We start from the raw sequence: 72,089 nt of genomic DNA, 5'->3' as shown, positions 1-72,089 counted from the left end.
ATGACCATGCTTTATCAATGCTAAATACTGCACAATCTATACTATACCACACCGGGCTGGGTGTGTTGGAGGGGCGGGGCGGATCGGGCTGACGAACTGTTGTGCGAACGCTTCTGGCGCTAAAAGCGTTCAGTTGCTACCGAGCGGCGGAGCTGTTAAGTTGTTGTTTTGTCGTTGTGAACACACACACGCATACGTGCTTATAATTTTGGAACCCTTAGGTGGCGACAGAAGCCTGACGGAAATTTGAGCCGTGCTGCGTATTGACGACGAGTTGAGAAACGAATTAAGCTCAAAAAAGCTGAGATAATTGTCGAGCATAAAACATTTTGTAGGCGCGCGTTTTGAAATAGAGCTGTGCATGGATAGCAGACAGAAAATGTAATTACTTACTTATAACTAAACGATAACACTCTATAACATTGAGACAAAATCGCTTATGGATTTATTATATTATGCAAATAATTGTTGTTATTGTTGCTGTTGAGCAGTGTGTGGTGATCGTTGTTTAGTGTGACGCGTATATTAAATGTCATAATTAAAATAAAATTAGAAAAAAATGGAATGCAATCAACTGAATAATTCAACTGATAAGGGCAGTCGCATTGCGGACGTGAATATTAATGTGAAGAAATGAAGAAATAATAATTATTATGTATAAAGGTCGCAAAAAATTAAGAAAATGTTCTTGAAATTCGTTCAGTTGGCGGAAAGTTGCATTTATTTAAATAAAAAACGAAATTAAACGAGTGCAATTTATTGAAACGTAATTGAAATTTGAAGGAAGGTGGAGTAAAATAAAAACTAAAAGAAAAAAATTAAAATAAAAAATAATTAAATTAAATAAAAAAAAATAAAGCGTATGAAATAATATTATTAGTAATGAAAAAATAATATTTGTATATACATGGAATACATAATAAATAAATAATAATTACAATTAAATAAATTTAATATAAAGTTACGAAAATTATTTGTAACAAGGTTAAAGGTTAAAAGCAATGCAACATCAAGGAATGAAAACAATAACGTAGGCTGCAATAAAAATGGAAAATTAAAAACTCAATAAAATAAATAGAAAACATAAATTTAAAGTAAATTACTATATAAAATCTGCATATTTCTACTTATATAAAAGATTAAATGAATACCTTAAAACAAGTTGAAAATAAATTATATAACTGTATAATTATACAAAAATTGACTAAAATTTAAACAAAAGTAATATAAATAAATAATGATATAAAAAAATCAGAAAAAAACTCATAAAGATAAATAAACTTTCCAATTATTAATAAAATAAAATTAAAAATATTTGCCTTGGTAAAAAAAAACTTACTCAAAAAAAAAACAAGCAATAAAATACATAATAATATTACAGAAAATAAAAATAATAATAATAATATGTAAAAAAATCTAAAAAAAATCTTATATATGAATAAATAAGTTATGTAATTAAACAAAAATTATTCTAAATTAACCAAAAAAAAATAAATTAGGCAAAACTAAAATAAAATAAAAAACGAAAAGAAATAAAAATAAATAAAAAGCTAATAATACTTAATAAAAATTCAACAAAATTAGCCAAATATAAAACATAAGTATGCATATATGTAAATAAAATAAAATATATATAAATGAAATTCATAAATCGTTATGCTTTTGAAATAATTTAATTAAAAATAAAATAAATAAAATATATTATATTAATAAAAATTAAAAAATTAAATTTTTAAGGAACAAAGTCTTATAATTGAATATTAATGCAAGTAATGCAACTGAAGACAATATTGTAATAAAAATAAATAAATAAAGAAAATGATATGGTCATGCTTTGAATATTAAAAATTTTTATTAAAAACATGCAAAATTAAAAAATGGCAGTTTTTATATTTATGTAAAAAAACAATTTTTATATTTTTTACTAAAAACAATTAATAATCGAAATTTTAAAAATTGTTTTTTTTAATAAAAAAATATTTATTTTAAAATAAATAAAATGACGGGAAATATTAGTTAGAAAAATTTATTTTCTCTATTTAGATGAATAAACAAATTTTTTATAATAAAAAAAATATGTTATTAAATATATCTATGTAAATTATTTGAAATATAAAAATTAATTTTTTTCATATCAAAAATTCTATTAATAAATAACACTTTTTTCTTCATCAAAACAATTAATAATCTAAATCTAATTTTATAAATGGTTACTATAAAAAATTAATGTGATTAAAACAAAATAATAAATTACAAAAAACAATAGCTGGAAAAAAACATTATATATGCAATTGAATAAAAAAAAATTATGTAACTTAATATATATTATATGAAATTAAAATAATGACAGTTTTTGCATATTAAAAGATTTTATCAAAAATATAAATTTTTATATATTTTTAAACAACTAAAACAGTTAATAATATGAATCTAATAAATGGTTTCTTTACTAGAATTAATTTAATAAAAAAAATTAATTAAGTAATTAATAAATTACTGAAAATACTTAAAAAAATATATATATTATATGAATAAATAAATAAATAAGATGACCTTTACTTCCTTCTACGAATTTTGTTTTTTTTTTTTTGGTTTCGGCTAATATTTCAAATGGTCGACAGTTTAGTTTCACAATATAATTTTCGAAGCAAGTAGCTATTATTTTGGTACCAAAATTATAAAAATAAACGAAATATTGAAAATTTAGATAAAGAAACAAATAAAAAATAAAACTAATGAAAGTCATTGTCATTAGAATTTTTTTAAATTAAAAATCCCCTAAGCAAGCGTAAAAAATTGGCTATTTATTGCTATTAGCTAAATTTGAATTTCATACCATTTTATATAATAATTTTAATTCGCTAATTACTTTAATAATAAATACTTGTGAAATAGTTCTAAACTCAATCAAACCAACAAGTCAAGGCTATTTAACATATGACAGTAACTCGTCATAAGCTTTGACACTTTCATTATCAAACTCGCGAACAACAGATTTACATGCGGTGATACATAACAGTATATACACGTAATGTCATACGCAATAACGTTTAAGCATTTTGGCATTTATGTTGGCACCGATCGATCAAGTGACATATCCAATTTGGCGCATTTCGCTTTGTGCGCGCCTCATAGCCCTTTGGCGGGTCTTAATGAATGATCCATCAGCACATGGACGCAAGCATTGAATAAAGAACCCACATAACCACCGCACACATAAACATGTGCTTATAATACTTCTAACATGTATAATAATGCTAATCAGCCCATTAGCCAGACTAATAAATTATGATTTGCCGTGTGGAATTTCACACAGGTGTAAAGATACGCAAGAAAAGTGAAATCAGTAAAACAAATACGCGTAATTATCATATAGCAAATAAATGTGATTTCAATGTGATTTTGTATCTTCAAAAAAAGATTATAATTGTGGCTTTACAACACAGCACTTTGCACTTCCGTTGTTCAATTTTTTGGCGCCTTACACGTTTGCCACCAGCTAATTAATATCTAATTAAGCGGCGCGCTGCCAAAGCTTTACGATCATGTGCGTTTATTTCATATTTTTTTATACATTTGTGTGTGTCTGTGAATATATTTACAAGAGCGATAATCGCCTACACACCGCCCACTCGATAACCATCGTTGTTCGCAATCTGAAACTATAAGCGCTATATTAGTTTTATATCGTCCGTAAATACCACCATACACACTTCAAGTGCTCAGCGCCGCTTGGAACTTAATAGTTGCCTCGCGGTAGTTTTCTGCTCGGCATTATCCCCTTGAAATTTTATCAGAGTGGTTGCAGTCTGTATGTCTATGCTCTAAAAAATGAATATTAAAAACAAAAATAAAATATTACAACAATAAAAACCGCGACGAGCGCCCAATAAATGCACACATACCGAAACTATAATACCCTTTATAATAATTTTATATGGCATAAAAGGGTATAAGAAGATCTTTATCCTGATTACGATCGATCAGTGTGGCGTTCCATTTTTTCTCATTGAGAGATTTTTGCTGCCAAGCAATATTACTGCTAATTTATTGATAATCCTTCAGTCTATTTCACTCTCCAGCATGACGCTGATTAAATTGTCAGCGGCTATTGGGCCAACCAGGTCTTCTGCGGAGATGCTTTTTGAAGTATCCGTGATCGGATAACCGCTGGGTTGTGTAAAAATCGCCTTTATGACTTGTTCATAAGTCTAGTTCTTTTATTAGTCTGGCTGTCCAACTGCCGGAACATTCATTCTACCATCTTTGTTGCCATGTTCTTATTGTATCTTTCTTTATTTGTTCTATTGCGCTCTTGCTATTATCGGATATTTTCCTCAGCTCCCACAGCTTTTTCCTTTCATATTCTAGAAGGTCAATTGGAGATGAGCGGTAATGGTAACGCTGACGCTGTTCTGGAGATTGATACAACTCAAAATCCTGCAGTGCAGTGCATTCTAGCCACTACTTTACGCCAGTTTTCCTTTTTAAGCACATCTGCCCTAACCTCAGCTCCGTATAATAGGTCGCTGATTGTCGTCGACATTAAAAGCTTTCTCTTTTCTTTGCTGCGGCCCGGTATGTTGGCCATAAGTTTGCTCAGTTGGGAGGTGATCTTCGCTGCTTTTCCTACGGTATGCTGGAATTGTGCCTAGGAAGGTAGCCTGCGACCAATCTTACGCAACTAGAATTAGTTCTTATCCTGCTCTTGACGTGACCGCTATCTGTCGTGCTCCCTCTCTAGTTTGGTACAGCATTTTTCTGTCTCTAAGGTAGCTCGGCACCACAGGTCTGAGCTAGTCGTTGGTTTAAAGCTTTTTTCGAGCTGTTGAAGGTGTTTGGGACATCTTAAATCGCCAGCAGCATTATTCTGTTAAGGGTATAAAAAAAAAAACAGATTAAAACAAAAACACAGGTGTTCTTTCCACTTTCAACGTCGCTGATTTAACTTTTGCTTTGTTTTTATTTCTTTCCTTTTTATTTGCTGATAACAAATCAAATAACTATTCGGTTGTTAACATTGTTGTTTTTCTTTCCACGACATTGTTAACATTGTTTACAGCTCACTTATTGTTTATAAACGCACACACACACACACACATGCAAAAATACATTTGTATGCAACATTTTTGTTTTATTCTTGGCATACTTCGCTGATTGGTCTGGTCTGCATAGCAGGTTTCTTATCATTTACCGTATTTGAACTTCGTCTCCTCGAATTGTTTTCTTCTCATAATCTTGCATTTTAATTGCATTTGCTGATTTTATTATGTGATCCACGCGTTGGCCTTGATACTGAAGACTTCGTAGCCCACTTTCGATCGTATGCCAGGGAAATTCCTTCAGGAGGGGCTTATTGACTTGCTTGACAGACAGCTGGCTTGTGGAGCTTTTCTATATGGTGCACATGCGTGTGAGTTCAATGTCATAGATAAGTAGCTCATGTAACACCATTCTGCTGAGACCTTAAGCGCTCTTTATAAAAAGCGGAAAGAGATTCTTATCTTGACAATACATTTACTGTAAATATTTGGCCTAAGCAGTCTAAACAGTTATTATTGTTTTGAAGATAAATAAATGATAACAATATACCAAGCTATACTTGGTGACATTCCAATTTTAGATAGAATTGTTCTAATGCGATTTTGGTTCGAAATATGTCTTAGTTTTGGCTTTGCCTTTCATTTTTATTGAATTCCTTTCCAACAGCAAGAACGTGTCATATTTGTTTTTAGCGTCTTTCATTTGAATTTTGTTTTAGATATGTCCAATAGGATATGTGACGTAGGATGTTGATTATCTCGATCGGCTTCATTTTATGGTCACCCCGAATTATCTTCGGTCTATGTATATATTCGTTTATAACAAGCTCCTCTCTGAACATTAACTTTGTAAATGCATAACCTATGGTTAAAAAAACCTTTAACAAATTTTTAGCCCGTTGACCTGTACTATGCTGCCTAACCTATGGTTAATAAAACCTTTGAAACCTGTTAACCGATTTCGAACTTCAAACATCTATGCCAGATTTTTAGGTCTAACATGAACAATTATTTTATACAAACGATATAAAACACCTAAATAGTATTCTCCATTAACAGTTCGACCTTCTGGAAGAAACTGCTTTGTGAACAATATTCTTCGAATCATAAAAAGTAATTAACAGTGTCTTGATTCGAGACTTTTGAAAAGGCAAGTTTTTAGGTTCAGGCTAACGTTTACACTTCCATTCAGGTCAGGTTATATTAAAAGCACCATATCTTATCACCTAATACCTAAAATTCCCGAATACCGGTTTACATGTTTTTTGCAAAGAACCCATGAAGTAAAAAAAAAATAATAAAATCGATGGTATGCTCATTTCGCTGTCTTCTACTCGTCAAACCTTGGAGAGTAGTGGTTTCATCAAACAACTAATATAAATCATATAAATAGGTAACTGTTATTCAGTCTAAAGAGGCTGTGTTGATACCTTACCCTCTTCTGGTCTACTGGATAACTTTATTGTTACTTGTATATGCAAATTTTAAGAGAAGCGAACTGAAAGTGAGTTGAGAAGTGGCCAATCGAACACGGCTTTTTCTTCTACGTTAGTCGTTCAATTTTGAAAATAATAATGAAGTTTATAAATGATTGTATGTACAATATTATAACACAAAGTTCAAAAATTGTTTCATTCCCAAAACATGCCTTTACATATGTATGTACTCATCCTATAAAGGGGACGCCAAGAAAATAATTCCTACAAATTATCTCTTTGTATTCTTATAACATTGGTATACAATACGAGTACTTAAAATGTTTCAAAAAGTCCAAATATTTGTTTAGACACTTCAGATCTCAATACAAATTCACTCAGAAAATAAATTTTTGCGATATATATTGCTATAAAACAAAGCTGTCATGGGGCCCCTCATACTCTGGACCGCTTCTCAAAGCATGGGTATCTTATCAAGTATATTTTCTCCTTTTCTTGCTATCAAATCATTAGATTTTTCGCATTGGATGTTACTATATATGCGCACATGTGTATAATACAATAACTATAACTAACAATGTGACCCGTATGAAAAAATTTCTAATGGAAGTTCTGACTTTCACCATAACCAACAAATAACCGGTTATATCAGCTTATCGTTCCATTATAAAAGGTGATCCATTTTGAGGTTCCTTACTTTTTTGTTACCATTCAAAAGAACATTCTTTGGCATTTATTTTTTTTAAAGACTATCACTTTTAAATGTTGACGGCGGCTACGTGTCAGAGGGTCCATCTGTTGACTCCTATTTTCGATGACTCGTTAGAGCAGTTCAATTAGTAACTGGCGAATGACTCGCGTGATGTCCTGCTTCAAGGCCTGAATCAAAGGGGAATTGTCCGCATAGACTTCAGACTTTACATATCCCCATAGGAAAACGTCTAACGGTGTGATATTACACGATTTTGGTGGCCAATCGACCGGCCTAAAACATGAAATTATCTGCTCACGGAAGTGATCTCTCAGTAAATCCATTGATTGATGCGATGTGTTGGAAGGCGCGCTGTATTGTTGAAACCAAATGTCGCCGAGAACACGAGCTTCAATTTCAGGTATCAATTGGTCGGTTATCATGGCGCTATAACGGCCGGCATTGACGGTTACGTTCTCACGAGCATAATTTTTGAAGAAATATGGACCGATGATTCCGCCAGCCCACAAACCAAACCAAACCGTTGTTTTTTCTGGATGAAATGGCAGCTTTTGAATCTCTTCAGATTGCTCTTCGTCCCAAAGTTTGCTTTTTTACATACCCATTCAGGCTGAAACGCACCTCATCGCTGAACAATATTTGGCTCTAAATCGATGTCGCTTGGGAAGGTTCAGAAGGCTACCGAAAAACATACATTTATTTGGATCACCCGTTATCACCTTATCGTTCCATTACGTTTACACTGCCACCCCAGATACAGTGCGCCAATTCAGCTTATAAGCGCTCGTATGCAAATATTTTGACAAGTGAACTCTTTCAAATCAGTTATGTGTCAAGTCAACTGTATGTACTCACAGCCAAGTGAGTAGGTTTCGTCTAATGTTATTGTTTATTAGTTGCTTGTTTTCACTGAATTAAGATTAGGGTTCGCTGTTCAACTCAACTTTCGTTGAATAGTTTCTGTTATTTGTTAAAAACTTTTATTTTTCAATAAAAAATATCAATAATAATAAATGTTCAAAATATTTACATCAAGTGTGCAATTGATAAGAAAAGTAAAATCGGCGCTTATCATCGTATTATTTACATCGTTTGAACTAATACCCTTTCTACTTAGTTACAATTTTTCCAGTCACTAAGTGCAATATTAATTATTATAGTATTAAGACTCATCATATCAAGGTTGGGAATCACTATATGCGGTAGTCATTTTTTAAGTGTTTTTATAAAGTGGAAAAACACGTATGCGCATCATCATCTAGTGCAGTATGCAGAGTATATATATTAGTAATAATATTTGTTTTTGTATACAGTATAAGCTAGAAATACGCAGGCGCCTCTCTTACAAAGAATTTGTTTGTGGCCCTTGGAATGTGCTTTGAACAGGACAATATCACGTTTAATCGTTGGCTTTAACTTCTTCTGGATATATCTATGAAATATAACGGCTGTTAAAATTATTGCCTAACTAATTCATTACTTTAAACTTAGAATGTTTAAAATGTAGTCGAATTATTTCCTCTCTCTCATAAAAGTATTATGAATGGATTCGAAATGAATTGAGTCTTGTAACGTGACCTAAGGTTATAGAGACTCACAAAAGCTCAGCAATGTGATAAATTTCAAGCTACCGCTGGGACCATTGAAGCAATATGGTCCCTAGATGGAAATGTAGAACCAGAGCCTTGATCCTGCTTCGTCAGCATGTTGAACAGTCACGAATCAGTGGTTCAGGAGTTTCCGGCTCCGGCAAACCAGTCAGTTTGCATATTGGTGGATTAAGTTCAGAAATAGCCGAAATACACTCACTGAAAACATTTTGTTATAATTGGAATTGTGAAATTGGTCCGCAAAGCAGGTTTCTTATCATTTACCTTATTTGAACTTCGTCTCCTACAATGTTTTTCTTCTCATAATCTCGTATTTTATTGCATTTACCGATTTTATTGTGTGATCCACGCGTTGGCCTTGATGCTGATGTCTTCGTAGCCCACTTTCAATCGAATGCCAGGGAAATACTTTCAGGAAAGCCTTAAAAGATTTTGTCATAATTTTTTACTAACGGAAATCAGAGTATTTATCATAATTCGGCAAATCTAGTTGCAACGATACCTAATATTATGTGAGATAGAGACGAATACGTATAAGGTCGGGATACTGTACTATGGGCCGCTTCGTAATGCGTAAAGTATACAATTATTATTGGTACAAATTCCACTCTAAGGGCGCTGTGTGGGGTTTTGACAAGAAATCGTCTGGTTCCATTAATTTTTTTCTTTTAATATTTCATATTGGAAAATGCAATAATCCGTTGAACTTCATAATAGTGTTATATGAAAGCTAAGCGTCGTTGGAATTTAAAAGGAAAGTTTCGCGAACATAGTGCAGTTTTTGAACCGTTCGGTATATGGCCGCATAATAAATATACTCAGATAACACATATTTAGTATAGGTTAAATTAAGTTAGAGTATAGCTGATTCCAAGAGAAGATCGCTCTTGAAATTATTATAATCAGCTAAAATGTCGTTGAAATGTTTTACCTTGTCTGCCGACTTCTGAAAATGGGATGCAGAAAGATTTTTAACCTTAATGTGTGGACGTCAATACGACCATGTACAGTAATAATCCTTACTTTTAAATTAACCTTCCTGAGAATAAAGAGGTAGTTCTATTTTATTTTGGCTCAGAAGGACAATATAAAGTCGTTTTTTTTTTTTTGTATTTCGATACATAAAAGGTGGATGTCAATACCAGATTTTAATATGGTACGCCAATAAGCCAGAAAGGAGTACTACGCGAAAGTACTTCAGTCAGTCAGTCAGTCATTGCTAAGTCCAAGAGGATGCCTGCGCTGGACGCGAATTTTAACAGACTCTGCGGCTTCAATATCAACATCTCCCTCAGTGTATCATACAATGGGGACCCCAAATGCCTACAACGTAATCTTGTCAATGCGGGACAGGTGCATAAGAGATTGAATTGTTTCCCTGGTGCCCTGCTCTAGACATTTCATGCAGTCTTCTCGATCTGTCAGCCCCATCTTGCGGGCGCGTATCGCCACCAGTTAGTATTCCTGAGGTATTAGGTATTTCAATGGAACTCAAGTTAAAGCTACGCTGTTAAATTGATTTCACATTTATAGGATTATATGAAAAACATATTTTTATGGGCGTAGTCATGCATCAAATTCAGTGCCAAAAATTATTTTAATTTTATTATGAACTGACACACTGTGCACATATGATTTGCCGTTGTTACATATAAATACAGGCAAAAATGGACTTATTTTTTTGTTTACCGCAACTACGTTCTACAAAAAGAGAAGTAGTAATTACATACAGATAAGTATCTAGATATGCAAACAAAAAAGCGGAACCGCCAAAATGTCAACGAAATTTGTTCAGAAAAAATATTTGTTAACATGTAAAATAAATTTGTACACCTTAAAATTTCCAATACGCACAATGAAGCATTTGTACAGTTAATATGTGCACAAACAATCAGCGATCCTTATTCACAAAACAAATTAAGTCGTGATATTTTGTCAGACAACTTCGGTGCTGGTAACATAATTAGCAGCGCTAACTCGGAATTTTTCCAGCAATTACGTGATATAGCGAAATATCAATATATCTATGTATATAGATTACAAATATATGTACGTATATGTATGTATATAGTATATAGGTATGTATTTAACTTTTAGCCGACTTAGTAATACTAAGTTAAAAGCGGTCTTATGACCCTAGGAGTTTACAAAATTATTTATAGAAGCGATTAACAAGGTGTTAGTCATGGCAACACGCGTCTATTTCATCGAACTAAATCGAGCTTGAAAGTGTCATAATTTCTTTGTTTGCAAGCTTTTTGCATAGTCAAATAGGGATAGTGAAAATTGTTTCTAAAATTATTACTAATACTTTATCTACTCTGTCTGTACTTGAACACATAATAGTTGCATACGAGAGTGGTTTAACTAATTTGTGGCTTTTAGAATTGAAGTTACCGAAGGTTGAATGAAGTGTTGGTGAATAAAGGGTGATCTAATTCGAGGTGTCCTACTTTTTTTTAAAGAAAAAAAAACATATAAATTTCAAATTTATTGGGGAATAGCTGTTATTATTCGAAAAAACATTCTTTGGCATGAATTAATGCGGGATGGTCCGCATAAGGTTTAGACTTTACATAGTGGCCAATCGAATGGCCCAAAACGTGAAATTATCTGCTCAGCGAAGTGTTCTCCCAACAAATCCATTGATTGATAAAGTGGCGCCGTCTTGTTGAAACCAAATGTCGCCGTCGAGTACACGAGCTTCAATTTCAGGTAACAAATAGTTGGTTATCAAGACGCAATAAGGGTCGCTGTTGACGGTTACGTTCTCACCGCCATAATTTTAGAAGAAATATGGACCGATGATTCCTTGAATATCTTTAGGTTGGTCTTCAACCCAAATGCGGAAATTTTGTTTGTTTGTATTCTCCAGAAATGGCCCCCATCACTGAGCAAAATTTGGCTCGTAAACGTGGGATTTTCTTGGAACTGTTCAACAGCCCATAGAGCGAAGTGATGCCGTTTGGAAAGGTCTATACATGATTTTCTTCCGCCGTGACTGTACTTCAGAGCGTGCCTACTGGCTTCGCTAGAGGGCGTTCCTATCTAACGAACGAGCGGCTGATGAGTGAGCAAATCCAAAGTGAAAACGATGTCTTTTTTGACATCAAAGGCATCGTCCACCATAAATTTGTTCCTCCTGGACAAACCGTCAACGCCAAGCTTTACTTGGAAGTCCTCAAGAGACTCAAACGAATGGTTAATCGGGTTCGACAAGGAATCTGGCAGCCGATTGGATGTTGCATCACGACAACGTCCCAGCTCACACCGCCTTTCTTGTGAACAGCTACCTAACCAAGGCCGGTTTCCCAAGGCTTCCGCAGCCGCCCTACAGCCCAAATGTGGCCGCCCTAGACTTTTTTTGCTTCCTTGCATTTTGAGACGATAGAGGAAATCCAAGCTGCATGCACCTCGGTTCTCAAGGCTATTCCGGATAATGCTTTTCGTGACGCCTTCAAAGCTTTGGAAATCGCGCTGGCGCTTTTGAAAGTTTTTAAGGAATTATAACGATTGGTTCAATAAATTTTTTTAAATCGACTCCGTCTTATTACTTTCCGGACAAACATTTTAATATTATCCTGTAATGAATGGTAATGGTGCTGCGAATGGTTCGCCCATTAGTAAACAATACTGAATAAGAATAACATGGCAGCTTGACGACTCCCGCGTGATCTCTCAAAAACAGGTTATTGAAAAAGAACCTTTACTTGGGTCACTCGTTATATCTCACGACCCAATTGTCCGATCACTGCGCAATTTAGAGACTAATCGTTTGAAGAAGTTCCCTCATAAAAGCTGTCCAATCTGTTTGGTACTACGAATTCAATCAATTTCAACTGAATAAGTTTAAATATGATAGTTATGGAGCTCTGCCTCAACACTTCTTTATCACATTATTATATTATCTATATACTATATATTATATAGTATATGATATTATATAAATGATTTGCATATAATATACGATATAGATATCACACTGAAGGCCTTGTTGCCCGTCCATTGTATAAATAAATACTGTACCTATGTATATAGAAATATGCCTCCGGTTATCATTTTTAAACGAAGTCACGCTTTTTCCATGTCACACAACTAAATTGTTCAAATAGTCGCCTCACGGTACTCCTCATTTGCTTACATAAATGTCTGCTGACCAATTTTTTTGGCGCATTATGACAAAAGGGGTAAGGCATTCTAATTTATAGCAATTTCATTCTGAAAAGGCTGGATTTTAATTTGACATTGATTTATTGGACATATTCGCACAATTATTACCACAACAGTTGCATGTGTTAAACATATGTATGTATGTATGTACAAGTACATTGCTTTGTATATAAAGCGATATCGATAATTATCTGTTGATAGTGAAATGGTCTTAAGCCCATTGGGTTCCCCATACTCGTACGATTCTACGATAAATAGCAATTTCATCATCTCGTAATTATTTTTCAAACTTTCACATATACTGTTATACATAAATAGAAAACTACTACAGCTAGACAATACTTAAATTGTGGTGTGACTCATATTAGCCTTATTTAATAAATACTTATTTATATACATTTATATATGTATGCATGTAATGGCAATGCTGACTTGTTTGTTGAACAAAAAATTATCACCGATTTGATGCTAATCAGTAAAAAATGCCTCGGGGGGTTACTAGCCTGACATGTTTGCATGGAATTTCTTTCTGAACCTAGGTATACAAGTTAATATGTGTTAAAAAGGTCGTAATTGAAGTGTATAAAGTACTAAATTACCGTAATAAGTGATTTTATAATTTCAGTAATTTTTAAGTTAACCGTAAAGTGTTGAAGTATTAACATATTAGACTGAAAGTCATTTGCTTAGCATAAAACTCGCAATGGATTTCACAAGTGCCCCTTACGAGTACCTAGAGTGAAATTTTATAAAATTAGATTACGATAAAATACTTAAATTTCAAATTGATCATAAGGCTTTGAAATAGAATGTTTTTAGTTAATCAGTTCAATCCACCCCATTGGTTTATCTTCAAACCTGTTTTTCTCAACACTACGTTTTTCAAATTTGGTGCAGTAATTACCTGGATACCAATGGTTCAATCGGTATGAATTTTTTCCCATAATGACCTACCAGTTTTTTGATTTGATCAAAAACGAATTTTTGCTTACATAAACGAAATTTCACGTTAAATTCCCCCTTTTTTTTTAAATGTCACAATTCACATTTTTCGTAATAAAAAGAGTTCCGGTGAGATAAAGAGAGATAGAATGGATAAAATGAAGTAAAGAGATATTAAGAGACTCTTACACTCTTACATTTTTGGTGTGGTCTTCAGTTCCTTCCGTGAATTTCGTTTTATCTCATCGATCGTTTAAAAATAAGTTCCATTCCGATGATTGTTGATTAGTTTGCATGTCAAACTCATAAGCTCATATCTCATCGACAGTTATAATGCTCTCCATGAATACGCGATCGGAATTCGCCCTGTTTACGATACTCTGTTTACGATACTCTTTAAAAAAAAATCAGCTTTATCGTTATGAGTCGAGCAAGGATGTGTTTCATACCCAAAATATTCACCAAAATTATTCGAACGGACACGCGTGATATGTCGATATTTCATGCCATCTCTGAAACACTTGTCCGACGATTTTCAAGCATATCGTTCACCATTTTAATATTTTTATTAGTTGAAGGTGTCGAAGGTGGTCCAGAACGAAGAAGAACTTTTTCATCAAGTTTTCGTTAGCTGACCGGCAGATAGTTTGATTAATGTGAATAAAACTAATTCACAAAACTTGCATTGTGAACACCAAAGTGTGTAAACTTATGAGCCGCGTATATCCATGTACAGACGAGGACTGTTTTTGTCGCCCAAATCGTAGGCAAGAGGATGACGAAGAAAGACGAGTTTCAAATGCCATTTCATGATCTGGTTATAAAGTGACCAATTCATGGGAACTTAGATGACAGATGGCTGCTAACCAGATATTAAGAGAACCATTTTTCAATTTGTTTTCGATTCTTAAAGTATCCATAATCTGATAAGGGTGGTCGGCAAAGTTTGTTTTTCGAACTTTGTAATAAACCAAGGCTCTAGATAGGACATGAAACTATCTATCCATGTACCACGTGTCTCGTTTTAATAATATTCGTTCCTTGATCAATGAGAAACTGGGAATTAGGGTAGACATCGCATACGCGGTTATAGCCGAGTTTACAACAGTTTGACGCCAGTTGGAGACTCCAAGTACAGGCGAAGGATCTGTATGCCTCTACATTTGGTATTTCCAAAGAAGTGAATAAACTTTCATTGCCCACCCTGGCGGCCAAGCACGATTTTGACGACGTGGCAAGGGCAACTCCCACCGTGTCTCTCCACCACCACCAATCCAATACTGATTTGCGCTCTTTTATTTGGCCACTGTAGTAAATGCTATAAGGACCTAATCGTCTCAGTCCTTGCGCGTCCATCGCACTGGACGGCGAGGATGTCAGCTTTTACTCCTACGAGGAGATTCCAGGTACATGTCTTTAAATCATAATCCTTAATGCGTTTGCAGTGGTCGTCATCAAGAGGTGGTCTCTCATCCGATGCTGTTATCTTCTTTTCATTGGGGGTGTTTATTTATGTGGCGCGTCCTAAACGCAGCGCACAACCCTGTGAAGGGAATTTTCGCCTTTTCACTTTAGCTCGCCTTCAAACAGCTGTTTTTTTTGGCTACCCAGAGAATACTTGGTCTAAGACCGGAAGTCGTGAAATGCTTGAGCCATATGGTCACTCCCAGGAGAATGGCGCTTAGAAAATTTCCTTCAATTCCGTGAACTTTTATACAGATTATAATTATAAATGAGATTTTAGGTTAAGTACAATCGTTAAAAAAAAATTATTAAATATTATTATACCCTGAATAGGGTATATCATATAGCTGTCATACGAGATATCTTCACGAAATTTGGCATGAGTTATTGCCTAAAGCAATAGAGCAATCTTTGAGAAAGCTCATTTAGATCGAATCATTATATCGTGTAGAATAGTATCGAAATGAAATTCTTGTAAGAAATCTTTCGTATTTGTGAAGGGAGCAGCCAAAGTTAACGTTTGGTTTTTGTTTTTGCTTTTGTATTGAACCAATTTTTATATGGTTCCGCCTTTACAATGTTTTTCTTCTAATTGGCACTATAATGGCCTAGTCAATTTTGGTTCATTAGGTTTATGAAATTTGGCGTCAATCTGGTATCTCTAAAGAATTGTGTGTGGTTCTATCAAGCCTAACTGGCTTAAAGTATTGATTACCTGCCAGGCTGTATAATTTGGACCTGTTTGGAGAAGCAGAAAATAGGGTTTAGTCAACTGATAAATATTTTAAAATTCAATTTTACAATGATTGCGGTTCAAATTAAAACGGTTATTCCAAATTAAGGGTATTTTTTAAGTTCAGCACCACTGAATCGAAATTAGTTCATTTGCGCTTATCTTCACACTTCAAAGTTATTTATTAACACTATGACGCGGATAAAGATTTTGTGTTTCGTCTCGTTCGTGTTCGTTTTTCAATAGTGGTGGCCGTGACGCGTGGCTCGATCACAAGTGCTCACTTCAAACAGCAATAATGATAAATTTAATCTTAACCAAAAGTTGACATAGTTTTTCGTTTTCGTTTTCGTTTCCGTTTTGTTTTAAATTGACTATAGTGTGCAATTTATAAGTGAAATCTCTGACAAGTGGACATAATCAGCCGTCTTAAAACCCAAACAGCAACAAAGATGGCGCAAGAAACGACAATAAATGAAAATAATAACAATCACAATGGTCACATACATGATCGATCCACTTCGCCACATCTGACTAAGTTAATAATACCAATAAATGGTGATAAGTCCACCTTTGATAAAACCTATAATACCCCAGTTGCCGATGCCCATGCAACGAAACAGAAGAAACCGAAAAAGAAGCGTCGCGACAAAAGTGATCTGGGTGATGATTTCGTAGCGCCCGATGGTGGCTGGGGTTGGCTGGTCACCGTCGCTAGCGGCGTTGCTGTGGTAAGTATAGCATTTGGTTGAATTGAAATATTTTCTCGCACTTATTTAACTTAAGGGTGCTCTTTGTAGTTGGTGACATTTGGCTTGGCCCAACAATTTGGCATTATTTTCCGAGATTATATGTACGGTATTGGTATCACCAGTTCGCAGTTGACGACGATTATCAACACACAGATTGCCGTTTCCGCATTAACAGGTTGGTTTTTATTATTATCGTGCAAATAATTTTGAATCGAAAGGAGGGGCGGGTACTAGTTTACGATATATAAACTTTCGTCTAATGTAGGGAATTTTGAATCAAGTAAGACTTCATCTAAAAGTTTTTTGAGTGTTACTAGCTTCTTGCTTCTTTAGAAATCTTCCTTATTGGTTTCCCAGAACATTAGAAAGATATCAGGTCATAGTGGAGCAAGAAGCCAGGTTATTCCAGTTGCGTTGACCAACTGGCCTCCGCGAAAGGTTTAGCTGGTTGAATTGTGTAAACAAAGGGAACATATTGGATCAATTTTGTTATCTTTACAACATTCCTCTTCATTGCGCTCGGTTGAGTGCCGAGCTGTATGTAACCGAACGAATCACAGTCTGCGGATAGTAGAAGACCTTCACATATAGGGGTTAGCTGCAAATAACCAATAAGCAGTCCCGGACAGGCTTTAGGGGCGGGGGGCAGTGTCTCGGAGAGATTTTGGATTACAATGAATTTCTCTTAAATCCTGAGGGTCTATGATGACTTGATGATCTCCAATACTAAGTACTTTTTATTTATAGGTCTACTCAACGGACCCCTCTTCAGACGGTTTACATATCGCCAAGTCGCATTCGGCGGTTCAACGCTCATCTTCATCGGCATGTTTTTGTCAGTATTTGCGCAATCATTCCTTTTCTTTTTGATGTCTTTCTCATTCTTCTACGGTAAGTTTTTACTACTAGTTCCAAAACACGAAAACCTAACTTTATATAAGCACATTTGTCATTTAGCCTTCGGTCGTGGTCTCATGGTATCGGCGTCTTCGATGGCTGTTAATACTTTCTTCAAAGTGAAACGACGCACTGCCACTTCTTATCAGTTCGGTGTAGCCGGCATGGGTCCAATTATGTTGCCACATCTCGCCACTTTTCTCACACAAGCTGTGGGCGTCAAAGGCACCGTGTTAATCTTCTCCGGACTTTCGCTGCATAACTTTGCCGCCTCACTGATTTTCCAACCCGTACAATGGCATGTGAAAAAAGTTAGAAGCGACGCTGAGTCCTTACGCCCGGGCTCGCAGCATTTTGAAGAGGAAGAGCCAGAACAATTTGTCGAACCCGACACACACAGTTTGGCGCGCGCCAATGACGGCTGGTACGGTTCGCGCACATCCATAAATACGCTTAGCCAACGGCATCGACTCAGCACTGGTGACAGCGTGCAAATGCAGAAACTACGCCGTTTAAGCAGCGTTGGCGCTGGCAGAGGCAAACAACGTTCCTTTTCGACCAGTGAGAGTATTAAGGAGGATGAGCTCGAACATTTGCATATGAATATGGCGTTGCCCACTAAACTGGAGCATCTGGATGAGGGACAAGTGGTCGTGCCGTACAAGCAACAGCCACAACAATTTTCGGAGAAGGAAGAACATTACTTAACGCCCGAAAAGACGTTAGAGGAAATGCTAGATGAAGAAGAAGAGGCACGCCAAAGACTACCATTCCTACAAAAGGTGATCATTTTCTTCGATTTGGATTTGTTGCGCGATTTCACATATGTCAATTTGGCAATGGGCATGACAATAATCAACTTCGTGGAAATCAATTTCGCCATCTTAACGCCTTTCATTCTCTCCGATTTCAAATTCACGAATACACAAATCGCGATCGCCATGTCTTGCCTGGGTGTGTGCGATGTCATACTGCGTTTTCTCACACCATTGCTGACCGCCAAAATACCCTTGAGCAATAAGAATTTCTTCATTATCGGCATCTTGGGCATGTGCTTGGGGCGCGTCTTTCTCATATACTGCCGTTCGTTCTATTGGTTGATCGCGACTTTTGGCTTTTTGGGTCTTTTCAAGGCATTCCGCACAATCTTTGCACTTCTCATCATTCCCGGCTATGTGCCATTGAAGCGTTTACCGGCCGCGGCGGGTCTACAATTGCTCATGTCCGGTATTTTCTCGCTGGTCTTTGGACCAGTTGTTGGTGAGTTTAACTGATTTTTAGAAAACCTAAAAAAAACAAATAACATATTATTTAAATTATATATAACACGGTTACTCTCTCTTATCTTTTACCCTCAGGTCTTATACGTGACGCCACCGATTATGGCGTAACTTTGCATGTTCTCAATGGTCTTAATATTGTAGCGATCGCATTATGGATAATCGAAGATCTCTTGCATAAGAAGAAGAAGCCAATGCTAGCATAGAAAATATTCCCAAAAATATGTTTAAATTTAAGTGCCATTGTTGTATCGTTCCTATCACGATTAATGTTATCCATTAGCTCATAAAAATGTATACAAATCCATGAAATATCTTAAACGATATATGGTTTTATGTAAATACATACATTTATATATACATACATTTGTGTAAATAAGTACATGCGAAAACCCACAACTTTCCTTATGGCTAGAGAATCATTTGTAGACAAGTGTCTTCGGCCAAGTTCAACTCTCTTATATAGGGTTTGGTTCAGCTCGTGTATTCGTATTCGTGTCTTTGCTCGTGCCAAAAATGTGTATACTGACATACGTAAATTCACGGTTATAAGCCTGTAAACATTTATATTTTTTAAATGTTAGCTAATGTCCGTTTATTAATGAAACATTTTTCAGTTAAGAAAATGTTATAAACAGCTATATGATAGTATAAATCTATGTGTTATTATTTTAGTTCAATTGTATATAGTATTTATATAGTTGCGAAGACGCTTAGTTATTATTGAAATATTGTTATGTAATTAATTTAAGTCTGTAAATAATTTGTTAATAAACTCTCCATAATTAAATAAATTACGAAAAACCATTTGCCCTCTTGGGACTATTGTTTTATTTTATTATTCTCAAATTTAAAATAAATAATTAAGCAAAAATAATCAAAAAGCAAAACTAAGTTAACTTTTTATAGACATTTTAGAATTAAAAATTATTTAAATTTAATTCTTAGAACTTCTTCGAATCAATAGTAAAATTTGCTCTGTAACCTATTTCTATAATCCCAATCTGAAATATATTTTTAAACAAGTGGCAACGCTTTTGAGACAGATTTAAAAATATTTTCGCCTTCTTTAGTACTTATACAGAAGCATTGTTTCAGTTTTTCTAGTTTTTAAAATATCAAGATACTATTTATAAACTCTGGTAAGTCTGGCAACTCTATATAGTTGAGGTGCTTTACTCATATGGAAACTGTCAATGTTCTAACTTATATATATTTTGAAAACATTGTATTAGAATCGGGTGGCAACTCCGTAATATAACATTTTTATGTTGCTCGTATTGAGATCTATGAAAATTTAAGGGGTTAGAGGTAGTCAGAGGCACGAAAAAATGAGAACTTTCAGTATTTTTTTTTTACTACTAAATCGTGTTATTTTACAAAAGTAGTAATATGGCATTATTTTAGAATGTATTGACTTGAAGTTACGAAAACTTAAAAAAAAATTTTAATTTTCAAAGTTTTAGTTGTTTGTGTTCATCCAGTTCCAAAAAATGGTACAAGCGGTGACAACCATAAGTCCTTGGAGAGTCATCTAAAATCAATCGGACAAAAAAAATTAGTTTTATAAATAGATAATCCTGGGCCTGATCGAAGAATTTTTTTATTTTTTTCAAAAATTAACAAAATGGCGGACTAAGGAAATTTTTTTCTAAATTTTTGGGAAAAAAAACTTTAATTTTTAAAAATCGAAATTTTTGAAAAAAAAATTCTTCGATCAGCATTTAATTTTTTATAAAAGCTGTATAAATTTCAGTAAAATCTACTGAGCGGTTTTAGAGTTACAGTTGTCACCAGTTCAAAAAACACAGTTTTGAGAAAAACGCGTTTAAAGTTTGCCTTTTTGCTTTGAAGTGCCCGAGCTCTTTTTGTTATTTGTCGAATAACACAAAAACTAATTATCGTATCAACGTGAAATTTTCAGAGAATATTTTTAAGATATTACACTTAACGAAAGTGCAAAAATTAATTTTTTGGAAATTCCAACTACCCCTGACCCCTTAAGGTATTCAAAAACTAGAACGAGTATAAAATCCACTTCTCTCCCAAACAGTATGCATTGAAACCCAAGCGCTATGCTATATACTCGTATAAAGTCATGGCCTATGAAACTTATACATGTAAAAGTGGAAACAAGGGATTCTGTAGTTGATCTATGCTGGGTGTATTTCCATAAACCATGGTAGTAGAGCTTAAGGGTCACTCTGATGGAAAAAATATTACTAGTTCTGCTGTTGATATGAATTAGATGCATTGCTTTAAATTTTTAAGGATGAATTTATGTATATCTTAAGATTATACCGTGAAAAAAAAATAATTTTTTTTCATTACCGATAGCCGAAGTCGTTAAAATAAAGGTCTTACACTACAGCGGTGATTCTGCTCTTCTTCGTGAATGAAAGCTAAGAAAAAGCTATGAGAAGCTTAATGTCTCAGTATCGAAAAGAGAAATCAAAAAATAACAATTGACTGCGTTTAATTTTACCCAAAATTGTTATTTTTTTGTGGCCTGCCAAAAATCGATTTTTGATCAGATCAGTATGCAGAAAAATAGTAAACAGATCATTTCTCACCGCAAAATCTCTTAAAGAAATTTAAAAACTTTATTTTTAGGGAAAATGCGTTAAACTGACTGAACTGGGCGGCTACACTTTCGAAGGCCGAAGGCCGCCAACGCAGAAAGGAGTTCTACGCAAAAGTACTTCGGTCACCCCGGGTATTCGCTCGACCAGGGATATTTTTTTAGATATCGATTAAAATTTTAGTAGTCTATTTTAAGCGTATAATCTATCAAACCATGAAAGAAATTGATTTTTTTTCTACCTTGAAGTCCAGAAAACTTATAGTTTTCTTAAATAATTTAGAAAAGAATATAGGAACTGTAATAATTAAAATTGAAGACAAATATGGTTTCCAATGACTATCGACAAAAATCATGACATATATACACGTTGGAAACAACCGTTAATGTTTACTGTAGAAACCCAGTTTTATGTGCCTATCCAGATTTTGAGTAATAAAAATATCACATTTAAGCTCAGTATAGTAAATTTCTAATTAGCGCAAGATTTCTACAAAAACAAAATTTTGCAATAAATTCAAATTTACCGTTCAATAAATCATCCAAATATCAATATACTGTAGCATAGTTATAGGCGATGGCACACGCACACACAGAAGGTAACAGCAAAGGTTGTGGCGGCGAATGGCGCAAGTGAGGAACTCTGCTCATACACATACATACATGCATATAAATATATACATATAAATCGAGCAATTTATGTGCCTGCATACACATACATATATTTTAAAGTGTATAACATCTGTTTATTTGTATATCTCGGTATGTGCATTTAAATTATTTAACACTTAGCGCGTCTTATAAGGTGTATTATTAACTGCAAATCGCATCGAAGCGTTGAAAACTACAATAACATTAAACAAAGGCAATATTTGTTAAAGGTTTTACATAGACAAGTAAATACAAGTGCACTTGTTTGCACCATCAATATAAGAGTGGGTCAAAAAAGATAAAAATAAAAAACACGAATATTTTTTTTCGCTTGGTACTCTGAAAATTTATTTGATAGACACCACTAAGGTGCCTTTTATTTAGAAAATTGTAACGGAAAGATCCACCGCCTAACGGTTTTCCATTTTTTCTTATTATTGGATAGAAAAATGTATATCTTGTCTTCAACTACTTGAAAAAATATATCGTTTCATAGATTTTGTAGGAAATACAATACCCTACAAATTGGTATTTTACAGTTTCTTCGTAAACTTAACCATTTAAAAAAATTTATCGACTAAAATTTGACCATTTTAATTGTTTGTGTTTTTTTTTAATATGAAACTCATTGAAAAAAAATCACTTTAAATATCAAAGTTCATAATCTTATAATGAATTGATTCCAAGCAAAAAAAGATTCTTGTTTTTCGACCCACCCTAATTATAGCGGGTAACGCAGTTGCCATAAACGCTATCAATTTAAATGAACTTCAATTGAATTAGTTGTGTGCACAGCGTTCTAATTAAAATAAAATGTATGGAAGCGGAATGTTTTGATGCAAAACAATTAAAATAAATAAATGGAACAGAATTGCTGTGGTACAAATACAGTTTACAGTGCGAGCAGAAAGTGCGCAGTCATTGTGGCGTAACTGTATGCAAACGACTTAGAAATACAGAAATTTAGCAGTCACATATTTATTGTACTTGTATGTACATATGTATTTTCCACTCATATGTTTTTCGAGTGCGAGTATGCTTGCGAATCGGAAATGATTTCATGGCTCTCAAATAAAGTTCTTATTTCAGCGTCGTTCAGCTTTCTTTATGATAACGGTGTTTGATAACAATCGTAGTGTTTATTTTATTTTACGATTCTACTTGCTACATATAATATATATGTACATACATATAAATCTATCTATTTATATATAGATATATACGTAGGCTGCCTTTTATATTTCGGTATTTGGGAACCCTAGTGTTGCAATCTGGGAACTTGCGATTTTATCGTAAAGTTTGACTTTTTTGATGTTATACATACTAAAACTTGTGGACATATGAGCGCTATTCTTGTTGTTGACAGTAACTTAAAATATTCTTCTCGACCAAAAAATGAAAATTGAGCGAACATTTTTGCGCAATCATTTTTTACCATTTCGACTTCAATTAACTCATCAAGAATGCATCGATGGACTTTTTTCGACGAAGCTTCATCAAGGGCAAATGTTTATAGATGTTAGGTGAATTTAATCGAAATCATAGATCATTCCCAAACGAATTGCAGGAAAGCCGTCCAAAATCAGTTGTTGTTCTGGAGACTATTGGTGCTGTGGACAAACTGATAGAGCACGATCGTCATATCACCTAGTGCGATTGAGACAACTATAGGAATTAGTGGGATTAGCATACATTCAGTATTACATAGACAACAATTAACAATTTTTTCACATTGGCTCCCACACAATTTTTCAATCGATCAAAAAGGCTCGTGTCGATTGATCGAGAGAAATGTTATCAAAATACAACAGCGGTGCTTTGAAACACGCAATTGACATCCTGACCGGTGTTGGATCGTGGATTTACGCATATGAGCCCAAAATAAACAGCTGTATGAGTATTTAATATGTATCCAATAAAATTGTTGGCAGTTTTTTGGAAAAACTGGACATGTCGCAACCATACCATTTGAACAACGGAGAATAGTAAATTCTGAGTGGTACGCAATCATTTTTATACCGGTCGTCTTTCAAAAAAATCAGGAAAACCAACCGCCGGAGACGGATCACTTTTCAAAACCCAAATGCCAGCTCTGACACATCAACTGAAACATCTCTATTTTTGAGCACTTAAAACCTCGACTTTATGAGTAGTCCACCGTAAAATCCTGACTTGGCACCGAATGACTTCTTTTTATTCCCATACGGAAAAGATAAACTGAGAGGTCAACGAAACCTGAGGAGGCGGTTCATGCGTTCACGCAACGGATGTGCTTTTTTGTGTGAATAAACATCGGTCACAACGATTTAGGGCAAACAACTGGGTCAGTCGATTTTCCACTCCACTCCACTTGAGGCGAATTTATCATCAGAAAAATCATACGCCATATACGGAAGCAGATAGCAATCACTTGGTGTCGGTGCGCAATATAAGATGGATGCATAAGAACCTTTCAACCACACTTCCGGAGCTTCTGCCGAGTGACTACTGATATTTGTCTAGTTAGCCTGGCCTGGCGTTGTTTTGGTTGTTTCCGGGCGATTATCAGCAATTGTTAGATTATAGGTCCGAATTAAAATGGATGCAGCTCATAGTTGATGATTATTTGTCAATCACACCAAACACTTAGCAACATCATCAGCTCTGACTTGGCCAACGTTTGCGCCGGCTCACTACTATTCGATCATTTTCACTTGCCGTTGTCGTGACTGATCCACTTTTCATCATCAGTATCAGCAGAAAGTAAGGTGGAAAATTGGTTCATGAGGTTTTTTGCGTTAACTCATGTGGATCCCACACATCCTACATGAAGCTTCTTTTTCGTATCCTTGTTAAAATATGTAGTTCCAAACGATTTCTTGTGCCATGGTTGGATGCTTGGCAATCGAAACAATGCTTACATGGCGGACTCGCGAATACCACCATTCTAGCGAAATTTCCGATGTCTTTGACATTGAATTGCAATTTTTGTAACAGAATCGATGAAACCGAAATTGCGGACGACTCACTCCAACAGTATAAGGACCATGAATACTATTCATATTTTCAGTCGCCTGGCTGAAGCTAACTTTTGGTTGAATTGTCGCATTTGGAGTGATGCTAATCCACAAACCATTAAGTATACGGCGTTTTCGAAAGGTCTTTGTTTGGAGGAAAAAATTGGCTCATATCTATTCATTGTCCAATTGTGAACGCTGTAGAGTCATGGTTAGAGACTTCTTCGTATCTAAACTGGAAGATATTGATGTGATTTATTGAAAGAAACTTTGGTTGAGGGCATTATCTTGAGTCGTGAACCTGTGGCGTAAGATCATTCGAGAATATTCATCGCGTCATTGCTGCAAAAAGTAGTCAATAATAGGGCTTTTTGGGTGGAATTTATTATAGTCAGCCGCGGCGATCACTTTCCCGAAATCTTTTTTAAAATATGTATAAGGGCGAACCCGTATCTTTACATCAAAGCTAAATTTTAGGCCATAGTACTAATTTATATGCGGTTTATTTTTTCTTGAAATCATATATCTAAAAAAAAAAAACACGATTTATAAATATTATTAAAAAAATGATCAGTATTTACATAAAGCCTTAAATATAATATAAGTATCGCTGAGATAGCGAAAATAATTATAAATTGATGTAATTTTCTATACTCCACAATATTAATGCTACTTTTTATATAAATTTACTTTAATATAATATAAATTAAATCACTCTCTCTTTCATTTGCAGACTATGGCGCGATATCGATCAGTTTCGTGTTGCCACAAGTCAAACTGTAATGCCCAAAGGTAAGTCACAATCTTTGAACTGACATTTTGAACTTTTTTGCACCTCCAAATATACATTCAAATATACAACATTAACTGTTCATACTCATAACTGTAGTTATCTGTTGTCAGTAGCTTTATTTGCTCTCAAGATCTCTCGTCAACAGCCAAGTTAAATAATCATAAACATTTAAATGCCGAAACAAATATACTAAATGCATAAATTTATTCAGTACGCGTTGCGCATCTGTAGCTCAAGTCGTTCTCCGTTGGAGGCATTGTTAAACATGGCATAGACCTTAATCTCTCTTAGTAAATATTTAAGTACTCGTCATGAGTATTATTTATTCAGCATCTACATACACATCAACTGATTATACAATCATTCACTTGGAAGTCATACTTGTTTTAATTAAATATTTATTTTTAGAGAAAAACTCAGTAATAATTCTCGGAGGAGTTCATAAAAAGTTTTACTAATATTTATATCACTTTTACTATCATAATTATGATTACTCTTCTGTAAGGAATTTCATATGCAAATACTGAATGATACTGCTTTGAATTTTCTCGGTTAAATCCACATTAAGCCATGTGCATACATAACTGTTTAAATATGTCTGTGATTTTGGTCACAGTGTACTCTTCTTCTGCCTAAAACTTATCTGAACAAATTTATAACATAAAAAGCTGCAGGCAAGTTACTTTTGCTTCGAATGACTAATTGGTAAAACAAAGTTTATATTTCTTATCTTAGAATTTAGATTTATAAAACTGTCTTATCATCGGGTGTTGCTCAACTATGGTTAGTATGGGTGAGTGCAGGTTTCATATATAACGAAAGAAATGTAGGGCGAAAATAATAATATAATAATTTAAGGCGTCTCAGGTCAGCCACTATTTCTGGTTCTTGAAAGATGCAATATCTCCATTACGAAAACAACAAAAAATATTGTCTAACATATATATCCAGCTCTTTTATTGTTCGGGGTTTCTATGGGGTTTTCCATGATCACTCATATTTTTTCGATTCTAGAAACTACTCGTAAATTGATAAAAGCCTTTAATTGATTGTACGGTAATTACTCGTTTAATTCATGAATAAGCTTTATATAATAAAAATAATTTATTGCCTTTGAAATTTATTGTCAAGAATTTAACAGAGAGATTATCGAGATTTACAACGTTAATCGCGGTTTAGAGTATATTCTCCATTCATCCGTTCGAACGACATACTGACACTTATCAACGTCACCAGTCCCAAGGTTTCTCATGTCTTGATGCGTTCACTTTCTTTGGTATTGCTGTGATCGCCACCAAAACTATTTTTATGACCTGAGTCCGTTTCAATTACATAAGGGGTGTCTGTTTTAGACATGTGGTTTTCAAGACGAAACAAAACCCAGCAAATTTAATAGGATGGCCAAGAATTCAGCTTTATTAAGATACGGGTTCGCTCTTACATTTTAAAACTGATTTCGGATAAGTAACCTCCGCGGCTTTCTCGAAATTACAGTCGAGACGTCTGATTTTCGATCACTTTTTGTAGCAAATAGGGCCGTATGTTATTACGCGTCGAATATTTGCTTTCATGGTTTCAATCGTCTCCGGTTTTATCTGCGTAGACAAGCGACTTTTTATAATCCCACAAATATGATTAAATGACACAAGCGTGGAGGGCACGCCACAGACCCTTGATATGAGTTAATACGCTCATCGATAGTTTTCTTCAATAAATTGGTTGTTTGATTGACTGTATGACATGTAGTGCCATCCTGTTTGAACCAAAGACCGTCCACATCAACATTCTCCAATTCACTCACGAATTCTATCGCGTAGCTCTGTCCTAATGAACGCTGCATTTTCACACCATGTTTGTCCTGACTCTCCAGGTGATAGGAGGCAACTGACCAGCCGCTCTTTCGTTAGCTATGAACGCCCTTAACGCATCCAGTCGATGAGCGCACGTTCCGAAGCACAGTCGCGGCGGAAAAAAATCAGCCCTATTACTAATTATTAACGAGCGAACTGTTTAAAGGACGTTCAGCTACAATAGGGTTTTGAAAGCTCGAAAATTAATCCCCTTCCATAAAATTTTCAAAATCGCAGCTCCTCGTTTTATGCGCGCGATGACTGATGAACTCATTTCGATCTTCTTCAGCAATAACGTTTTCTCACTCTCTCTCTCTTAGATTTCAGTATTCTTGCTTTTGAAAGGAAAATCAAGCAGTGACAGGTCACTGACTGGAAAAAATTGTTTTACGAGTTTCACAGTGGTTGCCTGGTGTACTCGAAATGGTTGTCGTGGTGGATAACTTGACAAAAGTTATCGATATCGTATTGGTAAATTCATCAATTGATGTGCCACTGTAGGCATATAGATAAAAAGCCTCTGTTTTAACAAGTGCTCTTCAACGAAGACAACGCACTGGCTCATCCCATCGACGTCATCACGGCCAAATTGCTTAATATATGTAGGCCGTAACTGCTGCCCTATGCCATACTCGTATTTACATCCATTTGACTTATTTTTTATTTCCAAATTTGGATAAAGTCACTCACCAGGCAGAATTATTTCATAAAAATATTTCAAATTATATCAAGTATTTATAGTTATTTGGTATTACGGTTATAAATGCATTAAAGATATCGAGTTTTATTAATCGAGAAAGTGCCTGAAAGTATTAACCGGTTATGGTTAGGAATTATGCACAAAATTCATCCATTTAGAATGGATGTACAGAATATACTCCAAAATTTCTTGCAAACCGTCTATATTTGTTGAAGTTTGGGTATGAAGCATGGAGTTGCTACACCCTTACAAAAATACGTGATTTTTTTATTAAAACAATTTTGATTAAAAATCAAACCGAGATAATTTCTGTTCAATCATTTGTCTCAGCCAACGTAAGACAACAACAGTTAACAGTGCACATTTTTGTTGTAGATTTCTGTTGAGCTCGGGAATGAATAAGTCACTGAAATGACCTGATTCAAGTTGTCAGATAGTCTGGCATTAGCAAGCACTGCAGTTGAAATTACAACATTAATAATGGCATTAGTAAGCTATAGCTAACTGAAATGTTAATTGACGTATAGTAAGCAAAATTATAATGATAGCAATAACACACTATTTACAGCTATGTAAATGTCAGCTCCAACTCTATATATATAGATATAGGAGTATAAAAAATGCCTCCACAGCTGCTCAGTTCTCAATACTAAATGATTCTCTATTGCATTTTAAACGCTCCTTAAAGCTTGTAACATTTTTTAAAATGTTTAAATATTTTTTCAACTTTTTAAAATGTCTGGCCACAGATAACGGTACTTGAATGAAGTATCAATGTATAATTTTAAAATCCACTAACGATCAGACGTGTTTTTTTTTTTCATTCAAAAAATACAGTAAATAATAAATACCATTTCAAGTGCAAGTGTCTGTGAGCGGTTTAGGCTAGTTTTGAAAAAAATAACTTAAATTTTCACTCAATTAGTAAAGAGAAGCGCGCTCTGGAAATATTGTCTCACAATTATCTATTTAATATTTTGCTCTCACTTAGGCACCTAATCGTGCACGTTGGCAGTCATAACTTTAGTTCAATCAATACTCATTTGTACTTGGCGAATATTTGAGTTAAATGTGTTTATATATTATATGATCTCACACTGACGATGACTTGCGTTTTTCAGTACTTGACAATAATCATTTATGGATACGACTTTTAAGTGCCTAATTGCCGAAGTTGTTGAAAATTTCAAAGACCGGCAAAATATAGTTATTCATAGACCATATTCAATTTACTTCTGTCAAAGGGGGGGCCTAACACAACCTCCACTTGTGGAATACAGCACTCAAAAAAAGTTGCAATTGCTTTTCGTTTAATATTGAAATTGATACATTTTATGCGTTAATTGAGAACAGTGGTTTGTCGAATTTCGTCACTTATCAGGTTCTTACGTCATTAAGTGTAGTGCAAACTAGTTGATTTTGTTATCTTAACGGATACAGATATGAAAAATACAAAAAGCATATTTTATATAACTTAATACCTATTATTTTTTGAACTAATTGTTATTTTGAATATTTTCTGTTTACTCATCATAATTTATTATATATAGTTGGTTAATATATACTATAAATTTATACTTATCTATTTTTTCTCTTGCTATAGATTATAATGGTTTTGTTCACCTAACGGTTGTTTGTATCATCTAGAACTAATCGAGTTAGATATAGGGTTAAATATATATATTATTTATAAATTATCAGGATGACGAGACAAGTTGAAATGACAGTCTATTCATCCGTCCGTCCATTTGTGCAAGCTGTAACTTGAGTAAAAATTGAGATATCCTAATGAAACTGGGTATACATGACGCTTGGAAAATTAGTGATGATGATTCGTAGAAAGGCGTAATCAGATTACTGCCACGCCCACAAAATGCAGTTAATCTAAAACATATATATTCCCTAAATAAACCGCTAATTAAGATAAGAAACTGTAATTTAGTACAATTAAAAGCAATAATGTGGGGCACATGTGGTTAGAAATTTTAATAAGTGGGCGTCGCCCCGCCATCTAAAAGGATAAATGTATATAGTATGTCTCCCAAACCATTCACGCTACTCATATCATCCAAATTTGCACAGAATTAATCACATCGACACCTTTTGATGTTAATGTGTGCAATGGAATGATAACCACGCCCACTCCTATTTTTTCACTTTCCAGTATACCAATAAACCACTAATTAATATATCGGGACAAAACCTGGCATGAATATTGCCTTTACAGTTCGACATCTTAGGTCTAAGAATTCTGAAAATCGTGTCGTAATTATTCAAGCCCCCAGATATTGGAAGTGTGGATTCCAGAGCTTATAGCTGACTTTTTGGCGAAAATGTTGATTAGATAAGTTATACTTATAATTGAAATTTTCTGATAATAATGTGTCTCTATGTCAAAATGGGTTGAATCAAGTCAATATTTGCCTTAGCTCCCATATACTCATTTAAATTTCCGGCTGACTTTATACCCCATTTATCGGCCAATATGTAAATTACCTTAATTCAATTTAGTGGTCGGTTAGGAGATAAATACCTAACGAAACACCTTTCTGCCTAATTGGATATAATCTCATACTATCTCCCAAATACCTAATACATTTCTTCAAACTTCCAGTTGGCCTTATATCTTATATATCGATCCATATGCAAAATATCTTAGCAAAATTAACCGTTAATGTTAAAATTATGTTTAATTTTTCATCCTACACATAATAATTCCTGCTATTCTAGGGAATTGGTCTAGACCTTGGTCTAAACCTCATTTCAGTAACATAATGAACTCCGATCCTCTGGCTAAGTTTATGTCAGATATATCTAATTTGAGGTTGACTGTAATGTATTTTTCGCTGACGGAAAGTAAAATACAGTTATAGACGAGTTAACAACAGTGCGCCAATCGTTTCTTCGTTTAGTAATTGGCGTCAATTCAAGATACCAATTGCTGCAGTTAGGTTCTTTTCCACCTGATCTCTTCAACGGAGTAATATAAGTTGGCAATGATTGTTTAAAGGCTTTCTTGTTGATCGAAGCACAAAAATATTTTTCATTTGTAAAAATTCGTGAATCCTGTGTGTTTTATGGGATCTTTTAAAAATGTCACACAATTTTAAGATTTGTTCGGGCATTACTGACTCTGAAAGCTTGAATCATTTGTAAACCAGTAATAACTCGTTGCATAATTATAAACAGCTTGCTGTAAGTGGTATCAAGCCATGCTTCGAAACAGCGGAAACAATGTTTAAGGGTTTACATGGCTTACCTCGGATAAAAAAGGCCTTTTTCAACAGTTTTTTCTCATATAAAAAATTAAATATTTCATTAGAATGTGTCATTGTTACAAACGTATACTATTAACAAAGAAATTCAGAAATTTGTGAAAACAATATTTTAAACTCAGCTATGGCGCCGCCATTTTCGATGACCTCTCGGAAAAAAGATCCGCAGAATAACTTCTTACAGGATCATCTAAAGTGAAAAATTACGTGTTTTACAAAAAATTAAGACGGCGCCTGTAACTAGCCTAGAGCGCACAGGCCTCATGGATGTATCTCAAGTGAAATTCGCTTATATCCAATGTAATCGAAAATAGCAGAGATACCGGCACTTTGAGACCAATAACTTGAGAACGATTGGGTGAAATTTTATAAAACTTTGATAATACACTTGTGACTCAATACTCAAAGGCAAAAATAGATTTAAAATATTCTTTATAGCGCAATATCTCAGTCAGGCCAAAAGACATTTGCAGTATCTAACCCTCTGATAGAAATGAAAAGAATAACCCAACCGCAAACCCCCTAACACACATATTTTATTTAAAAATATTAAACTGGTCTACAGATGTTTTGTTGTCCTAGATATACATAAGTGCTCTCTCACCATTATCAATATCCGAAAATGTGTCCAAATTATTGCGTTTTTAATCTAACTTCATACACATATTTGCTCTTGGAATCTTAAAGTTTATCTAGCAGATTTTAGGAAATTGCTTCATAGTTTGATGCTTTGGTTACCTAGGAAAGTTTCTACTATGAACACTAAATTTTTCCAAGCTACACTTTTCGTCCAGTCCATAACTTTGATAATATCTGTGTCTTTCATGAATTGCCATATTTGAGCACTCACAAAGAGACCTTTAAGCTCCTACATACTAAGTTCGAAAATTTTCTACAAATGTCATTAAAACAATATCTTTCCACCTGCAACAGTTCGACAAATTATTTTATCATTCCTAACTTGATCACGTATTAAATCACTGAGTAAATTTTAAGAAATAACTTTGGTGCGGAGGTTTCACACTATTTTATGGATCTATTGGTAGACAACCCAATTCCTGGAAATTTGGCGTCAGTATGTGAATTACTTTTGTTGCGAAATCGAAATTTCATAGAGTAAAGCAGCACTTTTTGTGGACTGTAATTTTAAATATCTCCACGGTTATTTTTAGTAAGGCCTTAAAATGTCCAGAGCTACAAAAAAATTTTGTTTTTGTAGAGATGTGTAAATAATCCGAGGCATGCCGTCAACATCTGTAGCCACAGTTATTTAATTGTATACACTAACTAGGTTTTGCCAAACAAATGGGTTGCCATTTTGCTGGAATTGGCTCACAATGTGAATCTAACCAGTCAACCGTTAAAAGTTTTATGCATCAGAGAATGTAAAATTAATTAGTTACAGTAAAAAATGTAAAAAAAAGTTGTGAAGTAAAAAATTCAGTAGTCTCAGTATCGGTTATATAGTACATACATATGTATATAGTATGTGGGTATGTGGTTATGTGTAGTATTTGCCGTCACCAATAAACGTTTCGTACTTTGGCCACAAATCTGGGAGAGTCGCAGTCGATTTTAACTTCGCTTGCAAATCAACGGTATTTCATCATTTGTTAATCACTATTATATTTGTTATACCCCAGAAAATGTTCCTTTGTTACTGAGCAATTGTTTCATACTAAAAATGAGCGGAACGAACATTTCATTAGTTTGATAATATTTCACACGTTAATCTAACTATAAAGAAGCTTATGTAAAAATTTTGATGTTTCATATCTTAGCTCTCAATTGAGAGCACAATAATAATCGCTAATATGCGCTCAATGAATGGGATTCTGATTAACTATTTAATGACGTCTGAGCCCCAAATTTGAGATAAGTTTTTATTATATTCTACTTTTCTTTTGCTTTATTAACTATTATGCGATTTCACCATATAGGAATATCTACGAACTGCGTACGCATAATATTTAAAGTTATAGTCATTTCTCTCGGAGAACACATTTAAAGTTATAGTCATTTCTCTCATATATCAATCGTCATAATCGTATACGTAACCAGTTTTTCATCCAGTCATTCGCGATAATGGAAATCGATTTCATTGACTAAAACTCATTCAACACGCATGTTCCATAAACCGTTATCTGGATTTTTACCCTTTCTTAGTATATATTTTTGATTTTCTGCGCTAGACCGCTTTACTTAACTGAATTTTCGTCGTATTCGTCATGGTTTATCAATAACTAGATGGGACTTAACATTGCAAATAAATGAGCATTATATATACATATAATACTATATACTTGATAGATCTACATATATACGCTATTCATAACTTTGATTTTTTGCCTATTTTTAATCTTTTGCTTTAAATTTATCGTAAACTCACGATCATTGTCAAATATTTTAAGTATATTCGTGATGATTTCAGCAACTGTCTGAAAACTAAAATAAATTGCTAGGATGTAAAGACTCAAAGCTCCTATGACGACTTGGCAATTTTTCCACGAAATATTAAAGAAAAATATTAATTTTCAATTATTTACTTTTTTATATTGTGTAGTCGAAAAAGTCTTTTTGTATTTCTAATAAAACTTCAACTTTTTTAATGAACTTTAATGAATCAAACGTGCACCATTTTGGTCGACCACTTTTTCCCATTGTTCCGCTAGTGAGATTATTTTATCAGTGTGAAACTTTTCTGGTTTCTTGGTCAAAAACTACGACAAATCATTTCATTGGCTTCTCTTGAAGCCAACTTTACTCCATTAAGGGAGTTCTGCATTGACCGAAACAAAAGGTACACCGATGGTGCAAGTTCAGGGCTATATGCTGGATGCATCAAAACTTCCCGCTAAGCTTTCCCAGTTTTTGCCGAGTCATCAAAGATGTGTGTGGTCCAGCGTTGTCCTGATGGAAGACGAAGTCCTTTCTGTTGATCAATTCTGACCGATTTTTTCGATTGCTTGCTTCAATCTCATCAGTTGACCGACAGTAAAATGTAGAATCAATCATTCGGCTGGTGCTGCATAGCGAGTGATTCCTTTCCCATCCCACCAGACTCTCAGCATAACCCTTAGATGCGTCAATCCTGGCTTTGCGACCATTTGTTGTGCTTTACCACGTCTAGACCATGATCTTTTTCGCACATTATGGTCGTATTTGATCCACTTTTCGTCTCCTCTTACCATTTGCTTCAGAAATGGTTCGATTTCATTTGGTTTTAGCAAAGAATCGCAGATATTAATTCGGTCCATTAAATTTTTCACAGACAATTCATGTGGTACCCAAGCATCGAGCTTCTTTTTGTAGCCAGGCTATTTTTAAATGGACCAAAATCGTTTGATGATGAATGTTAAGTTCTTTAGCGATGTCACGTCTGCTCATGTAACGGTCCTAGTCAACATTTTTCATAATTTCATCGATTTTTTCAACGATAGGTCGACCAGAGCGAGGTGCATCTTTCACATGAAAATTTCCAGAACGGAAGCGAGCGAACCATTGTTGTGCTACACGAACTGATACAGCATCGTTTCCGTAAGCTTCAAAAGTTTCATTGGTGACTTCTTCATTATTTTCACTAATTTTTGAGCAGCTGTAACTTTTTTTCAACTTCCCCGAATTTAATTTTTTTTTGTTAAATGAAGCTTAAAATCTAACCTTTCAGACATGTGATTGGTCTATTGACAAAATACGAAAATACTACCCAATATTATTTGGGAAATCACAGTTGGCTTGAAAATTTATAATGTAATGGAAGTTTGATGCGATATTCGATATTGCGACAATCAAAGTTTAATGAATTTCATAATCGATCGCTCTAGATGATGTTGGCGAGCCCGCTCCATATGGATCGTAATCTCTATTTCTATCATTATTGGTCTATTCTTGTAGTATTCTGTCCTCAGTTTTATCAAAAATTGTATAATATTTCTCTCTCATGTCGTTCAACTAAGCACCTGATTGATCCTTTAATCTCAATTATTTTCAATAAAAAGTTCACCTCATCGGCTTTTATTTTATCAATCGTTTTATTGTTTTTGTTGTAATATCAACAACTGTAGTGATTTACTGCCGAGTATGCGTGACAGCGATAAATCTTTCAAAAGGAAAACTAGCCCATAAACATCAAACAATCCGCTAACTTTGCATTGACCGCACCGTAATTTTCCCAAATGGAAATCTAATAATCAAGAGACCACACGAAAGGATATGCCATAGCCGTGGGCGTGTCAGTGTTGCGCTCCAACTGCTTGGCATACGCTCTACGCCTACTTCCACTCAAACGCACACACACATACATATACAATGTAGTCAGCATCAGCTGTGCGATGAGTCAACGCGTTCACCGAACGATGGAACGTCAGAAAAACCCAAAATACAAAATCCACGCAATCTTAAGCGGCTGGCAAAGGTAGCTTGTTATCAATTTGCCACGGCGCCTACGTACCGGCACGCCTGTGTATGTGTTAGTGCTGAGCATTCCAAACTTGTTTCAAACAACTTTTCCGGAGCAATGGCTTGCTGGTTGACCGGCCGGCCAACTCTCGGCCGCTGGCGCTAAAATATCTTTGATATTTGCTAAATCAATTGATCGTACACAACCAGTCGCCAAATAGTAATCCTCCAGATGGTTGACCTGCTTGCTACATAACTTGGCCAATATAATGTGTGCGTATGTTTGGCGGACTCGCACGTGAGCGCTTGGTGTTTTAATAGAAAAAGTCATATTTCACTTCAACAACAAATTGGCAGGAGAAGGAGACAGAGCGCGTGAGTAGAGCGAAAAAGCGTGAGAGGGAGCGAGCGTTTTGAGGAGAGCGTGTTCAGCGATTGAGCGCATATTATACTGTGAGAAATTGGAGTCAAAAAATCACTTGTTAACTACGCGCTAATATGGTACTATAGATCAGATGCAGATAGGAGTTGAGTAGATTGGTACACACATTTGTAGTTAGTCTCCTATCTGCTCCCAACAGCTTTGAGTGTTTGTATGCTGTAAGTAGTATCGCCTCACTGCCTTCGTCCGCTGAAATTCTGAATGACACAGGCAACTCACCATACATACATACGTAGATAGGGGACTACCAATCATATAACTTGTGTTTTAAATAAATACGACGGTATGGCGTGGCAATCGCTAAGTCGGGAAGCGTACGCGGTCTAGTGAACAACTTCGCTCAGCTAGCAAAATATCCAGCGGAAGAGTGAAAAAGTAAAGTCGCTGATAATAATAGTGATACAACTGGTGCTAGGGCTGGTGCTGGAGCTGGAGCCATTGAACAAGTGTAGTGAAGAAAGGTGAAGTGTTAGTGCGTAACAGATCAAAGTTATTACTAGTGAACGGTTAATATAATAGAGTGATTCCCACTGACCACTGAATTTTTTGGCGATCTTCTTGCAAACAGTGAGCAAATTTGCATACTCGCCAACCAAAATAAACGCATAGTGATTTTATACCAAAATTTTGCAAACAATTAGTGAGTTTGCGCGCGTGTGTCACGGCGTTCAAAGTACGTCTCGAATGCAGATATGCTTATGTACATATGTGTGTAAAAATGTATACGCCCACAAACACAATGAAAATTTAATACTACTCAAGTATATTATTACTCTCACCATATCGTTTACCGATTAACTAAATTTATATGGTATATTTGCGATTTAATTAAAAATTTTATTGGAGAATTCAGTTGCTTTTCGATCGCTGTGTGGCGTTGATCGCGTTTGGCGAGAAAAATATATCGCGCGTGTTGCTAATTTATTTGAGTGCGATTCTTGACTGTTAATATTTGCGAATACATAATAAGTAAATAATTTAATACAAGTTACATACATACATACATTTATGTACAATATAAGTCCGGTGCTTGTTTTTGGTTTTTGGTTGTTAGCTGTGGAAAAATACACAAATGTTTACATACATACATACGTGAATAATTAAATATTAAAGTCGAGCGTAAAGTGTGTTATAGACTACAAAAGTTTCAGAGTTATTGGGAAAAAGTTTAACCAAAAAAAAAAACTAAGTTTTTGTATATATTTCGCAAACAAAATATTTTGTTTATTATTTTTGTGCATTTTTTTGTAACTGTTATTACATTTTTGAACTAACTTTTGTAAATCAAATCATAAAATATTTTTTTTTTTATCAGAGGTGAAACAATTTTTCGGAAATTTTATTGAGAAAATTTACAAATCCAGATAAAAATATATAAAACTAGAAGTATTTTACAACAATAACTATTTTTTTAACCAAATTTCATTTATTTTTGTGATAAGCACTTGTGCAGAAATACTTTATAAACAAATTTAATAAAAATTATAAAATACGAATATCTAAAGTGCGAATCTCCATTTTTGTTTTATAAAAAAACTATAAGTTTTTATTTAAAATAAGAAAAAACGTTAACTTCCGGTAGCTATAATACCTAACCTTTTTTAGTACCTTTCACAGGAACATTTTTTATAGCAACTATACGTAATACTAAATCTGAAGTCGTAGCCGGCTAACGGTATTTGTTCAACGCAAAACGTTTTGCTAATTCTCACTAGCCACATTGTTTGATAAAAACCGCATTCAGGTCAAATTAAAGTCAACTAACAGGGCATAATATCTTTTATGGAGCTTTTTATTACTTTTTTTTTGATCGGTCAGTTTGTATGGCAGCTATATGCTATAGTTATTCGATCTGAACAAATTTTTGAGAAATTAAATTCCATGAAGATATCTCGTCAAATAAAAATGTTTCCCACACAAGAACTTTATTCTGAACGTTCAGTTTATATGGCAGCTATATGCTATAGTAATCCAATACCGACAAATGAGCAGCGCCTTTAGGAAAAATGGATGTGTACAAAATTTCAGTTCGATATCTCAAATACTGAGGGACTAATTTGCATATTTGCAAGCATACTGTCGGAGAAATGAGCAGACAGAGGGACATGACTAAGTCAAGTCAGCTCGATCAGAGTTGATCATTTATATAATATAAATATTTCATAGGAGCTTCGACGTTTCCTTTTGGGTGTTACTAACTTCGTGGCAAATTTAATATACATAATTCAATGTATAAACATAATTTTCGACGCTTTGGTTTAGCTGATGAGGTTCTAATTCCTGAAATGCTTCACGAAATCCAGACCCTGAACCTAATTTTCGATGGTTTTCAAGCATAAAATGGTCGATATTGCTGCAATTTCACTTTCGATATTCGTTCATCAATCGTCGCTGGCTTGTTAGCATAGATCTTTACGTAGCCCCACAGGAAATAGTCTAACGGCGTCAAATCGAACGATATCTCAAAACCATTTAGTGAGATCACACCTTCACCAAACTTGGTTATCAATAAATCGATATTGAAGTTCACTGTGTGGCTTGTGGCTCCGTTCTGTTGAAACTGCATATTTTGCAAGTCCATATCATCCAATTCGGGCCACAAATATTCGGTTATCGTTGAGCGGTAGCCATTCCCATTCACAGTAACATGCCGATCTTGATCATCACCGAAGATGTACGGCCCAATGACGCCCCCGGCTCATAAACCGACCACGCGTGGATTGCTGCTTGACCAATAATGCATATTTTGCTTATTGACGAAGCCATTCAGTCAGAAATGAGCTTCATCGGGCAAGTTGATTTTTCGATGAAAATCCGGATCATTTTCAAGCTGTTGCTCAGCCCAAATCATGAACATACGACGATTCTGGTAGTCAAGCGGCTACAGTTCTTGCGTCAATTTGATCTTGTAAGGATGTAGGCCAAGATCTTTTCGCAAAATTCGCCATAACGAGATCACAGAGATGTCCAACGCTTTAGAACAACATGGAGAGACTGATTTTGGTCTTCCTCAATTGATACGCTAACGCAGCAATATTTTTCGACACTACGGGCACCCTTTTTCTCACTGGCACGGGAACATTTTGTACTGTGCCTGTGGATTCAAATTTTTCCACTAGACGCTTAATTGTTGATTTGACAGAACGATAATGACGACCACAAATTGGACGTAGCGCTGTTAAAGTTGAAGCCACTGACTCCAAATTTCGGTAGTAAATTCTAATAATTTGGCCTCGTTTTTGGATCGAGAAATGGCAAACCTTACTGAAAAGAAATGTCAAAAAGACAGTAAAAAATATGAAACGACGGCTGTCCCTGTTTCTACGTTTGTAGCGTCCTTATTGAAACACCCGTTACAATAAGAGTTAATTTGCACAAATTGTTTTTACTTGAAATATTTTCCATTACAACTTCATGTATTTTTAGACATATATTTTATATAATGCTTATATATATATTAAATATTAGTAAATATATCAACAAAAAAGTAGTGGAAAAAATTATCTTCAAAACTCACTTGTCAAAAGATATTTTTTATTAATTTGTAAAGTCAATACATATCAAGCAAATAGTAATTATTTTACTACACTCAACAGAATGTTAATCAAACAACCTTTAAGGGTTTCACTTATCTATTTTTAACTGTAGTCTAAAGTGATAATACGTTGCTCATAAAAAAATAAAATTAATTATCTTCCAAAGGGTTGACCTTCATTTTTGCAAATAACTGTTATCAAGCACTTGCAAGGCAAGCTTTCAAGCGTATTGACTATGTAGTAAATATTAATTATTTGAAATAATAATAACAGTAATCATATAAGTTCAATTAATGGCAATTTTCACTTACATAAAATGCAATTGAATTCATGCAAATTAATTAACTCTTTTCCTTATGAGCATCTTTATTATGCAACACCAACTTTGAAGTCCTGTTCGGTCGCTAATAAAAGTTGGCATAAATTAATGGATTAAAAGCAAAATGAAAAATTATTTACGGCCAATAGCGAAAGATATGATAAAAGTCTCATGAATGCCAAATATTGCATAAATTTTCCACAAAAGTGTTTGGAAAATGCATTAAGCTGCAATTAAGAGATTATATGTCATAATTTAGCATACACGCAGTCGTCGTTGTGAAACCCGACACGCAAGTAAAACGAATGTGACTTTTAGTGGGAAATTAATGTGGCATTTCAAACATTTTGTTATGCCTACTAATTTATATTTCAACTTTCGTTAGTAACTCGTACTCTCGTCAGTGAAATAATCATATTTAGATAATAGTTGTTTGGAAAGGTTCAAAATTTAATGAAAATAACGCAGCTCATAATATGTAAATAGGTAAAATCAAGTGATAATAATTTCATATAACACCTTTGGGATTACTTTTAGCGTATTCAAGGGTTTACATGGGTAAAAAACAGACTTTTTCAACACTTTTTTCTCAAATAAAAAATGAAATATTTTTTTTATAATTTTTTATTGTTACAAAAATGCACTATTAACAAACATATTCTGAATTTTTTGGAAAAAAATATTTTAAACTCTGCCATTGCGACACCATTTCCGGTGTGCCCTCGGAAAAAATATGCGCCGGTGTTGGGAGAATAACTTCTTACAGGATCATCTAAAGTGAAAAAATATGTGTTTTAGTTAAAATCTTAACATAGAACTTGGACGAAGAAAGAAATCTGAAAGAGAATGAAAATTTCGCGACATGTTTTTTCGAATATTTCTAGAGTTCTGGAGAGTTATATTTGTGAGTAGTTCTCGAGAAATCTTGCCAACCGACTTCAAAAACACAGTTTGGAGAAAAAAGGGTTTCCAGACAATGCACTTAGCCTAACTAACCTCGAGCGCACAAGTTCTCCAGGTTGTATCTCCGAAACTAATTGATCTGAGTACAATTTGAAAATTTAGGACAATATTCTAGAAGTATTTAAAAATTTAATAAGAGAATAAAAATTATCAGATTTTTTGAGACCCGTAAATTCAACAGGTTATGGGGTTAACCTAAAAGAAGATAAATCGAGCTTCTACATATTTAAATGAAATTTAGCGTGTCCAGTACTCTTTAGTACCATTAATATGAGGGAACTTTCTTCACAAAATCTATCTATGCCTTTGATAAATATTGAATAAATATGTATTTCCATCCTTCTGATTTACATTACACCATACTTGTCGGACATATGAGACAAATAAATATAATATTAATCTATAAACGAAACAGCATGATTCTCTAGATTTGATAAACAAAATAATTTCGATTTTCGGATACTAATGGTATTATAACCACATTCTCCTGTGAGGATATATTGATATAATTTCATAAAATGAGTTAAGAATTTTAATTTTAGGGAGTGTTTAAGGTGGTACGAAGTGATTTGGCATACGTAGATTCACATTCACATTCTATCTAGATTCCATAATAAAAGAAAATAGTTTTCCGGTTGTCTTTAAAATATTTTTCTCAGATAATAAAGAAGCCAACTTAATGAAAAGAAGTATTTGCCTTGTTTATCTTGTAAATGAATATAATCGGTTCAGAACTCTCTGCGATAAGGATCTCTGATCTGATAATGAAAATACTATAATTATTTTACAATCGATAAGGATCTCTGATATATTTTACCTCATTTAGAATGTTTTCGGCAGACGTCTCCCTTTATGTCACATTCCTATTTTACCAGATTGTTAATGCTTGGTTCCAACCGAACTTATCTTTTCCTTACTGTGTTTTTAAAGTTTTATGTCTGTATATTTATTTTTACTTGTAATAAAAAATCTTTAAAATAAAATGATAATAATAATAACAAATAAAAATGAATAGGTATGTTCACACTTGTCTCTTATCTCTTATCGAAATTATTGGTTTAGTCGTAAAAATACTTTTATTTTTGCTAGGCAAAGAGTCTTTGGCCTTCATGTTTCGGTTTTTGCACGTTTTCGCTGTTTGAACGGCACCCACGGTTTGGCGATAAGTCGCTTATACAATTTACTAGTGATAGTGATAAAAACTTGGCGAGAGAGATTTTTATAGCCACATTTTACACCCCAATAAAGCCACAAAAACCAAAAGTGACCGCGGTAGCTGCGGGAAAAATTGGTAAATATCTACACTGCAGCTAGTGTTATTAACCGAATAGTCATGCTAATGCGTAGTATGCGAAAGTGAGTAATACTGTGGTTTATCATATTTTTTCCAATTTTTTATTTTGCAAATATTAATTTTTATATCCTTAACAGGGTATATTAAGTTTGCGACGAAGAAGAAAAAGAAAAAAATCTTTAAAATATACATATAGTACATATACATATATAATTGATCAGTGTGATTAGCAGAGTCGGTTTATCCTCAGTTTTTGAGATATCGCCAAGAAAATGTCAAACCGAATGATCGGAATCAAGCACTTGTATGGAACGTTCATTTGACGAGATATCTTCAAGAAATTTGACTCGAGTTATTGCCTAAGGCAATGGTGTGTGATCTCCGAAAAAATTGTTCACATTGGATCACTTTTGCATATTGTTGCCGATCAAAATCAAAGGATCTTTTGTATTTATGAAGGGGATTCTAACTTTGATACAACCAAAGCTAACGTTTTTTCTTGTTTTCTTAATGGACTAGTAGCGCTTTTGCTTTAAGAGCTCAGTTTCAACCATTTTGTCATTGGTTCGCACGAAGAAATCAAAGTTTTTGACTGTGACTTGACTTTGATTTTATGGGTCCTGGGATATCTTTCAAATGTTGGCCGCGGGAACTTTTTAGATTGTACATCCATTGAGTTCAATTTTCGATGACTCGTTCGAGGATTTCGACTGGTAACTGGCGAATGACAAGCGTGATGTTTTGCTCCAAGGCCTAAATGGAAGCAAGATTTTCCGCATAGACTTTAGACTTTACATGTCCCCAAAGGAAAAAGTCTGACGGTGTGATATCACACGTTCTAGGTGGCCAATCAACCGTCGCAAAATGTGAAGTCATCTGCTCACCGAAGTTTTCTCTCAATAAATCCATTAAGTGATGTGATGTGTGCCGTCTTATTGAAATCAAATATCGCTGAAATCACGAGTTTCAATTTAAGGTGTCAAATAGTCGGTTATCGCGCGATTACGGTCGCCATTGACGGTTACGATCTCACCGTCATCATGTTTTAAGAAATATCGACCGTTGATTCCATCGACCAACAAACCACATCAAACCATTGTTCTTTTGCGAATGAAATGGCAGCTCTTGAATCGCTTCAGTTGTTCTTCGTCCCAAATGCGGCAAGTTTGCTTGTTTCCAAACCCATTGAGCCAGAAGTGGGCTTTATCGCTGAACAAAATTTGGCTCTAAAATGTCGGTGTTTCTGGGAACTTTTTAAGAGTCCATAGAACGAAGCGAAGTCGTTTGGGAAGGTCGACCGGGTTCAGTTCTCCCACAATCTGTATTTTTTATGCTTTCAATTTAAGATTGCGATGTAAATATTTATTGATTTGTTGGCACTCTTATTGGCAGATATATTTTCTCTCTGAGGTTGCAATTAACCTAAATGTTAGCGCGGGATGTTTTGGGAGTGACATTTTGAGCAAAGTCTTACAATCCTGTTCTTACCTGGCTGCCGGACCATATGTTTGAAAATGTATAACATTAATACAGAATCTAAAAAAATTTCCCTTTATAAATTTCTATTTTTAAATCTGAAATAAAATTGTACTCATAATAGTACACTCTCTAAAAAAAACGTTTGCATTGTTCGACTTTTTGTCGAGTCAGAAGTTATTAACTTTAAGTACGAAGTCTCAAACTCATTAGCGGCACATCGCCCTCCAACTTGGCAACACAATAATAATGTTAGGTTCTGAATAAAACCTAATAACTGAAAAAAGGCAAAGACATTAAAATATGTATATACATATATTTCTCTGACTTGGAAAATTATAGCACGACACCTAAGTCTGGAGTCCATCATGAGGGTTTTTTTCCATAATTTCTATTATATATATTTGGCATGAACAATGCAGGCGACGTTCGTTAGTTTGTCAAACGTTTCTTTTTTTTTAAATGTATCACCTTTTCCAACATAGGTTAAATGCCCTTTCCTTTATAGTTATTCCATACAATGGGCGTGTAAATTTATGCATTTGCTTATCTAAAACAGACTTGGCTAGACCTGGTGACGGCCCGTAAACACAAAAAAAGAAAGAGTACACAAATGACACTTTGAGAGACAGTTGGCGAGCGTTTATAACATATGCGACTGACTGACAGAATGATCGATCAACTATTTCACCAAACGCCGGCAAAAGGTACCACAAGTATTGTACCGCTGTATACGACTGTGTTGCTGCAGGTACACGGCTAAACAAATGCGGGCGGAAGGGTGACTGCCTTGGATATCGTCGATAAATGCAAATATTTGCAAAAGTAAAACGTTTGCGCACGCGGAAATTTACCATATTTTTTCATAACAAAAAAAAGTGTTGTAAACACTAATAACAACAACAACAATTTGTACGCCAAGCAACGTACGCCGCACGAAAATGAAAGTCAATAAAATGGCATAAACAGTAAAGCTTGGAGAAATAGAGATGCACTTGAGACGAGTTTTGTTGTTTTTTCGTTAAACACTCGTATTACAAGCACCTACGAGTGTTTAAAGCAAGCAATCCGCTGCAAAATGCGAAGAATCTGCTCCTACGAGCTTGCAGTTAATGCGGTTTGAGCTTGCGGTTAACGCTGCGCGATCACGTTGTTGTTGGCGATCTCTGCAAATTGACGGAAGGGCATTTAATACTGTCAATATGTGTTTGTATCAGTCACAAACACACTCACACACACACAGATATGTGCATCCTCTCATTTTCCTCTTGCCAGCAATCCGCCATCACTTGACATGTGCGGTAAAACCCGAAAGATATTAATTAATATCGACATGATGTGGTTGTGGTGGATCAATAAATATCCAGATGAAAAAAAGGAAGTAAACGTGATCGAAAAAGTGAAAAATCTAGTGACACCAGTGTAAAGTAGAAAAAAATATGCAATTTTGTTGCCCTATGTTGTTGTTTGCGGATGCATGTTATTGTATCTACGAAGGCATATTCACAGTCTTCTTTTGAAAGCAATAAACCGAAAGGCGTTGAGATTTACACATAAAACTATTTTTACTTTCAAGAGCAGCCTTGTCAACTTTCGGACCTCGATTAGTCAACATTCATGAATGTTGGGCAACAACAAATAATCGAGATCGCGCCTGGTCCGCCCAATTCAGCGTACTGACAAGATTTTAGTGCCTTAAGCAGTATATTTTATACTGATAACAATATAATGGTAAAAATATGGAAGTTATTCTATTTTGTTTTTTTTTTTTTTGAAATGGTAGTCAAAGAATAAGACTGCCTAAAGAACAGCAGGGTAAATTTTTGATCTTTAGATGTATTTAGGAAAACTAAAGTTTTGTGCAATACATTTTTTAATGTTTGTCGTTAACCCTTCTACTACAAGGAAGGGTGGCTTGAACTATCCTAACCGTAGTAGTACAAAACTTCATCGTCTTATATACATAACTATTTGAACGCAGGAAATGTTAGTCTACTAAAATAACCGATCATATTCCGCCATCATTGTAATAAGTCGAATAAACTTGTCTCGGCCTTATTTGCTTGTAAATTTGTATCTCACAAATAACTTGACCGATTTAAAGATTTATTGCTTACCTCAATGATGATAAAATATGTACATACAATATCCTAAAATTTTACGAAATCTTTCTTGGGCGCTCCTGCTGCCTTTAAGGGGTTTAATTGGTTTACGGGTTTAAAAAAAAACGATTTTATTGTCTTACTAAGTTCTACAGCACCTCTAAAATATTTTCCTAAATTTTCAAGTTGATTCGAGTAATAATTTCGGAGATACAGCCCTGAGAACTTGTGCGCTCGAGGCTAGCAAGGCTAAGTGCGCCGTCTTTAACCACGTTTTTCTCGAAACTGTGTTTTTGAAGTCGGTTGGCAAGATTTCTCGAGAACTAATCAACCGATCTTCATGAAATTTTACACAGGTCTTTGGGATACAATTCTTAATGACTTGTTCGAAGAGTTTTTTTTGATTACAACTATTTGGAAAAAAATTGTCGAGAAATTTTCATTGAAATTTTGATTTTTTTGTAAAAATGTCTGCCAAAAATCCAAATTTCATCTTTTTTTCTTTCGTCCAAGTTGTAAGTTCAGATTTTAACTAAAACACGTATTTTTTCACTTTAGATGATCCTGAATGAATGTACTATGCATGTGTTCGAGAAGATTTTAAATATGAAATCTTCGATGGATTCTGAACTCAAAAACAAAATATTCTAAAAAAGTGGTGGTTGCTTTACCTACATAAGTATGCAATAAAATCGGCAAAAGAGGTTTCGCTAGTAGCTTTATTTAAGGCATAAATTGGAAAACCTTTTGAATTCAATAGCTCTTAACATAATTTTTTTCTACTGACTACTGACTAGGAATTAAAGTTGTATTAATTTACAATCTCATTTTGGGTTTGTGACTTTGCTAAGTTGGCTAAATTTATACTCATATTTTATTAGATAAATGTACCTGAACATAAAATATAACATAATTTAATAGCCTCTATGACTTCTTTTTCGAATTCGATGAACCAAATTTTCGAGTAATTTTTCCACTAAATCAAGTCGTATGTCATAACAGCACACTCAATATTGACTTCTAAAACTTGAACAGGGTCTGGTTTATTGCTAAAAACCAATGACTCCAAATAACTCCACTGACAATCAGCAGTTTACGAGAGTTTCAAACTTGCAAAGCTGCCGTCTGTCACCCAAAAATTTGGATCTGATTAAGTGACTAGTTAATCCGCGTTAACGCTGCCGACTGTCAAGGCTATAATGGTGTTAAGCCACAACTTCCTGGAGATTACTTAATGTCACAATTTCTTCAAATAATCGGATCTCCAAAAGTGCCTCGCAATATTTCGGTTGTGGCAAGTAGTACAGTCTTGTTGGAACCAGATGTTTTCAAGATCAACTTCTTCCAATTGCGGCCATAAAAGTTGGTTATAAACGATCTAAACCGCTCTCCATTGACAGTGACTGTGTAACCAGTTTCATTTCGATAGAAATACGGATCGATGATTCCACCAGACCAAGAACCACACCAAATTTAAGTGAATAATTTGCGGCTTTTCTTCATTTAGACATTCCAAAATCCCTATTGGATAACCCGATATTATTCAAGTCAATTATCAACTGAGTTAGTTTCGCTTAATTACTGTACTAAAAACTTATTCATACAAACAAAATTTTCTTTGAAGGGCACTTGCTTTAATGAGCATCAAGGCAGATACGTTGTATAAGTACTCATGTTTTCAATTAAAGAGAGTGTAAATACTCGTACGAGTATATGACTAAGTAGTGAGATAAATATGAGTGAATGCATGCACTTACAAAAAACTATTCATATACATACATTCAAAGTATTTATATATGTACATATACATACATACTCGTACATATGCATATACTACTGCATTGCGGTCAACATTTTTCTGATTTTATTTATTTATGAAAATTTATCACAAGTGTTTTACTTCAGAAATCAAAAACAAAAACAACAAGCTGTGAAAACAGCTTGGTTGGCAACAAGCAGCGACTGCTAGCAAGGTCTCACCGCTGGGCTGCATCCTTTAAATGGTTAGCATATGTTTGCACGAGCCTATGTATGTGTGTGTGCGTAAGTCAATGAGAGTTGGCGTTGGAAAAATAGATTTCTTCAAAATTTCCTTCAAGCGAAAATGGAAATGCCACTTCAGATGTCAATCAGTGTTGGCATTAAGTGGCTTTCTGTTAGGTTATGGTGTTTTTAGAGTTTTTGACGCCAACGCAATGCTTTCCACTACAAATTCACATGAACAACTATATAAAAACGAACTGTGCGTTAAATACCATTCAAATTTGAAGGCTTTTCCTTTCTCTCTGTATGGAAAATTATGAAAAAGTATCACCTTACAAAAGCGGTTTTGTGTTTACACTCACTCAGTGCGCCTAAGTCCTGCGGTGATTTATGCAAAATCCCAACAGCGTTGCATTTGTGTAGTTAACTGGTGTTTTGTTGTAATTTATGAACATTTATGAGCACTTTAGTATGTTCAGCCCACAGCTAAACTCAAGCTGAAATATATTTGTGAAGTTTTTTTTATCATTTGAGTATACTTATATACATATGTATCATAAACAAATAAATTCGAAATATTGTCTATATAAAAATATCAAAGATAACTTAATCAGTTAATTAAATTATCTGTCCAACCAACACTGGAATGTTTCGTCAATGTTTATTGAGCTGTGGAATAAAAACGATTTGGTATTCAGAACAAGCACGTCATAATCGTAATTGTGCTATTAAGGATACTATAAAAATAATCGTAATATATATTATTTTAAGTAAATATTTATTAATGTTGACGTATGTTTGTATTCACATACATATATTTTTTATACCTTAATTAAATAATTAAATATTAATATTACTAAGTGAAACGTCAGGGACCATCTAAATTTTATGTATAACTTGACGATCTTTGTTGATTTAGCCGTGTTACTCTGTCCGTCCGTATGCCTGTATATACGCGAAACAGTCTCTATTTTTGAGATATCAATCTGAAATTTAGCACAGCCCCTTCTCTTCCTAAGAAAAAAAATAAAATCATTCGAACGAACTCGCGAGAGATATTGATATCTCTTTCCATCTCTCCAACACTTGTCTGACGATTTTCAAGCACCATATCCTTACTTTTTTCAATATTTTCAGCTGTTAAAGTCGTCCAGAGCGAGGCAAGTCTTCAACGATCCATCGACCGTCTTTCAAGGCTTTGTACCACTCATAGGCTTATGTTTTTGACAAAACAGGGTCAGCCTAAGCCTTCGATCCGAAGAATCTACAGAGTGGCGAATAGAACGGACAGCGTGAGATTTTTGTTATGTAGGCATTTCTATTCTCTATAAATATTTAATTAATTATGCTTCATATTACTCTAACATTTTCGCGTAACAAAATTGATTTCTATATTCAAATATTAAATATTTATTAAAAACGTTTGTATTAAAGGCTTTTAATTAAATTAAGTACTCTTCTCAAACGCTTGTGCATCCGCGAGTTGCATAATTTCCCACCATTCGACCAGCCTGCTGTCTCAGTCGCTGCGCCATATGTGTTGCAACGCTTCGTAGTCATTTGAAGTTATTTATTGTCATGGTAAATTAATTGCAATTGCAGTTGTTCACGGCTCTGTCGCTGCTCAGTGTGAGAGTTAAATGAAATGTCAGTATACATTGCGTAATTGTTAATAATTTTCAATTGATACTAAGCACTCTCTGTGTTATTATTGCTGTTGCTTATGACTGTTCTTTATTTACAATCTTCAAAAGCCAATTAACTACTTTGCAAACACATACACATATGTACATACACATAAGTGCATACATACATATATGAGTATAGCCTTGGCGTCTGGACTGTTTCTTATCTGCCTTTTATTTTTTCTCTGTTTCTTTGTGTTCGTCTTTGGGCAAGCAAATTCCCCTTAATGGCAACTCTTAGTGATTGTGCTCTTGTTTGCATATTAATTGATGCAGTCTTGTTGTTATTATTGTTTTTGTATTTATTTAAGTTTTACATATCAAAATCAAGCTGAGCAGTACATTTTTATGGTTCAATTGTATACTCTTGCAACACGTTGTTAATAGTTTTGTTCACCTAACGGTTGTACGTATTAACTAAAACTAATCGAGATAGATATAGGATTATATACATATATAAATGATCAGGGTGACGAAAAGAGTTGAAATCTGGGTGAAAAGTCTGTCTGTCCGTTCGTCCGTACAAGCTGTAACTTGAGTAAAAATTGAGATGTCTAGATGAAGCTTGGTGTACAAATTCCTTGCCAAAGAGTAAGGCGGAGTTCGTAGATGGGCGTCATCGAAAAAATGCCATGCCCTCAAAACTATGCACTAAAATAAAATAGAGAACTGTAATTTGGTAGTTTGGTGTTTTCTTTTTGGAAATAGTCATTTCCTGTGGTTCCGATAAAAATACATATATTTATAAGCATAAAATACGCAAGTTCGTTCCTCTGTACTGGGATGCGATCGTAATTTACTTTCGTATCTTCAAGGTCATTTTCGAATTTTTTAAAGCCGCAGTCTTAGGTATTCTTCAAATGGGAAAACATTCACTTGTGTTACATTTAGCCTATACCTTTTCAGCAAAATAAAGCTACGAAAAGTGATGGCGTTAAAGAGTTGGCTAACAAATACTTGGTTCTTCGAAGAGATGATGTATTCTTAGGGCTGCAGGATTAATTTGATCATTTGACAAACTATTCCTTCACTAATTCAACCTCATTAGTGAGATCTCTAGAGCTATTTCTTGCATATATTGTGACAGAAAAGTACTCGAAAATTATACATAAAACGCAGAATATTTAATTATCTATCAATATTCGCCTCCAAAGTACTCCCTCCAGATGTGCACTTATGCCAACGATTTTTCCATCTCTTCGAAATACTTTTCATAAACACTTTTTGGGCTTCTTCAGCGATTTTTGTTTTATCTCATCGATCGACTGAAAACGGGTTTCACGGAGCAGCAATTTCAGTTTGGAGAACAAGAAAAAGTCACACGGTGCCAAATCTGGTTAATACCGTGGTTGATCGATGGTACTTCTTGCACTGTTAGCTTAAATTCGGTCACAATCGTGGCTCATTGCAATGGTGCATTATCATCGTGTAAAATCCTTGAATTGTTCTTCCACAATTCCAGCCGTTTTCGACGGTTGTTTGCACGCAAACGCCTCAGCACGGCCAAATAGAACTCCAGTATCTCCGGATCAAGTTTATGATGCACCAAACCACCAATATCAAAAAAATAATGTGCATCGCCTTGATTTTTTAGCCGTTTTGGCGTGTTATTATTGGTTTCGGCTCGGGGTTTTCTCTCCATTCCGATGATTGTTGACTTGTTTGCATGTCAAAGTCATAAACTTATGTCTAATCGGCAGCTGTAATGTTAATAGGAATTTGCATGATCAATCATTTCCAAAGAGACCGGTTAAAGGTACTGTTTTTGAAAAAAAATTCAGCTTTATCTGGACGAGTCGAGCAAGAAAAATGGACTCGCTAGAGATGTCGTGCTCTCTTCCCATCTCTTAACACTTTCCTGACGATTTTCAAGCACATCCTTCACTTTTTTAACATCTTTCATTCATCAGTTGAAAAGGTCGAAAGTCGTCCAGAAGAAGACATGTCTTTAACGATCTCCCGATCATCTTTCAAGGTTTTGTTTCACTCGTAGGCTAGTGTTTTTGACAGAACTGAGTCAGCGTTAGCCTTCTCTAACGTTCGTAATGATTCTACACACGAAATTTTGTTAGAAATACAAAATTTTAGACAAATTTTTTGTTCGATATTTTTATCCATTGTAAAATTCTCAACACACTACTGATGTTTACCGACTTAAGCAGCTAGAACTGGTTGACAGATCGCGGTCATATTTGGCATAGTAATTATTGCCCTTAATCACAATGCATAACATATTAAATATATAGGGTTGGGTTGTTAAGAATCATAATCGTTAATCTTAATCCAAATATAAAATATATAATTTTTGAATATGAGCCATATAACATATTTCTACAGCACTGCCATTTTGACAAATAAACTATAAATATTTTCCCCTTCAATGTAGTAACCTTTTATCTTTTTTCCATTTGCATAAACATATCAAAAACCACAGTGCTGAAGATTTCATCGTTCGCCCCACATATTTTTATAACCACTAAATTTTCACAGCTGTTTTTTTTCTGTATCTGAAAAAAAAATTAAGAATTTAACTGCCATAATGCTGTGGGAAAGTCAAATATTTGCATTGATAATTATTGGCAAAAAACGCAGTCATTAAGCTCTGAGTATGTTTATTTAAGAGCGTTCGCTTACTTGCATATGATTATATAACTTAATTAGCGTAGCTATAATTTCCACAATTAAGTTAAAATAAGCTGTTATACATATGTATGTATGTACGCTTCTAACACGCCTAATTGATAAAACGCGCTTATATACAAATATAGATATATATCTCACTTTGGTTAAAATAAAAAATAAAAAAACAATAATAATAATAATAATAAAATGCTTGACTGTCATGACTTGCGAGTATTTTTTACCAACCAGTTACTTACCTAGTCACCTTTTACACACACACACACACATACACATGCAAAGCGCGGCTCTCAATTTTTACTGAGCAAAAATCACTAATGCCAACGGACCGGTGTGTGGCTGTAATTAGCTCGAACTCGCGCCAAACACGAACTTTGAATCACTCGAATGCCAGCGGCGACGATCAAGCTTCAACACCGCATTAAGTCATTCAAGCCGGCGTCCATACGGACAATTGGCTTGGCTGGAGCGCTAATTGTCGATTGCCGCGTTGTTTGCCGCTTTTTTGCTATAATATGCAAAGTACACATACACAAGAAAAAAAAAAACAAAAACAAACAAGTTGGCCAGAAGTCATTCAAATGATCCATCAAAGTAGTTAATTACACGCGCACGCCTCTTCTAAGCATATTTACTTACAACAATGAAGCATGCGCATTGCCGGCATAGTATGTGCATGAGTGTGTGTGCCTTGGGTGGCATTATCAGCGGTGATTTGCGGTGCAACCGGCGCTGTTGCGGCGTTTGGACGCCATTGGAGGCACGTTCGTGCGGTCATCAAATATCCACATAAATTCGTGCAGATAAGCGGTTTTATATTCATACATATGTACATAAGCATACATACATATGTATATTTCGCGCTTTGTTCAAAGTTGTCTGCAATTCGTTTTGTTTGTTTTTGTTGCATTCTTACAAACTTGTAGTCACTCAAGTCGCAAATTCTTAACAAAATTACAAAAGCCTTAAAGTGTACTTCATTAGCTGCGTGGAATGGCTTAGCGCACAGTGGGCTGTTTTTTGCATTAAAGAGGTTGAATTTTTAATTCAATATTTTTCGCGGAAAAAAATTATATTTTTTTCATAACTGGAAACTTTGACATTATTTTTGAGAGAGTAAACTATTATTTTTTTTTAATATGATATCATATGATATACTATATGTATATATTTTTTTCTCTCAAAGTGGTGAGAAAACTGTGAGACTTAACAAAAAGCTTTCGGCACCATGAAGTCAAAATCGAATTTAAATCAGAATTAATCAAATAAATTTTTTCCAAAATCTCATTAAAAGCTTTTTCCACACTGCAATGAAGCTTTTACTATCTTTAGAACGAGCTTTTTGGAACAAGAACTTTTACTACGTTTACAACAAGATTTTAGGATATTTTCTTCTCTTGCGGAATTGATCCAAAAGACTCTACTCAGATTTTTAGTTTTTATTAAAAGCTTTTTCCTCACTGTAGTGGAGTTTTCACCACCAATGAAGCTTTTACTACATTTACAACAAGCTTTTAGGATATTTACTTCTTTTGCGAAATAGATCCAAAAAACTCTTCTGAGATTTTTATTTTTTATTAAAAGCTTTGTGCACTCTTCAATGGAAAACCAAAATCAATCCAAAAGCTCTTCAGAATTTTTTTTTATTAGGAGCTTTATCCACCCTGAAACGTAACTTTTATTAAGTTTACAATAAGGTTTTAGTAAAATCCTTCCTATATTGCACATATTCAAACAACCTTTTATTTTGTTTCTAACTGAAAGCTTTTTCCTCCTTTATGGTGCTTTTACTATGCTTATACATATCAGGCTTTTAGAAAAGTCGACATGATGTGAAATTTAACAAATGTGACTTCTGAAAATAGTACTAAATTTTCCTAACAGCTTTTTCGGTTCAAAAGCAGAGCTTTTACTAGCTTTAAATAAACTTTTAGAAAACAACAACTCATCTATCTGAGAATTTTAATTGTTATTGAAAGCTTCCGCTTTTAAACATAACTTTTACTTTGCTTAAAAAAAGCTTTTAGGCAAGTTGCACCCTACAACGAAATAAATTAGAAAAACGCCTCCCTTAAATTTGAATTTTTTATAAAAAGCTATGCACATACTGAATGGAAAGAGCTTTTACTACGTTTAAAAAAACTAAAATTTATCCAAAATGACTATTTTAAGAGCTTTATTTTTTTCCTTCAACTCCTAAACGGAGCTTTTGCTTTTTTGGGAAGAGGTATCTAAAATGTTTCTTCCAAAAGTATAATAGATAAACCAATTAATCTGTCGCAATTACATTTTTAATTTGTAAAATAGTTCCAAAAAGCTTTCCGATCTTCAAAGCTTTCAACCTTCATGCAATTAAAACTCTAGTACATACTGGACTGTCAATATCTAGGTACCAGAATTTTATGCTTCTATCTAAGCTTAACCCACTCATAAGACAACATCGTCACACTGTCACCGCGCATTACGCCTGCCTGGCACGCTTTGCATTGCCGAAGTGCAAATTTTTAATGCACACACGAATACAATGGCACACTGGCAGCCGCTGCTCCGAACTGCGCGGTTGCATTGTGGCATTAACGCATTATTGTTTTTGTTGCCGCCGCTTTATTGACAAGCTGGTCATGTTGATGCATTTTATTTGCATTTGATTTGATTTTATTGCGCGCCTGTATATTTCGGGCCACGAATGCACGCGACACATGAGACCGCTTGCTGGGCTGCCAGCGACATTGTCTGTCGCACCACCGCCGCCGCAACGTCACACTTCACCACCTGCTGCAACCAGCAAAGTGAGAAACATGTGTTTGCATGTTTGTCAGTCAAGCATTGACGGCAACAAATATGACTGGGGATTGGCTGACGCTCACGCAAAATGCATACAAAGCACACGCATGGCTAAAATCCTGCCAACGAATCGCCACAATTCGCATTAAACGAGCGCACGGCCAGGCGATAACTAAATGCAGCGCAAACTGGGTTGCCGACGGCTACTAAGCAGTCGCGCGCTGTTGTTGCCGTTGCGCTTTGGGTGCTGCCGTCCCCTCGACCAACTGCGAAACGAGTTTACAGCTCCATGCGCCTACGAATCACCGCACAAACCCGTGTATTAAGTGGAGTATTCGCTATTAGTTGTGCTGAGTTCGGCACGCGGGACGCTGGCGGGCAAATGCTGCTCTATGTTCACTCTGAATATGCATACTTATGTATGTGTGTATATATGTAAGTGTATATAAGTATTTTTCCCTTGCTAAATAAATATTTAAGTTAGTAATTTTTTACACGCGCTTGCGTTAAAGAAATATATTGCAGCCGCCTCTGCTCGCGACAGTGTTAACGGCTTCTTAACTTTCGCACTTTTGCAAGAAAATGCGGAATTTTACGGCGAAAAACATTTAAATCAAGTTATATAGCGCATAGATATAGGCTTAAGCAGCTTCCAAGTATGCTCTCGCACATATATATCCGTACTTAGGTAATTAATGGGTACGTGGAACTCGTGTTGCGTCATTAAACACGTCAAATAATTATATTTGCATTTAATAACAGGTTAGACCTTGCCGTAATTTTAACAGGAAATTCTCAGCATCTGTATATATAACAAGAAAAAAGGTTAAGTACGATTGCAGCGAAGCTTTAATACCCTTCACATATACAAAAGACAGATGATCTAGCCGAAGAACTGGCTCGATCTGCGGTAGCGTCCAGGATGATGAGACCAGAGTCATGTATTGTAGTGGGGTCCCACACTTTTAAAAAGCTGTTCCTCATGGGGTAGAGAGTGGAGAGAGAACTGCTTAGTAGCAGGAATACGCCATGCCAAGCTGTTTCTAGGAGGGTAAAACCGCGCAAGGTTTAAGGAAATAATCAATCTCCCTCGAGACAAATTCCGACTCCTTGTCGCGCTCTATACAGGGCACTGCAGGCTCAGGAAGCACTTGTTCAACATGAGCATAGTCTCTTCCACAAACTGCCGTTTTTGCGAGATGGAACAGGAAAACCCAGAACACCTGATTCTGGATGGCCCAGCAATTTGCCAACTACGTGGAAAGACATCACATCACCTCAGTCGCGCTCAGCAGGCTCCTCGAATTATTCTGGTTACTGGACCTTGGTGACAATACTTATGTGATATAGGGGAGGGCACAATGGATCTTAGGTCGCAGTGCAAAACCTCAATCTTTACTATCGATCTGTACAGACAGACAAACATGGCTAAATTGACTCAGCTCGCTATGCTGATCATTTATACAGGTATAAAGGTACATTGTATAGGGTCTTCGAAGCTTCCTTCTGAGTGGTACAAGCTTCATGGCAAACTTAATACGTATATGTTGTGTAGGGTATAAAAAGAGATATATATTTTATATATAGTTAGTGAAGCTCCTTTCGAGCCACTACTAGAACCGCCTCGTTAGTGTCCGCGTTGAAGAGGGTCTCGTTAGCACCGTGATAATGTACGTCCTTGATGGTGCAATTAAGTGTGTAAATAAATTCTTAAAATTAATGATAGGCTCTTCATAAATACTTGAGTATATGATAACATGTGCAGTTGAGCGCAGCAAAAGGCTGTCACACATCGCCAAGAGATTAATAAAATAGTTTATCATGCTGGTATTAGGTTAATGTGCCGGCGGCCGGATTGGCCGGAGAAAACCTAGCTGTTAAGGAGAATCAAAATAAAAAACATAAATGAAAAATTAGCGAACTTGTTTAATAGCGTAGCGATTGGCGACTACAGAACGAGTGCTTACTAAAATGTATTCTGGCGAATTGCTAGCCTCATGATGTTATAAGAAGTTCTATATACAGTTTTTTGTTGCTTTTGCACCAATTTGGTATCAATTTGCGAAACACCAAATATTCTAAGTTTTCTTCCCCTTATTTTTACTGTAGAAGAGGTCTCTCTATTCTTCATACAGCTCAAGTAGTATGTGACTTCACTTTGTGTTGTTGCCATTATGAACTTTTCTTTATTTTCTTTACAGAATATTTTTTTCAAAGACCTTAAAACGTTTCATATCAGACCCAATACAAATTTATAAATCTTTTCCATAATCTTTCCATCGAACATCCCAGGGTGTTCCGAATCGGATCTACTTACATAGCCTTAAAAATTATAATTTTTTGTTCGGCAGGAGTGGACTTTAATTTGTTCGCATTTTTATCAATTTTTGTAAAGAGAACGGAAAGTGTAATGATATTGATGGAACTCTTATAACTTGAAAATACCATCTGATCAAATTTGATCCGGACTGTTTCATTTAAACCGCCCGCGTGCGTCGAATCGATGATTGTTTTACTAGTTTGACAAAAACCTTATTCTTTTGCGCGATGTTTGGTCTCCATTTGTCAATTTTATGTTCCCAATGGAATCACGGCTATGGAATTGTGGATAGTGTATTGGTTAGTCTACTTTGAATGACACAAAGCATTCAATGAAGGACGGGAAGTCATCGAAAATTTGCCTTAGGCGAGTTGTCCATCCACCTCTGTTAATGACGATAAAATTAAAAATGCTCGAAAATTGTCGTGTTGGCATCATAGAGATAACAGATGTTCTCAGCATCTCTCATAGATCGACTTAATATAAAAACGACCATGAGTACAAGTAACTTGTTTTTTATTGGCGTAGACACCGCTTACATTGTTATAACCGAGTAGTTCTTCCTTTTCGCTGTTTTGCGATTTAATTGTAGCCAGGTCCTTCTCCACCTGGTCTTTGCAACGAAGTCAAGGTCTTTCTCTTTCTCTGCTTCCCCCGGCGGATACTGCGTCGAACACTCTCAGAGCCAGAGTGCTTTCATTCATTCAGACGACACGACCTATCCAGCTTAGCCGCTGTCTCTTAATTCGCTGAATTACGGCAATGTCGTCATATATCTCGTACAGCTTATCATTCCTTCGACTGCGGTATTCGCCGTTGTCAATGCGCAAAGAACCATAAATGTTGCGCAGAACCTTTCTCTCAAAAATTCGTAGCGGCGACTCATCAGATGTTGCCATCGTCCATGCCTCTGCACTGCATAGCTCGACGGGGATGATGTGTGACCTGTAGAGTTTGGTCTTTGTTCGTCGAGAGGACGTAAACCTTACAAACTATGGAAATATCTTAGTAACTGATATATCATATCTCCCCGCTCTGCTTCACCTGATTCATAATTGGTGAAAACGTTATCCTTACCGTGTTTGATCAAAATCGTTAGGGTGAAAAACGAAAAAGAGCATTTGGTGGCAGGTGCGTTCAAATATGGATCGCGTATTCCATTGAGTCAAAGATTATTGAAATATAGACAGGAACTCCAGCCGCCACTAGCAGTTCTACTTCTACAATGTTTTAATAATTTGCATAACTTATATGATCGACTTTCTTTGAACTCGCAGTGGGGTCTGGTGTTCGATTACGATCAGCCACAAAAATTATCGATGTATACTATGCATATCATTACTTCATATCAAAAAGTAATCTAAAAATTGTAGATTACCTCTTCAATAAAAATTTTTGAAAACACCTTATAATTAAATATCAGGAAGTAAGCGCTATATAAACTCTTATCATATAATCATACGCATATCTACATGGACTTCAACTGCTGCTAGCCAAGACAGACAAAACTGCACGCAAACAGTTTTATTTATAGTCTCTACGTGATTTTATTACAGCAATTAGCATGTCCGATCCATTATTTTATACTCCATTAGGTCGTAAACGACTCTCGTGGGTGCGTCTTGCTATTGTCATTTACCAAACCGCATATGGACGTGTATGTATATTTGCCTGTACGCAGACGCATAGGCATAGTCAAGCGTTTATGGCTATTAGCGATCAATCTATTTTTATTATCGCCGATTTTTAAGGTGTTGGCAACACTCACGGAGTCGCCGGCATGCACCTCCTCTGCATTTCATTCAATTTCCACGCCAAATCATTCATCAGTCCAGCGTTTGCGTTGAACGCATGTCTGCATGTTGATACAAAAAAAAATAATAATAAATAAATAAATGGAGTGACAACCCACGCAACCATGGCCATAGATTCTTATGCACACATGCATGTACATGTATGTGTGTGCGCGTGTGTTGGCTGTCTTTACCTCTACTTCCTTCTGCAGCGATCGATATCATCGATTCTAAGGGGATACGCCATAATGTGACGATCGCACGAGTGTCAGCGCATAATTTTATGTCATTTTCATATCTCCCCGCTCTGCTCCACCTGATTCATAATGTCCACGCTGGAATTTTCAACTCAACGCTAAACTATGTATGTATGTATGATGTATATGCTTGTACGTGCATATTTGCATATTTATAGCTTTATGAATATACAAACTCTGTAGGCATTTGTGGCACTCCTTGAATATCAAACAATCGATGAATCTTTTTGACGATCAAAATGATTGCAGCGGTTGGTGCGGTGTGCGGTTTGGTGACCACCGCTCTGCATGTTGTTCTAAGTAGTGCGCTTGAAGCGTGTGTTCACACCAGCTGTGTTGAATTTATTAATTTTTTTCTTTGATATATTTTTTTATATTTTATTGTCTGTATTTTGCTTTGAATAGTTCTTATACCCTGAACAAGGTGTTGCAACGATGTTGGTAATACAGGTACCTAGAAGGAAACGTCGGATTTAAACAATAAGCATGACAAGCTGAGTCGATCTAGTCATATACATCTATCTGTCCGTCTGTATGTAAAGAGCGATCCATTTCGAGGTTCCCACATTTTTTATAGAATAAACACAGAAACTTCAAATTTAATGGTGAATGTTTATTATAATTCGAAAAAAACATTCTTTGGCATTTCTTTTTTGTAGAATATCTCTTTCAAATGTTAGCCGCGACTACGCCTCAGATGGTCCATCCGTTGAGTAAAATTTTCGATGACTCGTTCGGGCATTTAGACTGGTAACTGGCGAATGACACGCGTAATGTTTTGCTCCAAGGCCTGTATAGAAGCGGGAATGCGGCATAGACTTAGACTTTCATATCCCCACAGCAAAAAGACTAACAATGTAATACCACACAAACTTGGTGACTAACGACCGACCCAAATCGTGAAATTATCTGCACACCGAAGTGTTCTCTCAATAAATCTATTGATTGATGCTATATGTGAGAAATGCTGCCATTTTGTTGAAACCAAATGTTGCCAAGATCACGAGCTTCATCAATTTCAGACATTAAAAAGCCTGTTATCCTGGCGTAATAACGGTCGCATTTGACGGTTACGTACTCACTGGTATCGTTTTTGAAGAAATATGGACTGATGATTCCAACGGCCTACACCAAACTATTGTTTTTTCGTGATGAGCTAGCATCTCTTGAATCTCTTCAGGTTGCTTTTCGTCCTAAATGCGGCAATTTACTTATTTACACACCCATTGAACAAGAAATGGGCCTCTTCGCTGAACAAAATTTTGGCTCGAAAAAGTCGAATCTTCTTAGAACTTTTCGAGAGCTCATAGAGCGAAGCGACGTCGCTAGGGAAGGACGAGCAGCTTCAGTTCTTGCACAAGCTGTATTTTGTTCGCTTTTAATTTAAGATCTTAACGTAAAATGAGCCAAGCCGTTCCAAACGTCAGTCCGAGTTTCTGCAACCGGCGCCGAATTGACTCTCCACGGTCTTCGTATACATTCTCAACTAAGGGTGACATATTTTCTTTCATGCTGGACGTGGTTTATTCGATCTAATAATATCCAATATGAATGCTGGGTCTCGAGATAGGTGATGGTGTTGAGAATAGTATGCTCAGTAGGCCGATTTGGTTGATCATAAGTTGATCGAAGCGTACAAAACACATCTTTTAGAGAACGTGGATTTTCGGAATAAAGTTGAACGATTTGTAAACGTTGTTCTGGAGTAAAGCTTTCCATGATGAAATGTAAAACAATACTGAACATAAATAACATGACAGCTTGACACGACTCACATCCGTCAAAAAAAGGCCATTGAAAAAAGTACCTTAACTTGGATCAGCCGTCATATACGTTAACTAGTCCTTCAGTTTTTGATATATCGATCTGAAATTTTGCACACGGCCTTTTCTTCCTAAGAAGTTGATCATCTATCGGAAAAGCCGACATCGGACCACTATAGCATATAGTTGTCATATAAACTAACCGACCGAAATCAAAACCTTGGAAAACTGTTTTATTTTACTAGATGTCTTTACGAAATTTGGCACGAAGCACTGTCCCTTCTCTCAGGAGAAATTGTTGAGATCAGCTTACTATAGAAAACAGTCGTCATAAAAATTGACCGGTCAAAATCAAGATAAAGATATTTTTATATCCTCTAAGCAAAAAATATGCGCTTATGAAGGGTATTATAACTTCGTTGCAACCACAGTTAACGTTTTTTCTTACTTTTTTTATTTTTATTTTAAATTTTTTTTATTTTGTATATTTTGCTCTCTTTCAATTCAAAGACCGCTTTTATTCACATCTCAATATTATTTGTTATTGTCAGCATTGTCGCGTCTTCAGTCCATTAAGAATACAAAAAATACATATGTATTTATCTACATAGTGCATGTACAAGTATCGCCATGTATGTGCACACCTTTAATTGAAGTGTATCTCTAGCGTTAATTTAACATACAAAACATTATTTGTACACAACTTGTTTTGAATTGTTTATTATTGTTTTTGTTGTTACTGTTTTTGTAATAGAAACTACACTCAACAAGTTTTTGAGCGAAATAAATTTATGTCACGTATGGTTTGTATAAGTACTGGCAAACATACACACACGCACCCATGCTTACAAACAAATAATAGACGAACAAGTGAGCTCCCTTTCAGCAATTGGCCACCGATATCCAAACGAAAATATTGCTCTCCAAAAACATAAAAGTAATAATAATAAAAATTAAAAAAGAAACAATAACAATGCTTAAAAATATAGACATTTAAAACAGGCATACACATACACACTAGGGTGAGCCAAAAACTAATCCAGCGAATTCATGGATTAAAATGAACTTATATACAGAGGATAAAATGTTACTCCAAAAAAAATGCAATGAGCATTCGTTGTTTCCTATATAAATGACGCGTACACAAATTTCTTTTCATAGGAAATGTGGATAGATCTATTGTGAACCCCTTTCGGATACAAATATCCAATGGCCTTAAACCAGCGTTTGTTTCCACTAAAAATATCATATTTTTTTAACCATTTCGGGATATAAATTTTTACATTCTGGCTTCTTGTGGAGCATAAAATTTCCTAAAGAAATTTTTTTCCAACTCCAATATTCGGATATTTAAAAATTTTGAAAAGTGAAATAAACTAAATAACGGTATTTTCAATAAGATAAGCGCTACAAAAACGATTTACGATACCGATGAAATTCTTTAATCTTGTGAAAGAACATTCGATGCTATTATGTTTGGAACTCGATTTATTTTGCATGACCACCACGGGCAGGCTTGCTGGTGTTCAGCCGCTGAACCCAATTTTCGACGGTTTTCAAGCATAAATCGGCCGATACTGCTGCAATTTCACGTTCAATATTCGTACGAAGTTCATGAATCGTCGCTGGCTTTTTGGCATAAACCATAGACTTGACGAAGCCCCACAGGCTATAGTCTAACGGCGTCAAACCGCACGACCGTGGCGGCCAATTGATTGGCCCATTCTGTGAGACAACGCATTCATCAAACTTTTTTTTTTTTTTTTTTTTTTAAAATATTTTGATTTTTATTTACAATCTGTCTCGTGTGACAATAAGCCAAATTTTATTATATCTAAGATTCACTTTGATGCTATAATTGCAATTTGTCCATTAAATACATTAAAGGAATTTGTAGTATAAGATTTGTACTATATATCACAATTCACTTAATTTAGTATTACATATACTTTACAACTTAATTAATTCAGTTAGACTTAAGATCGAAATGGTAAGTCTAAGGGATGAAGTCTTTGCAGTCGGCGAGTTTTTTCACTGTTGTCCAATAGGTTAATGGCGTGTAGTAGCATGGGCGATTGAGATATCTTGAACCGAGTTTCTAAATCTCGCTCTCTTCACCATATTTATTTCAAGATCTTTGTGTAAGTTAAATATTTTTCTGATGTACCATGGAGCGTTTGCAATCAGCGATATTTTCGACACTACGGGCCCCCTTTCTCTCAATATTACGGGAACATTTTTTTCGAATTTTTTGGCTCACCCTAATACACACACTCAATAATAGAAGAAAGAGTATTTGTATCTTTATTTTCGCTGATTCATTGTCAATTTTTTGACGCACGCGACGTGACGCGGCGTGTTTTGCGGCTTTCAACTCACTGACTGACTGACTATTTTGTTATTTGAAGTTTAAAAATAGGTGCCCAAGCACGCATTCCGCAGACGTTGTCAGTATGTACATACATACATACGTGTGTGTATTTGCTTGCAACTTCTTTTGAGGCTCGCCACTTGCCGCACTCGCTGACATGCTCGGTTGGCCAAAAGGCCAGACAGCGACGACAATTTCTTTTATTCGCTTACTTTTTTATGAATTTATCTTTTATTTGCCGGCGGTCATTAACAACAGAAGCAAAAATGAGCTGAAATACATATGTAAATAGTTACGCGACTGGCGATCACGCACACATTCACACAAACATTTTAACATTTTTATGTTCATAATTTGCATACGCCGATGCGACTATCTCAAAGCGTACTTATTTCTACGATATTTGAAAAGCGTCTACGCTAGCATGACGAGCGTATTTATTCTTAATTAAAGTGTAATTAATTTTATACTTAGCACAAGCGTATGAAAATATATTTAAAAAAAATTATAAATATTTATTAAAAGTGCTTTGTTTACTCACCGTCAACTGACAACGAAGAGATAACAAGCTTTTGGCGTGCGATTGTGCATACGAGTACATACATACATATGTACCTAGATATGTTTCTAGGTATTCGTTGTATGAACTTATTTCACAACAAATTGGGTTATCGTTATTAATATTAATTATTTATATAAAACTTACACGGAAGGGTGATTTAGTCTGAGAACTTCCGAAGAATTCGCATCAACTATTTACCATTATATAGCATACTATTATTATTTCTCAAAAATTAAAAAAAAAATAAATAAAAAACATGTACTACTCAATTTATTGTCCATCTGAATTATTGCTATAACATTTCACAACCTTTCCGGTAATTTGTGAACTCCAATCCAAAAGACCTGCGCCAAGAATGAGTCAAACCAATTTTTGATTTTGGTTCTGGTGCGAACCATTTTCCATGCCAATGTTTTGCATCGAACGGAACAAATAGTAGTCTGGAGGGACAAGTTCTGGACTATAAGGAATATGTTTCATTTAGTTTGTAATCGGTATCGGAATATGAGACTGCGCGTTGTCATGATTTCAGCAACTACTCGCTTCAATTTGATGAGTGGTTGTCGGTAGTCTTCCTCATTAATGGTTTCATATCATTTAAGAAGCTCATAATACAGCACGCTCTTCTGATCTCAAATACTGATTGTCCCCACAGGAAAAAGTTTAACGGTGTGATATCACATGATTTTGATAGCCAATCGACCAGCCCTAAACATTAAAAAGAGCTGCTTATCGAAGTGTTCTCCCAATAAATCCATTGATTGATACGATGTGTGGGAATTGCCGCCATTTTGCTGAAACCAACTGTCGCCGAGATTACGAGCTTCAAATCGGGCGTCAAATAGTTGATTATCATGGCGCCATAACGGTCGCCGTTGACGGTTGCGTTCTCACCGGCGCCAATTTGGAAGAAATTTGGACCGATGATTCTACCGGCCTACAAACATCACCAAACCGTTGTTTTTTCTGAATGAAATGTCACCCCTAGAATCTCTTTAGGTTGCTTTTTGTTCCAAATGTGGCGATTGTGTTTGTTTACATAGCCATTGAGCCAGAAAAGGGCCTTATCGTTGAACTAGACTTGGCTTGACAACGTCGGATCTTCTTGGATTTTTTCAAGAGCCCATAGAGCGAAGCGTTGTGGCTTGGAAAAGTAGAGCAGCTTCAGTTATTGCACAAGCTGTATTTTGTACACTTTCAATTTAAGATCTCGAAATAAAATGCGCAAAGACGTTAGTCCGAGTTGCTGCGAACGGCGCTGAATCGGCTCTCCATGATCTTCGTGTACACTCTAGCTACGGCTGCTATATTTTTTCACTGAGTGCTGGACGTGGTCTATCCGGTCAAATATTATCCAATAATGAATGCTGGGTCTCAAGATGCGTGATGGTGTTTCGAATAGTACGCTCAGTAGACCGATTATGTTGAGCATAAGTTAAGCTAAGCGCGCCAAACTCATTCTTTCCGTTCCCACGATAGTCGGGCCTACATAACCGGAACGGACCCGGATTTTTTATCCGGTCAGGGACTGTGAGCTCGGCAGAATTCTGCCGCTACTTATTCGTTATAGAACGTGAAGTTTCGTAGAAAAGTTGAACGATTCGCAAACGTTGTTCAGGCTTCCATGATGAAATGCCAAGAATATACTCAGAAGCACAATAAGTTTTTCAAAAAACTTTGTAAGTGAAAAGTGTGAAAATTCATACCTCTAAAAAATAAACACATTTTTTCGAACCGAACCGAACAGGTTGTATTAAGTTTTTTTTTTAAGTTAATGTTTGTTATATACAAAAGAAAACGGCAGACACCCTGTAAAGTAGAAGTCTGTGTATATGTATTTATATCTACGCACTAGTATCTCAGTTTGTAAGATATCGATCTTAAATTTTGTGCCCGCTCATCAAGAAGCTGTTTATTTGTAAGAATGGCCGATATCGGGCCGCTATAGCATATAGCTGCTATAGAAACCGAAATTCGATTTAAAATGCTTGCATTGAAAACTTTTTCGTTTGACGAGATTTTTTCTAAGGCAATGAAGCAATCTCTGAAGATATTGTTCGGAACGGACCACTATTGCATATAGCTATCATACAAACTGAACGGTCAAAGTTTATGTAAGAAATCTTTTTATTTGAGAATCAAATTTCGGTTATGGTTACGGTTTCGGGTATGGAGATTTTTTTTTACGGTCGAAAATAAGTTTTGGTTGTGCCAAGGAGATGTAATTAAGCGTATATAGTGCTATGTTCGAAGTGTGTATGTATGTAAACATTTAAATTCGCGTGCCAGCAAGTCACCTGCTTGAAATCTATCAAATGCTTTGCATAATTGCGGAGTAATTAAGAAGACAATGAACGAAATGTCTTAACACTCCATGTACATACATATGTATGTATGTATGTATGTATACATATTCATATACTAATTTGACACATTGTTGCAGACTTCCGCTCGCTGGCGTGATTGACGTATTAAAAAAAGTTTAAGAACCAAAGAAGTTACAGAGAATTGTTAAAAAAAAAATATTAAAAATTAAGGCAAACACATACACATACAAATATGGCTATTGAAAAAGCTACACTCGCTGAGAAGAACAACATAACGGTCTACAATGCGACCACAGCGCCGAAGAAGCCCAAACGACGTGACAAAAGCGATTTGGGACCGAATTTCGTCGCGCCCGATGGCGGCTGGGGTTGGGTAGTCTGCATTGCAGCTGGTCTCAGTAACGTAAGCACCACAAATTGAAATGAAATTAAACGAATACTCGAATTATTAATAATAAAACTTTTATATGCGCGCCGCCGCATACTTCTTGTAGTTCTCACTTTTTCCGCCCATGCAACAATTTGGTTTGATCTATCGGCAGCGTATGACCGATTTGGGTTTCACAGCAAAGGAAACAACAACAATTATTAATGGTGTAATGAGTCTGTCATCCATAGTGGGTAAGTGAAGAAATCAATTGCATAACCTCAACCACTTAACCGCTTCAACATTCAAGGTATTGTCAATGGCGCCATGTTTCGTCGCTTCACATTTCGGCAAGTGGCCATTGCCGGGAATTTATTGGCGTTTACCGGTATTTTATTGACTGCTTGGGCTACAACATTTTGGCAATATATATTTTGTCTGTCGATGCTTTATGGTAAGCAGACCACATTTTGACATACCAATTGAAACAATTTTCTAAATTTTTTTTACAATTTTCTACAATCAAAGGTTGCGGCTTGGGCCTCAGCATGGTCGCCACATCGTTAGCGGTGAATACATACTTTAAGAATCGTCGCCGACGTGCTACCGGCTTTACTTGGACCATAACCGGCTTGGGACCCATCATTTTTCCACATATTTCCACTATGTTGTTAGTGCTCTATGAAGCACAGGGTACAATATTGATATTCTCTGCGATCGCGCTGAATAGCTTCGTTTGTGCATTGACATTTCAGCCAGTTTTGTGGCATACAAAGAAACCGAAAGCCACCGTGGAGGAAAATGCAAATGACGCTAACAAACCGTTAACACCCGAAAGCGAAGAAGACGAATATAAATGCAAATATTGTCTATATAAGAGACAACCGAAGCGTAGCATCTTCTCATCGCAATATCTCTTCAATGAGGATGATTTGGAAACACCCGGTTATGAAATTACCGAACCCGGTACACCAATGATGGCGGCCGCCAATGACGGTTGGTACGGCTCAAAGTTATCGCTTGCTGCGGAAATGAGTCCAACGCGCCTGCGTAAGAAAGTTATGCGACAAGCTTCGATCAAAGCGCATGCGAATGATCCGGACCACCATGACGAATCGCAGTTGAATAAACCCAATTACTTTAATCGTATGCACGAAGAATATGAACGTTACACAAGCAAGACTAGCGTCTATTCGAAATCGGAAGAGTTTCACTGCACATGCGCTGAGGAGAAGGCGCTCATGCAAAAGATTTCCGATGAGGAATTGAAACGTGAGCAGGAACGTCTAATAGCGGAGGAGGAGGCAAAAGAATTGGCAAAAAGTAAAATGAATTTTCTGCAAAAAGTGGTGATCTTTTTTGACTTGGATTTGTTGCGCGATTTCACCTTTGTCAATTTGGTTATGGGTATGACCATTATGATGTTTGCTGAAATGAATTTCTCCGTGCTTACACCCTTTATTTTGAATGAATACGGCTTCGATAACAAACAGATATCGCTGGCTATGTCTGTGCTGGGTGGCATGGATATTTGTGTGCGCTTCTTGGCGCCATTCGCAGTCGAAAAGGTTAAACTAGATAATCGTGTATTGTTTGCCTTTGGCATTATTGCCATCGCCATCGGTCGTATGTTTGTCGCATTGTCGAGCTCGTATTACGTTATATTGGTATTTTTTGTACTCATTGGCTTTGGCAAAGCTTTCCGCACAATCTTCTCGCCGCTCATCATTCCCTCGTATGTGCCATTGAAGCGTTTGCCGGCTGCATCTGGTTTGCAACTGGTTTTCAATACTTTATTCTCCTTGGCCGCAGGTCCTATACTAGGTAAGTGTGAAATATCAATTTCCTATTTGAATTATTGTAATGTCACTGTGTTGTAGTCGCACTGCGGTGTATCAGGTTCTTTCGTAACGAAACACCTGTGCTGAGGTTCTCTTAATAAGGTCTAAATTTTTTCTACAATTTCTTGTTCATACACGATTCTAATTTCGGTCAACTCCGGCGGCCAAAATCACTTATCTAAGTCCATTCAAATAAGAATATAATATCTTTTCACATTGGAAAGCCTGCCTCATCGTACCAGCTGTTCCCCCACGAGTGGTTGACGAGTGCTTTCAGAGAACAGTGTGTTTTTTACTGTACAGAGGCGGGTGCGTATCTTGGCTGCAACAGGATAGTGGTCCGAGTCGATGTTAGGACCTTGTAGAGTATGCATGTCTAAAACACTGGAGACGTGTCTTCCGTCTGTCATAATCTGATCGATCTGATTGGTGGCTTTTCGCTCCAGAGTCCCCAAGCACGATTTCGATATCCTGGCGGGGGCAGCTCTCAAAGGTGCGCTCTAAGCGCTCATAAAAGGCATCTTTGGTGACATCGTCCTTCTCTTCCGTCGGGGCGTGCACGCAAATCAGCGATATGTTGAAAATTTTTGCCTTGATGCGGATTGAGGCTAGACGTTCATCCACCGGGGTGAATGACAGTATTCGGCGACGGAGTCTCTCTCTCATATATGACCACTGTTAGCAAATGCCACAAGGTCCTACTCCCCTCAGTCCTTGTCGCTTCCATAGCATTTATTGGACGGTGGTAATGTCAGCCTTTACTCTAACGAGGACATCAACCAACTGGGCAGCGGCACCTTCCCAATTAAGAGACCGGGCATTCCAGGTGCATGCCCTTAAATTGAAATCCTTAATGCGTTTGCCATGATCGTCGTCAAATGGGAGGTCTCTTATCCGAAGCTCTTTTACGTGGTTAGTCCCAAACCCAGCACACAGCCCTGGAGAGGGGATGATTTGCCCTCTCACTTCGGCTCGCCTTAAAAGGAATGAGCTGAGAAGTCGTGAGCTGCTTAAGCCATATGTAATATATTCGTTTCTGGCTGAACGGCGATTAAAGAACTTTTCCTCACTTGCGTAAAATTCTACACATGGCTCCATCCTTCCTCCTTTGTTCCACATCACATCTTATTAAACACAATATTTGACTTATCTCTTTCCAGGCGTAATTACGGATGCGACCAGTTACACAACCACCATACACGTACTCAATTTGCTAACCGTTTTAGCTTTATTGCTCTGGGTCTTGGAGTCGGTTGTGCGGCGCATGCTCGGCAAGAAGGTCAAAACTGCAATGGAAGGTTGAAGGTTTTAGTTTCAAAATTCTGATTGCTTTTCGTTTTGTTTTGTTTTTAAAAATATATTGAATCAACGCCCAGTAAGTTTATTTGCTTAAGTACGACGTTCGTTTGTGTGTATATTCTTAAGCATGTGATTGCATGTGTTTGTGCATTTAGTTTAATTCTTAATCACACATTTTATACTACTTTCAATAATATACATATCCAAAAAAACTAGTTTTTAGTGAAAGTCCTGCTACTTACGTTTCTACACTTTTATAAGATAAGTCAATTAAGGTTTTATTACTTAGAGTACGCTTAGCTTTTAAACACTAATCTTGTAATCAAAAAAAATTTTTTTTTTTAATTTAAGTGCATGTATATATGTATATTGATAAGTATGTATTTATACTATATAGGCGAAACGAAAATAAAATATTTTTTCATAATTCAAAATCATTCGAGTGTTTTATTACTCCCTTTCGCTGACATTTTTCGTGCGTAGGGTGCAATCTTAATACTCCCATAGGCTTTTAAGAAAACAAGAAAAACGTTAACTTCTGCATTGAAGCTACACACACTTCATTTTTATGGCAATTATGGTATACTTACGCTTATCTGTAAGCGTAACCGGTCAAGGGATTACATACAACGCAAAACGTTGAGCAAGATTGTTCTAGCCAGATTTTAGATACTTAATAAGAAAAAACGAACTTTTTTGAAGATACTTATTTATCTAGATTTTGGTAGATCAGTTTGTATGGCGATGGTGATCTGATATCGACGATTCCGACAAATGAACACCTTTCTGGGAAGAAAATGGACTTGTGCAGTTTTACTTTAGTATTATATTTAACAAGTAAGGAAGAGCTAAGTTCGGGTATAACCGAACATTTCATATTCCTGCAACTTGCAGAGATTAAAGCCAGGGAAATACCTTCAAGTACATAAAGCTAGTTAGTTATATGGAGTCTAGGGCCAGTTTTCACCCAATTTTATTAATTCTAAGCACAAAAATGCACCATTATTATAAAAATAAAGCGTACTTCTATTAAGATTACTCCCATATTGGCCAATATATGCGGTACAAAGTCACCCGGAAGGTCGAAAATCCTTATATTTATTTGGTATATGGGGGTTGAGGGAGCAATTAACCCGATTCAAACCATTTGTAGCACATAAACCTACTACTATACATAATCTATTTCTATCTCTGAATCTCAATTATATTTCCCTGTGTGACGGCCATCGTCTAACTAGGACCCCAGTTCCACTAAAGCCCAATCATACCATCTTGGGGAAAAAATTTAATGTCTCTTAGTAGTTTTTAACACTACCGTTATATTGGGAGTGAGCGGGGTTATCATCCGATTTCATCCATTTTCACACGGTCGGTAGAACTTCTTATACGATTTTGTAATCAAAAAAACTTGTTTGTTGTACCTTAAGTGGTTTAGGAGATATGTACATTAAATTTATTAGAGGGCGGGGCCACGACCACTTTTTCAAAATTTTTTGCCCACAGATACCTCTTGGTACTGCAATATCCTTTGCCAAATTGGAGTTTTATATCTTAATTTAGTGCTTAGTTATATCACTTTATAGGTTTTCGGTTAAAGGCGCTTTGTGGCCGTGACGTATATCTAAATTCGCGAAAAATCAAAATGATTTAAGGACATTAAATTCTACACTCGATATGCTGCGA

The 72,089-nt window shown here is 35.5% G+C and overlaps 2 protein-coding genes across 7 annotated transcripts; both read left to right on the top strand.

Annotated features, from left to right (window-relative positions):
• Nucleotides 1-122: 122 nt before the first annotated feature.
• LOC105233807 (uncharacterized) lies at nt 123-19,845 on the top strand. Of its 3 annotated transcripts, none has more exons than XM_049455499.1 (6): nt 123-381; nt 16,554-16,840; nt 16,910-17,036; nt 17,609-17,752; nt 17,819-19,018; nt 19,117-19,845. In XM_049455499.1, exons 2-6 carry the CDS (start codon nt 16,562-16,564, stop codon nt 19,242-19,244), a joined length of 1,878 nt encoding a protein of 625 aa, XP_049311456.1. In that variant the 5' UTR covers nt 123-381; nt 16,554-16,561; the 3' UTR covers nt 19,245-19,845. The 3 variants fall into 3 exon arrangements, with proteins under 3 accessions (XP_049311456.1, XP_049311454.1, XP_049311455.1); XM_049455497.1 differs by having other exon boundaries at nt 16,490-16,840; XM_049455498.1 differs by having other exon boundaries at nt 16,443-16,840.
• Nucleotides 19,846-36,845: 17,000 nt separating this feature from the next.
• LOC105222405 (monocarboxylate transporter 9) lies at nt 36,846-70,843 on the top strand. 4 transcript variants are annotated; one of them, XM_011199726.4, is made up of 6 exons: nt 36,846-37,185; nt 67,016-67,302; nt 67,394-67,520; nt 67,577-67,720; nt 67,795-69,090; nt 70,268-70,843. In XM_011199726.4, exons 2-6 carry the CDS (start codon nt 67,132-67,134, stop codon nt 70,408-70,410), a joined length of 1,881 nt encoding a protein of 626 aa, XP_011198028.2. In that variant the 5' UTR covers nt 36,846-37,185; nt 67,016-67,131; the 3' UTR covers nt 70,411-70,843. The 4 variants fall into 4 exon arrangements, with proteins under 4 accessions (XP_011198028.2, XP_049311452.1, XP_049311453.1 ...); XM_049455495.1 differs by having other exon boundaries at nt 36,887-37,196; XM_049455496.1 differs by having other exon boundaries at nt 36,887-37,535.
• The last annotated feature ends 1,246 nt before the right edge of the window (nt 70,844-72,089 follow it).

The sequence above is a fragment of the Bactrocera dorsalis genome, chromosome 4, assembly GCF_023373825.1.
Source record: "Bactrocera dorsalis isolate Fly_Bdor chromosome 4, ASM2337382v1, whole genome shotgun sequence".
In the NCBI taxonomy this organism is placed as follows: domain Eukaryota; kingdom Metazoa; phylum Arthropoda; class Insecta; order Diptera; family Tephritidae; genus Bactrocera; species Bactrocera dorsalis.
The sequence above is the reverse complement of the archived record's forward strand: the minus strand, read 5'-3'. Positions and strand labels throughout refer to the sequence as shown.

Excerpts from the sequence above, each read along its gene's own strand:
- LOC105233807 (XM_049455499.1), top strand. The coding sequence starts at position 16,562 with ATGGCGCAAGAAACGACAATAAATGAAAATAATAACAATCACAATGGT. Across the intron at positions 17,037-17,608 it reads TGCCGTTTCCGCATTAACAG|GTCTACTCAACGGACCCCTC; the intron begins GTTGGTTTTTAT and ends TTTTATTTATAG. Across the intron at positions 17,753-17,818 it reads GTCTTTCTCATTCTTCTACG|CCTTCGGTCGTGGTCTCATG; the intron begins GTAAGTTTTTAC and ends TTTGTCATTTAG.
- LOC105222405 (XM_011199726.4), top strand. The coding sequence starts at position 67,132 with ATGGCTATTGAAAAAGCTACACTCGCTGAGAAGAACAACATAACGGTC. Across the intron at positions 67,521-67,576 it reads GAGTCTGTCATCCATAGTGG|GTATTGTCAATGGCGCCATG; the intron begins GTAAGTGAAGAA and ends TCAACATTCAAG. Across the intron at positions 67,721-67,794 it reads TTGTCTGTCGATGCTTTATG|GTTGCGGCTTGGGCCTCAGC; the intron begins GTAAGCAGACCA and ends CTACAATCAAAG.